Here is a 72,089-nt window from a genome sequence, read left to right as displayed (position 1 = left end):
GCAGCTGCGTGGCTACTCTCTGCACAGTCTTCTGCTTTCAAGCCTCTTGGTTCCCTTTTCTCAAGATGAAGTTCAAAAATCGCTTAGGGCTCTCCCTACAGGTTAAAGTACAGCACTGTGAAGCTGGCAGCTGCTTCAGCATGAGCACCCGAGCTGACCCACACGGCTCGACAAACTTCTCCTGACCCGCCCGCTGCTCCCCTCAGCAGTGTTCTTCATCCATCTGCCTGTTCTGCTCCCCAGTCTGTCTCTGGTGAATCCTCTCACCCACCACACCTCTGGCCTATACCCCAGCCTTCTTCAAAAAAAAATCCCTTAGCATGTGATAGAGGAGAAAGGATAGATTGAGGTTTGGGGGAGACTTTTCTAGGGAAAAACACCTAGATGTTGTGAAAACACAGAACAGTCACATTCTGAGAACTATGGCCCGTCTTTGCCCGCGGAGGTGCCCCGGGGGAGCGCTCGGTCCCCTGCAGCCTGTAATTTCTGGCCCAGGCATCTGAAGACAACACATACTTTGTCTCCTGCTTCTAGCTCTTCCCTGGTGTGCTCTCACTTCCCTCCTCCTCACATACAGATTTTCTATCCTCATACACAGTATCTTCCACTGTGTTCATCAGAGCCGTGTAGTGTCTGTTTAGATAAACAAATCTATATTGAAAATTATGTGACAGAGGACTCAGGCCTTCACGCTGGTTCATGACAAACGTGCAGCCGTTACCGAGGTGGTTCACTTAAAAAGAGCCTCGCTTGCGGCATAGAATCGGATGATTTTCTCAAACATCTGCTCTCAACTCTTTGCCCTCCCCTAACTGATCCCCCTCCCCCCCCCAGTAAGAGGAGCCCAGACTCCCCTGCTCCTTCAGATCTTTGTGGACTTGGATGAAAATGGTCTCTGCGACAGGTTCTAGGGCTCAGGAGCAGTCTAACAACCAGGTCATATCTCTGGGGACCATCCTGGGCCCCCCCAAGGGGAGGAGACTATGGTCAGGTTCACCCCTGTCATGGCCACTGCTCCTGTGTGCTCCTCTGAGAGTGGAAAGAAACCACAACTCTGCTCCAGGGATGCTTTAGAGAGAGAATCAGGGAGTCTTTGCCTGCTCACCTTTCTAGAATCTTCTTGAACAAAAAGGAAGAGCCAGTGAAACGAAGCATGTCCTTGCATTCCAAGGTGCCAAGGGTTGCGTTTCCATGTAAAATGGCGGAGTGCAACCCCTCTCCATCTTTCCTGCCCGCACTGCTCTTACCAAGTGTCTCCACCCCAGCGGGGGCTGTGGATCACCCATGCTGACCTACCTCATCACCAAAATTTATTTGCAGAACTTTTAAAAATGTCATGGGACTTTTCCATTTTACTTGCTCGGTCCCTGCTTTGCTATAACCAGTGTTTTCCCGAAGACACGTAGGATTGAGGCTCTGAGAAGCACAGGTGGTCAGGAGGCCTGGGGCCCATCCCTCCTGGATGGGCACACTGGCCAGAGGACCTTGTCCCAGTAGCCACTTGTGTCTCTGGGCTTCAGTTTACTCATCTACAAAATGGGGGGGATTTGCAAGTTCATGTCCCTGACCCAGCTCGCACACCTGGATTCTACCACCTGCCATGTAGCATCTGGTTGCATTTTATGACTTTCCTTAGAACCAACTGGTGCTTGAAGTCCGTGGGAGATAGCGCCAGTTACTTAGAATGGCAAATGGGAACATTAATATTCTCTTCCTATCTTGAAAAAGTCTCAGGATCTGGCACCCTGCATAAGTGTCTGTGGAACAGCCCCAGGTTTCACATCAGTCTTGAACACTGACCTGTTTGGGATGTAAAGTAATAAGGACACAGTCCGGGCCCTAATCCCTTTCTTCCAAAAAGTTTCCAGGAAATTACTCATGCTTCATGAGCAGCTTGCCCCAGGGAAGCAGGAGTGAGAATCAAGTATTTGTCTTTGGAGGCGTGGAGTGGAAAAAACTTGTCAAGGCCTGAGTGGGGCTTGTCCTGGAGCCAAGGGTAGGCATGAGTGGGGCTCGCACTCCTTGTCTGGACCGCTTCACTGAGCACAGGAAGGAAAGTCTCATCCTGGGGGAGTGAGATCATGGATGAGGATGTCTCGCAAATTGTTCGGCGCTATATAAGCATTAAGTGCCGATAGCAGCAGAGTGAGGTGTCTGCTCTGCTATCTTGAGAAACTATAAAATGCCTCCTCCCAGCATCTACTTAGGATCTCATTCTGTTCTGTTTGCAGTCCCAGGCAAATTAGTCTCTTCCTCGTCCAGGGAGTCAGTTTAACTGGAAGCATTAAATATAATTAAGTAGACGTGCATTAATATCGTGCTGGCAGGGAAACAAGAAAGCCGGCCACCTGGTCAGACGTGCTTCTGCACCGGGGGTGCAGAACGCTTTTACGGCCACAGTAGACCCTCGGTCGGCAGCAGCTTCGAGAGAGGGAAAAGCTCATCTGGTTCTTGAGCATCTGGTGAAAAGTGACTTCGTTGGCCTGAGGCTCTGGCCTGTCGAAGATATTTAGTTAAAATAAATGTTTCGTGTTTCTGATCAGAAGATGTGAACAAATGGGACGATTTGGCCTTCTCACTTGGCCGCCACCGGCTTCTTGTAAATGACCGTTGCCAGGTGTCGCCCTAGCAGGACTGAGTCATTAATCATGGCAAATGAAGCTGCAGGTAATTAACTACATAATTTTGAGCTGTTCGAGTGAAATTCCAGAGAAGGTACATCATGAAACTCGGGGTCATGTAGAATTACTGGCAAAAAGAGTTCCGTGTGAAGACAGCCTCTCACTGACGTTTGATCCCTCTCCAGTGCTGTACCCGCGTCGCGGACTGTGCTAAGGCGTCAGTGAGCCTGGATGCTGGTGGCCTTCACTGGCATGGTCATCTGACTGGGTGCCTGGACCGAGCCCTGTCTTTCAGTTAGAATGGGCATCTGGGCACCTCAGGAAAGGTGGGAAGTAGTCTTGGAGGAGGTGCCACAACCGAGGAAATGGACAGACATAGGACCTCTGGAAGTGCCCTTGCCCAGGGCAGAGAGACAAAGTAGGACTGGCTGTCAGAGCCTGACCCATCACTGGCAGTCTAGGCAAGGTTGGTGCAAGGGTGCCCTGTAGGGGACTGCATGTGGCATTGAGAGGCACTGACCTCCGGCCATCTTGTGCTGTCGTGGTCTGGGGCTCAGGGTCAGCGCAAGCATGAATAACAAACTCACCTGTGGGGAACCGGGCATGGGGTTAGACATGTCCCAAGGGCAGTACTCAGTGGCAAACTAGAAATGGGTCCATTGACAAGGTCAACAGAGGAAGCATTTGGATTTCTCAGCAAGGGCCAACACCGAAGCAGCAGACAGGCATTATAGAACAAGGGAGGTTAGGACACTGTTGGAGCTGCAGGGAGATCCTGATGGCCTGGAGCAGAGCTACTGTATTGAAACTTCATGAGAGTCTACAGATTTGGGTTGGAGTGGAATGAACTGGAGCCAGTAGGGACATGGGACTATTCTTCAAATAGTAGATCTAATCACACCATTTCTCTCCTTAAAATGCTCCACCAAATCAGGCTCTTACATGGTGAGTGCTTGCTGGGCCAAACCAATATGTAAATGAAGGTGATCTTGTCCGTGGAATATTACTTAGCAATGAAAAGGAACACACTTTGGAGTCACACATGAATGCAGATGAATTGTAACATGATCAGCCTGAGTGAAAGAAGCCAGCACAAGAGCCCACGTATATGATTCCATTTGAGTATATAGGAAACTCAAATGTAGCTCTAGTCATAGAAGCAGACTGGTGGTTGCCTGAAGTGGAGGGTTAAGAAAGCTAGACAATGATGGGACTGGAGGGGACCTTTAAAAATGAAATAATAAATTCTGAATCTTTGCTAGGATGAAAGGTTTAAAGCTCATGAAATTATGTCCTTTCAGTAGATATGCTTATTGTATATAAATTTTATCTATATACAGTTTTAATTTTAAAATGACCCTAAATATGCTAATTAATGCTGTTGATAGAGTTACTGCCTCATGAGTAGCCCTGAAACTATATTCAGACCAATGACATCAACTCAGTGGTAACCTCCCTGGGCAGAACCCTGGCTTTGTGCCATGCAGTGACTGGCACTGCCCCCAATTTCCTTCAGTCCATATGACATTCCTTTCAGTTGGTGTCTGAGACACTGAACTCACTCCTGCAGCCTGCGCCCACCCTCTTCTCTGGCATCCCTGTCTATAGGTTGTGCCCATTCTTGTGGCCGGAGTCCACTGGAGCAGAGCGAACCCAGACAGGAGCAGTCAGACCTTCCTTGAGAATGTGGCATGAGATGGACAGCCTGGGGCCTGCTGTTTGTACCCCAGGGCAGCCTGGACACAGCAGATCTCTGCGGGGTCAGCTGGGCCCATGGAAGCTGGAACATAGAGAAGAATCTGGGAGACATTGGGCAGGCCAGGCTGGGAGCCTGGGGGCACGGCCTCTTGCAAGCCTCTGTAAGGAGGAGCAGTGGCATCCAGAGCCTGCAGCCCCTCAGCAAGAGCGGTCTAGGAAGTAGCAAAACCTGGTAAAGCCCCGACCATGGCAGGTGTGAGTGGCCTTGAGAGTCCTGACATCATAGGATGCTTTCTGGCCTGGTTTAAAATAAATAACACATGCAAAGCAACTGGCATCCCATAGACACCCGTTAAACACTTGTGTAGAAAAAGTAAAAAACACAGATCAAGAGCCATGTAGTTGAGATTCAGATACTACACACAAGAGAATGAAAAACTATTCTCCAGGAGGTCCGAGCTACAAGAACTACTTACTAGTAAAAGTGGCTCTGTTTGTCTTAAAGTGAAAGCAGAATGGTTCTAATTGTCCAGTTAGAGGAGCGCCCCATTAGTTCAAAGAAAGAAACATTGTTCTGTTATCAGCTCTAACAGGCATGTGTTGTTCAGGCTCCTTTTAAGGGACTGATGACAAAACGGACTGTGTCTTCAAAGTGGTGTCACTGAGGATTTGGACATGGTCATATGTCCACTTCTAATAGCAAATCTTGATGAAAGGGCAAACTCCATGGGGAACGCTTCTCTCCTTAGAAGGATATACGTGTTGTTTAAGAGATGACTGTGCAGAAATATTAACTGTAGCTCATAGGCTCCCCCCCCCAATGAAGTCCCGTCCCCCCACCTTCTGAGCTATGGAACCCACTGACAGTTCCCACTGGAGCTTTTTGCTAAATCAGGTTTTTCTTAGGAGCTGGCCACTTCCTGTCCACTACTGTCTCCTGGGAGACTGACTTCCAGCAAGAGCAATTAGAACGTCTGCCACTCGTCCTTCTTTGGGAGTCTGGCTGCCCCCACTCATCCAGGGTGACTGGAGAAAGCCACTCCAAGTGGGCTGGTTAGTTCTGAGCCCAAGAGCAGCTCACAGCTATCAAGTCATGAAGACTCCTGGCACAGAGGCGCCTTCCACTCAGAGGCTTACTGAGCTGGCCCCTGGACCCTGGCTGGTCCGCTTCTCATTGCAGTGGTCAGTGAGGCTCTAATACAACTGTGGTGCTGGGCCACAGTTGGAATCCCCAGGGATTTCAATCCAGTTGACCTGAGGAGACTTGGACAGCCAGGGTTGAAAACAGTGCAAAGGATAAAAGTAGGTCTGCCCTTAATGCAATCCATTCAAGAGCAGGACAGTAGGGAAGACATTTGGTAGAGTTAGGATCAATTCTTTCTTCTCCTCCAAGAAAAGTAGGAAAAGGGAAAATGACTGTGTGGGTGGCATGAGTACAACTGTGCATTCATTCGCCCACCACCTGCCCATCCATCCAGCCTACCCATGTGCAGAGCTGTCCTAGGGATGGGGCCGTTGGCACAGACTCTAGAAGTCCTGCGTTTCTCCCAGTTCTGTACCTGGTCAGCTTGCATTAGGCAAGTCCTTTAGTAAATCTGGGCACAAGGTAGCTGACAAATGAGAGCATTGGGTTAAACATCTTAAAGTATCTATATTTTGAAAGGCTTATAGATTTATAAGTCATGGACTTATAAATCTGCATCAAAGAGTTTGCATGTGGTTGGGAATATAAGACACACAACTACATCCAAAACAGGAACTTAAGAACCGCAACTCTCGCTCTTGGGACAGACTCAAGGCACAGTCCCCATTGGTGTGATAACTACTTTCCTCTGAGTTCTGGGGGCACTTTCATACAAGGGGGTGCCTGGCCCCGCAGAACTGGCACAGCATAGGGTGTGAGTTGAGTCAGTTTTGAAGGGTGGCAATGTTTGCGCTGTTAGCAGAAAGTATCCAGCCTCTGGAAATGAGGCCAACAGGATAAAAGCTTTGATTCACAGGGTCACCAAAGGATGATCTACGTTGCTGGGAAGATGGACATTTGTCTTACTGTACTATTTATTATTTATCAATGGCTCGGAGTCTGTGAGGTTCTGGGTTACATCATAGATGATTGTGCCTAGAAATGCAAATGATTCCTGTCCAGAGCAAAGGGAATCAGACATTTATGGCACTGTAAGACATTAACCAGATTTGTCTGGTTAAAACATTAAAAGTCTGTTTTGGTGTGTCTCTCCCAATGGAGAGCATATGTTCTTTCTATTTGAGAACCATGTTTTAAGTTGCCATCAAACTTTCTCAGGGATAGCTGGTTCAGTCCTTCTGCTCCCCAACAACCCCCTTTTGGGTGAGTATGCAGTAGGTCCCAGTTGAGGGGAGGGTGTTCTTGCCTGTCTGAGCTGAGCCTGTAGCAGGCTTGGCAATCAGTGGGCTCACAGCTGAGCCAGTTCTCCCGCGAGCCCCACTCGAGAACCTGCAAGTACATTCATGTTCCTGGGTGCAAGTTGGAGGGACTCAGCTCATCTGGCCCCTCTCTGAGAAATATGGCTTAGCTCTGAGAATCCAGCAGTGATAGGGACCTGTGGGTACCCAGGCCAATCAGGCTGTTTGGAACTAGCTGAATTGTTCCCTTACTCCCCAACCCAGAAGACTCACCCTTAAGACTTTTAGGGCTTGTAACCAGGCAGCAGGAGAAGCTTCCAGCACACACACTCCTCCCCATCCCAGCTCCTGGTTGGGTGGAAGGTGCAAACCCAAAGGCACTAGAGTGGGCATTCTAAGACATTTTCAGTTCTTAATGGTGTCTCACCCAGAAAGTCCAAAGTCAATGCACCCACCAAATGACTTGCATATTGATTTTGCCACAAAGATTAAAAAGAATAGTAGTAGAGCTGGTGGAGTAAAGCTTGAGAAAGGCAATTTGGTAGCATGGGGCAAAAGGCTTTGAGGTATTCAGGTCACTTGTCTCATAATTCGATTTGCAGGAAGCGATGCCAAGGAAATGACCAGAGATGGGCAGCTCCCCTGACTGTCTGTGGCTCCACAGGTGTTTCTTTTCACAAATCTTTTCCCTTTCCAAAGCAGCCACAGCAACTCTCTGCTCACCTGTGCCTGAGCCTCTTTTTCCTTTTCTTGATAAACCTGTCCTTTTAAAAATGATAAAAAGAAAGAATTATTTCTTATTAGAAATAATAAGAGATGAAAGCAAATAGTTGTATGTAAAGGTAGCTACCGGGGTATTAGCTATGATAATAACTGGGAAAACCTAAGCAATAGGGCCATGGAGTCATAAAATGGAAAGATATGTAGTTGTGAAAACTATTGAAGGCTTATTTTTAATAATTTTAATAAAAAGAGAAATATCATTAAAAAAAACCTCTCCTAAAAATTTCTATGTACAAGATGATCTAAGTCTCCTACAAAGACCTTAACTAGGCTTTAAAAAAATGAATGGAAAGAGCGCTGAGACTGGCGAGAATGCAGGTGATCTCGGCTTTGCGGCTCCTTGTCCATTTCTCACATGAGCGCATACCCAATGTATAACAAAAACAATCACTCTAGATGAAGGGTCTTTGATATAAAGCCTTGAATATCAAAGCAGAAGTAGGTTTTGAAGTATCACCTGCAGCAGGTCCTCCCTGGTGCCCGGAAACTGTTTCATCTGACTGGCAGAAGCAAGACTGACTAGTCAGTGGGATTCTTTCAAAGTGAGCTGTGCTGGTCCAGCAACCCCAGCCTTTCCCCTCACTGGCCGCACTGACCCTTCATCCCTGTGACCCTCAGTCCCTGTTGCCACTGGCAAACAGTGGTGCCACCCGTACCCAGATGCCAGACCTGCAGGTAGGCAACGAGGCCCCACTTTAAACCCTCTTCACCCTAGTTCCTCACCGGGGTCCCCAGGCAGCGGGACTTTCCCTGAATTCCTTGGCAGTTCCCATTGCCTCTCTGCCTACCCTGGGCCCAACTGCGCTTCTAGATCTTTCCTCTAACATATGCTAGTCTGCTCTCTGCTACTCAGGCCCAAGGTAGAAATCTACAGAGAAAGAGCTCTGAGTCCTCCATGCCCAACAACTCTTGTGTTCCGCTAGCAAACTAAGCACTTCCCATGGTTTCTGAGCCTGCGGGATTTAGGTTTAGGTCAATCATTTCTGGACAACTTTCTCCAAGAATAATGGCTGGAGACTTTTCATTCAGGTCATTTTCTGAAAGAAAGGAAAGAGCCTGCATCTAAATTTCATTTAAGTGTAACAGTTCAACCAGAGTCAAAGATCATAATGATACCTACCCCTAAGAGCAGGTATATGGTATCTGTGACTATGATTTCATAAGATTATTTCACTGTGTCAAGTAAAGAAACATCATTTTCATTTTCAGATGAGTGAAGGTATAGTAATTTGTCCAAGGCTATGAGCTGTCTGTTGGCCGAGTGGACTCTTAGCCCTGGCTGTCTGCCCTTAATGCCTCCTTGTGACGTTTAACCAGGAGCCCTGGCTATGACTGAAGCGCCAAGCTGGGTATGGCCATCACAGAGAGCTTTCCATGCTTCCCTGTCCAGCTCTGTGGCTGTTTCAAGGGTCATAAGCTGTCTTATCTTTGCCACCAGGAGCCCCCAAATGTGTTGCACTCCAGAAATAGGCATGAAGCTCCACAAGAAGAGGGGTGTTTCCCTCCCCCCTCATCACTTTGTGTCTGGGAGGGCTTCTGGAACACAACTTTTGGATGCTTAGGAAATGCAACAGAAAACAGGACCCAGACATCTCCTCCCAAATACCCAGTTTAACTGCTTTTCGCCCAAAGCAGCACAGCCTGTGGGACACAGCCCTGCCCCCATCACCCTCTTCACACCTGCTTCTCCAGACCCAACTCTCAGCTTCTCAGTCTGAAACACGGGTCTTCTGGTTAATGCCACTTGCTCGTTCAGGTGTGTTTTCCAGCTGAAGACACCATCAGCCCCTAGGGAGTGCTCACTTCTGTCCCTTCCTCTCCTCTGCTCACAGCTTTGAGCCGCCTCTGCCAGCCCCATCCCATCCCATAGGTCATTTAAGCCGTGGGTGAGTCCACCTTGAGCCCCTCTATTATGGCGTCCAGCACTTTCTCTGGCTTTAGCAATGGAACATGGCTATGAGGTACCGCTTTGTCTGATTCTTCATTTGCATATTTTTGTGATTTGATCTGGGGCTTTTATTACGTGGACCCCGGTGACACTGGATACTTTGTGCTGCAGTCATTTTTGAGTACAATTCATCCTCTCCCAAGGCAGGAGGTGGGCGGTGCGAGGTGGGAGGGGAGCAGGTTGTCACCAACCCAGGAAGCTCCTGGAGATTAATGGGATGGGAGACCGAGGATTCCTCCCCTGCCTGCCCCTCAGGCGAGGGGCGTGTGGGGTGAGGCAGATGACCCTCTGCAGATAATGAGCCTGACAGTCACAGAGGCTGCCTGAGCAGGGCTGACTTGGAAGGGGTGGACGCAACTTTGCTGCGCGGACTCCAGAATAAGAAAGTGGGTCTGTCTGTCTTTGTGAATACGAAACGGTCATCGCTGACATTGATAGCTGACATCAATAGCGCACTTCATTGCGTGTGCTGGTCCTGCCTGGGGCTTTTCATGTAGTAAGTCATTTGAACCACAAAGCCCTCAGGTATGGGCTGTTATCTCCTTCAAGGTGAGAGAGTGAAACCTGGCCTGGCCAGGGGATTGGGGAACCACACACAGCTTAGGGGCCATTGAGTCAGCTTCTCCAATTCTTACTGGCCAGCTCAACCACTGTCTGGAGGAACTTTTAAGTCTTAGAACTTATATATACATATACGTTTACATATATGTATATATAAAATTTATTTATTAAAGATTTATTTATTTGTGCATACAGAACTGGGGTACAGGCCAGAGGCTCAGGGTCAGCAAGAGGCTTCACCAGAGACAGAGTGGGGAGCAGAACAAGCAGATCCACGAAGTACACTGCTGAGGGGAGCAGCGGGGTGGTCAGGAGAGGTCTGCCACACCATGTGGTCACCTCCGGGGCAGGCTGGAATCAAACTCATAGAGAAGTGGCTTTAGCTTCTCAGTGCTGTGCTCTAACCTGCTGCGCCACCAGGGAGGGCCAAGTCTTAGAACTTTTAAGTCTCGTTTCCTTCAAGTTCAAGGCAGGGATGGCCATGCTCACCCCACTTTGGTCTTGTAGCTCAGGGCTGGCGCTGCAAGCACTGTCTCCCTGCCACTCCCCTGATGGCATGGTGTCAGCCCAATGCCAGACAGAAGCAGCCATCCTGCTTCCATTGGTCCTTGCCCTGGGAAAAGGGACCGCAGGGTGTGTACTGGGAGGAGTGATTTCGGGAGGCAGCAGAAGGGCCCTCCCACATCGTGGGGCACCCGCCATCAGTCAGCCTTGGCCCAGTGCAGAGCCTTATAGATAGTTGCTGGGGTGACTTTGCAGGGAGGTTCCGCCTTAGAAAATTCTCTGCAAAGGACATTGGACCATCCAGGAAAGTTTATTTATATTCTAGGCAGGAAGAGAATTTATGTTGTCGAAAATAAAGATTTTATGTATTAGTACATATCTATCCCCGTATGTGCCTGTAAATAAAATTTATATTCACTTCCGGGTGTCCCCATCCCCCGCCCCCCAGGCTGATCTGCTTCCAGTCAGTACGGTGGTTATTAACAGTGACTGGGAACCAACCATGGGTCCCTCTGAAATATCATCCTTGTCAGTCCCAGGACTTTAGAGCCGAGTGAGATCTCTTTACGGTGGAATTATGGCATTCATATTAGCATGCCGGCGAAGAAATTCTTATGCTGGCAATGTGCACTTCCCTGAAGTGTTCCATGGAAATTAGATTTCGGGAGAACAAAATAGCAGAGGGCTCAGAGGCTGCAGGAGGCGGGGGTACCTCTTTGTTATTCATTTGCCCAGTAATTAATTTCCTCCCCAGCGCCATTTGAAGGAAAAGATTGTGTTCATTAATTTATCGTCCACCTGTTCCCAAGGATTATTTTGATGGCTTTTTAAACAGGAGATTTTGTATCCAGTAGGGATACTTAATATCATCCCAAGAGCTGGCATCTGAGTGCAACGAACCGTGGTACCCTGAGCGATTTTCACCAAACAAGGGTGTCTTTCACGCAAGGTCCTGGATGGCTCCTTGCCGACCCCGAACACATGGGCCCTGCCTCACTCACTCCCCACCCAGATCTCGGGAGATAATGGGTCTCCAGCTGACATCAGCTCTACCTTGCTTCTTCCCCCACCCCTCCGCGCCCGAGAGCCATGAGTCATAAATGTCTAGAATGATCTGTAGAAAAATCAGGTCAAATCGAAGCACACGTACAGGAAGCACACCCATCTTTTCTGTGGCAAATCTGATTATCTGTAGCAAATGTGGAGGGTTTGAAACCACCAAATGAAATCACACCATCGCTCATTTTCAACTGGTTTGTTATTTTTTTATTTGGACACAGGAATTACTGCTGGATAGTATTCAGAAAATGATATTTAACCCTGATTTAGATTCAATCTGAATCAATTGGATGATATGTGAATACATTTCTAGATTTACAGAGAGAATAAAAAGAAATAGAAATCAGAAATACAGACATAGATGCTTTTTGCTGGGCCCAGCAGAGGTGATACCAGCCACTCTGCCATGGTAGAGCTTGGGGTTCAGAAGATCGGTCCATCCTGCTAGTTACTTTTTTATTCTGCACATAGGTGGAGCCAGGCCACGTTGGTGGAGTCCAGGTCTCTGGGGAGTCCACATTGAGTTGACCCAGTGACTCTTCCCGCCACTAGGAGTCGGGAGGGAGACACTGGTGTTAATTGAGTTATCGCAACAGAAATGCCTGGGACTGGTGCGAGGGGCCTGGCCTGGGGGCAGGGAAAGCGCCTGTGGACAAGCTGTTTAGCAAAGAGCAGGAGGACCGAGAAGCCTCGGGGGTGAAGAGGGTGAACAGCCTGTGCGAAGGCCTGGCCAGCGGGGACGTGGACACGGGACCGAGTGACGAGGCTGAGTGACGGTGGATGACCAGGAGAGGTGGGGGGCCGAGGGTGACTCTGCTGTGCAGTAGTGAAGGGAATTGGCATGTCCTCTTGACCTCTCCTGGGTTCAGCGCCCTCCTCTGTAAAATGCAGGTCACAAGCTACTTCTTCAGAGGGTTGGTGTGAGCATTAACTGAGTCCACAAGATTAAAGGACTTAGAACCTGAACGCACTAATTTTATCCCTGCTTCCTTTTGTGATTATCTTTCACACGAGTGCCTCTCACCAGATAATCGCTAAGTGCTATGCAACTCTCACAGCCCAGGTTTCTAAAAATCTCTCCTGAGAATTTCACAGTAACTCACCTTCGAGAAACACAAGGAACGATGGTTTTACTTGCTGAGAACAGTGCTGTGTCCCTCTCTGGAAAGCCACGGGAGGAAGGGTGTCCCGTGAGAGGAGAGGAGGTTCAAGGCTGGACCCCAGGGAACGCCCACACCTGCCGCACAAAACGAAAGAAACGAGGGAAAGAGAGAATCGGTGAAACAATGCTTGGAAGCTCCAGCGTCCTGAGTTCGGAAAGAAGTGATGTTGAGGGCAAGGCACTGCTGACCACTCACGCAGGACGAGGAGGGAAGACGGACCCCGGACCACGGGGCTAGAGCCAGGGCCCAGGGCTGGGCAGCACCCGACCACCAGGGAGACGCCACCCTCCGGAGCCCGAGCGCCGCCTGTAGGACATCAGCCACATAGCATAATAAGTTGGCGCAAGTCCCCACCTGCCGGCTGCCCCTGCCCCTGCCCACCTGTGAGGCTACTCTGTGCCCGTGGCCTCTCAGCCCCGGCGCCCCCCTCTCCTGCACAGGGCGCACTGCCCAGTTGGGCAACCCCACATCCCAGGCTGTTCCTGAGAAACCGGGTGAGGGGACCAAGAGGTGAGTTGGGACCGAAATGTGAAGAGGTGGGTGTGGGCTGGGGGCAGAGGCTGGGGATCCCAGCACCCTTGTAGACAGAACAAGGCAAAGGAAGCAAAGGAACAGGACTAAAGAGAAGGGGTACTGGTGAAGACGGAGGGGAGGCAGCCACCTTGGCCACCCAGAGAACCTGGCGGTGGGGGGTGGGGGGTTGGGGGGAGGGGCAGGGATGGGGAGAGAGAAGATAAGATGCTCTCTCACCTTCTACGAGAGCTGCAGGGCCTGTGCTTGTTACATCTGCCTTGAAACAAAACCCCAAAGATCCGACTAAAAAATGCACAGAGGGTTGAAGTCTGCAGAGGGACTATGCTTGGAGGGTTGGAGGGGAAGCAGAGGGCGCAGTTCCTTACAAACACTGACTACTCGGATGCAGGGAATTCAGATTCCCGGCCGTGCTGGAGCTGCTGGAGCAGACACTGGCATGTCCCGTATGGTCTCTGGCTGGTTCCTAGGCGTCCTGACTTTGGGGAGCCTCTGGTCAGGTCGTGCAGATGGGGGCAGAAGGGAAAGTGTCTGTCGCAGGAAGGGAGAAAGGCCACGTGCCGTTTGCACAGCGGGACCCAGCGATGCTGTGACTTACACCCAGTGCCAAGACTGCTGGAAAGCGGGTACCCAGGGCCCCGGGGCACCAGCAGTCTGAGGAGGAGGGGCACACAGGATAGGCTTTGCCACCTGGAAGGAAATCAGGCTGCATTGGTGGGGTGAGGGTAAAGGCAGAGGTGGGAATTAGAGTGTGAGAGGTTGTGGAGCTCAGCCCGGTAGGTCAGATGGTTTGTGCAGAGAAATCAGAGAGATGCGAGCCAGTTAGAGCTTGGGAGGTCAAATGAAGGTGTGGCTCTGGGAAGCTTGCAGCCTCAAAATGGGCTGGCCTGGGCGGGGCACTAGGCGCATAAAAAATAAGACAAGACTCCTCACTGGGCTGCAGTCCAGGGTGGAGACAGATTTATACACAACCACATCAGCATCTCTCCAGCCCAGGGGCACGAGCAAAGGAAGGTGCAAGAATGGGGGGGGGGAAGAGGGAGTCATGGGCCCTCTGTGGGCTTCCCGGCCGGGAAGAATTCCTGCCCCTCCGTTTCCACTGGAAGCTCCATGCAGTTGTGACATGTAGTAGGCAGTGGGGAGAGCCCACCAGGGCCCTTGAGCAAAGCAATTAGAAAATAGTAAAGGGCCCTCCCCGGTGGCGCAACGGGTAAGCACGCAGCACAGCAAGCTGGCTGAGGCCACCTCGGTGCCAGTTCGATCCCCACCCCAGAGGTGACCCACATGGCGTGGCAGACCTCTCCTGACCCGCCCGCTGCTCCCCTCAGCAGTGTACTTCGTCGATCTGCCTGTTCTGCTCCCCGCTCTGTCTCTGGTGAATTCTCTCACCACCCCTGCACCTCTGGCCTGTACCCCAGTTCTGTATGCCTATATATTTTTAAAAAGAAAACAGTAAAAATGGATCATAAGAAATTTAAAGTGAGCGCTAATCTACTGCCCCACCACAGCTATCCCCCATTTCTGTACTGTGCAGCCATTAGGTGAGGCCTCTTCCCTTGAGAAAGGACTTGTCATAACTACACGTTATCTTTTCCTTCATCCGCTTACAACAGAAAGTTCTTGAACACGAGATGCCAGCTAGTCCAGGCTCTGCTCTTCACAAGCCGACGGGCGGGGTGTCCCTGGGCTGGGACACCAGCCATGTTCTTGGTCAGATATTCACAGTGGAACTCCCACACCCCCTTTCTGCCTGGAGCCCACAGAGCTGAGCTGACATGGGACAAAGCTGGCCTGTCACTGCATGAGCTGCTCCCCCAGGGTGGAGGCGTGGTGCTTAGAAGGTTCCAAGCTGTGGGCCTCTGCCTCATGCTATTCACCACATCCAGTTTAATTTCTCTCACAGGTACTGAGGACAACAGAAAAATGGCTTAGTGTTCACTGCTTCTAGGCTGACAAGGGCTTGTTTCAAGGAGGGAGAGAAGCACATTTGGAGGGTTTTTTATTTTTCACTGCTACAACATGACCTTCAGTATGTTCCCTAGACTCTCGGGGAATAACAACATCTGTCCTTGCTCCTGTGCACAGAGACTCAGAAGGCATCTGCACTCTCAAGCTGCTTGCTGAGGGGTGTGTCTCTATTATGCAGGTGACTCTGTGGGGCCCCAGGCTTAGAGGTCTGGGGCTAACCTCCCCAAAATATTCAGATAGGCTCTTTCCAAGGCATGTCACCTGGCTGGTGGAATGAAAGTCCATCAAGGTCCTGTGAGCCTCAGAAGCTGTTACATTAAAGAATGAAGACCCCTAGCTGCTTCAGGGTTCTCACCAGAGAAGGCTGGCTGAAGCAGGCCAAAACCTTGAGGCAAGGTTTTATTCTAGGAAATCGAACCCTCCATCCTGCAAGCCCCCTGCTTCTCCTCGGTGCCCCAGGCCCTGAGCTCAGGCCCTCCATCTGCCCCATCTACTCTGGCAGCGGCAGCCCCGTGGCGTCTCCATCCATCTGTAATTAAATTTGTTTTTCACCGGCTAATCTATCTGATGTTAATTTGTGCATTTGATCAGCCAGAAAAGCACCCACAGAGGTTCACGCTAACAAACCCAATGTGGGAACAGGAAGGGCAGGTAGGCTAAGTATCTGGGGTTTTGGGCTATTGGCTGTGTGTGTGAACTGGAAAGAAGTTTCTCAACAATTTGGCACTTGGGAAGGTGTGATCATTTTCCCCCTGAGGAGCTTCTGAGGGGGAGCACTGGCCCTCGGGGAGCATCACTGCTTGGATGCAGGCCTGCTGGTGGCTGGTGGCCCCCAGGGCATGGCTCTGGACAAGCCTGGATGACTTGCTTGGCTCCTAGGAGAATGGAGAGTCTGTTAGACACAGAATAGCAGTGTGAGTGAGTGGCGCTCCCGTGCCCCTATAGAATGCATCTCCTTGGCCCCTGTCTCCCGGGGAACCACCAGGCAGGGCTAGAGGCCGTCTCCCAGCTTCACCACTAAGCACAGGGTTTGGGGTGCACACCTGGAGATCTTGGTTCTGGTCTTGGCATTGATACTTTGTGTCTCACCTGGACCAGCTGAACTTCAGTCTCCTCCAGGAGGTTAAACTAGATGACTTCTCAGATCTCGTCTGTCCGGCTAATGTTTAACAACCTTCTGAGCCTCCTGAGCTTCTCTGTCCTCCTGTGGCCTGTGAGCTATCCATGCAGACCCATGACGTTGGATCTGCCACTTTGCAGCTCCCCAGTGGACTCCCAGGGGCTATGCTCATGTCCTTCACTTCAGCAGTCCCAGCACCACAATGGTGAGCCAGCCAGCTCTGAATCTCTCTTCTTGTTGCTGAAATAAAATATATATGTGTATCTATATCTGTTGTATCTGTATCTGTATCTACCTATAGCCTCAGTGTTTTAAAAACAGCAGTAGCTTAACAGTGGGAGGAAGCTAGGTTGTGGTAATGACAGTGAAGCAGGACTAGTAATGACCAGGCCCAGGGTGACTCCTTTGCTGTGTCAAGGAGAGGGAGGATCCCTGGGAAGACTGTCCAGCAGAGTGGTCAGTATAGCACCTTGTACCCCCAGAGGAGCGCCTCAACGTGGCCGGGGTTCGCATCCTTCCCTCTTGTTACTGCACAGGGTGGTGACTAGGGTGCCGCTGAGTTAGGGTGTCTTCCAGAGGAGCGAGGTGAGACGCTGATGGCGTCTGCGGAGGGGGCTCTCTGGGCACTCGCGGAAGGTGAGGTGCCGCTGCAGGGACTACACCCTCCCTCTGCATGTGGATGCAACGTTTGCCCTGGAGACTGCGACGGTTCCTTGCTTCCGCCGCCGCGGCCCGTGCCACTTTACAAAACTAAAGCTCTCGCTGCGCTGGAAGGGCCAGCTTCCTTTACTCCTTTCTCTCATTCTTGGGGCAAGCCGCTGAGACGCGGCACACAGGTAAGCATGCGCGGGTCATGGCCTCAGCCAGTGAGGCGAGCAGGCTGGTCAATCAGTCACAAGCCACCGGAGGGGGTGACCGCCTGGGGGTGGTGGCCTCGGATGCCAGGGGCAGCACAGGGCAGGTGGCGCCCACGACCCTGTGGGATGTGATGTTCTGGTGGCGGCAGAAATCCATGTCTCATTTGTGGAGGGCGCGGGCTGTGAGGAGCCTGCCCCAGGGAGAGCAGGGCGGGCGTGGCTGGGCAAGAACTGACCGGTGCCGCGTGATGCCAGAGCATGCCTGATGCCTTTTCGTCAGCGGCGCCTGCCTCAGGTGTCCAGGGCCTCTGTGCTGCTCTGCCTTGGCTTTCTCACGAAACGTGCTCCCCAGGGTGTGTGTGAGCACTGCCCCTTCAGTGGCCACTTCTGAGGATGTGCGCTTAGAAAGTTCCAGAGTGAGGGAGAGAGCCCAGGGTAGGCACGCTGGCTGCGCTCTGAAAGCACGAGGGTCACCGGGTAGCGCTGGCCGCGAGGTGGCTGTGGCTTGGGGCGAGGGTGACACTCTGCAGTGTGGAAGGAGGAGCCAACGGCATTCGCAGGTGACCAGAAAGGGGCAGTGACTGGACAGGCATCACGAACGAGTCTGCAGCTTTGGCCTGAGCAACTGCAAAGGTGTGACGGTGAGCAGAAGGAAAGGCTGCAGAGTGGCCAGTTGGGAAGGGAAGGTCAAGACCTCAGTTTGGGCCGTGAAGCCTGAGAGGAACAACGGCCATCCGTGGGGAGAGGAGGAGCAGGCAGGTTGATGGATGAGTCTGGAAGTCAGGGAAGAGGTCCAGGCCAGAGTTAAGCTTTTGGCAGTCAGCAGCAGGCCTCCAGGAGCTCATCTGGTGTGGGAGGCTAGACAGGAAGGAGCAGGGCCGAGCTCTGAGTCCTAGAACTTGGGGGGAGGGAAGGGAAGTGGCCAGACAGTCTGAGACAGAGCAGGCGGACGACCTGGAGGACGGCCAGGCCTGTGCGGTCGCTGAAACTGAGCAGAGGGGGCTCGTCGAGGAGTGGAAGAGCCAGCCACCCAGGGGGCTCTCGAGTGCCCACCAGGATGAGGTCCGGCAGGATGGAGAAAGGCAATGGCCACCGTGGAGTGCCGAGGACAAGCTCGGGGTGAGTTTAAGAGCGAGTGGAAGGGGAGAAGCAGGAGCTGGCGTGACCCGTCACCTCTTCCGAGTGTTTCTGCTGTAATGGGGAGGAGCAGAATGGACAGTGCTGGGAGGGGCGGGAAGGGGTGAGGAGCGTTTCCTTGGATCGGTGAGGAATAGCCATGGCTCTGCAGGAGTGCCCTGGGAGCCTAACTGGGGGCGAGGAAGGACACTGGCCGGCCATTCCAGACCAAGAGCTCAGACTGTCAAGGGACAGACCCAGCCCTGGTCTGTCCAGTTAGACATTGCTCTGTCCACTGCATGCTGCTGGATAGTGTAACAAATTTTCCTATAACCCTAGGGCCCAGAAATTCTGCTCCTACTTACATACTCAAGAGAAATGTATGCTCACACGCACCGAGAAATAGCTTGAAGAATGTTCAGTGGAGCAGTACTCTCAAAAGCACTAATCTCCCACCCAAATCTCCACCAGTAGTAGTGAAATGGATAAAGAAATTGCAATACTTTCTTATGTTGAAGATGAACTAATTATTGCTACCTGCAAATGTATTATGACCCTCGAATGACGAGGCTGAGTGAAAGAAGCCAGCTGCAAAACAGCATGCCACCTTCTATACAAGTGACACATAAACTGAAGAGTCCAAATAAACTCATGGTGACGGAGGCCAGAATAGTGGTTCCTTGAAGGCGAGGGTAGCGATGAGGAGGGAGGAAGGGGAAGGGGGGCCTTTCTTTGGAAATATTCTATTTCTTCACCCTGATAATGCTACATGGGTGATCTGCTTTATAAAAATGGATTGGTAAGTACACCAATAATTTGCATGCTTTCCATAATGTAATAATTTTTTTATTTGGAAAAAAAGACATCTTCCTATAATCTGAAGCCATAAAGCTTGACCTACCTGCGCCCCCACCCCCATCTTCTGCACAGCCCAGCCTAAAAGGGAGCATGGGGAAGGCAGACATTAAGCTCGCACCCACTTTGCTATTTTCTTCTTATACCCTGTAGATCCATCTCACCCCACTCTCCCCACCTCCCCAAAGTCATCTATTTCCTCCTACACACACACACACACACACACACACACACACACACACACACACACACACACTCCCCTTCTTCCCTATTTTTTTTTAAAGACTGATTTATTTGTGCATACAGAACTGGGGTACAGGCCAGAGGTGCAGGAGTGGTGAGAGGATTCACCAGAGACAGAGTGGGGGGCAGAACAGGCTGACTGACAAAACACACTGCTGAGGGGAACAGTGGGTGGGTGAGGAGAGGTCTGCTGCACCATGTGGGTCACCTCCGGGGCTGGGGATCGAACTCGGGCTGCAGAGCTGCAGATAGCTTCATGGTGCTGTGCTTTAACCCATCGTGCCACCAGGGAGGGCCCCCCTTTCTTCCCATTTTTAAGATGTGTCTTCTAATGTTGGGGAGCCCAATGATGTGGTGAAGTATACTGGAGGCCTCTCTGTGCCTTCCTCTTCTCCTGAGGAAGAACCCCTGTGCCCAGCAGTTTGAGGCCCTGCAGGGTTGCTTCTCCAGCTCAGTCCTGCCAGGCCCTGCAGGGCCACTAGGAAGGATGGGGCTACAGGTCTCACTGGCTGCAGAGGACTCGAGGCTGAGAGGCACCATGGCCCTGTGGGCAGACATCTAAAACACCCGCATTCTCAGGGCTGGAAGGAAGGGAGCCACGGCAGGTGCAGGAAGACTAGGCTAGAATAAGAAGCTGCAAATGAGCAGTAAAGAGCGGGCCTGAAACAGGGACGTTTGCGCCAAATCAGAAGTCAGTTCTCAGAACCGCACCTTGCAAGAGAAGAGGCCTTGAGGCACAGAGAGGAAGACTGGACCTTCGACCGCGCTCTGCAGCACTGGGTTGCTGCACTGCTCTACCCTCGCTTCACCCCTGCACCACTAAGGCAGGAGCTGCTGAGGAAGCCCTTTGTAGCACATGCTTTGCGTTCTTTCTAGTTCAAGATCAAATGAGCTATTGATCTAGCCTTTTGCTTCTCTTTGGTTATTTTTCTTCTTTAAGTAATAAATGATGAGTTGTTTGCCCTGAAAGCAATTTCTCATGTTTTTATTTGTCAAAAGTGTTCCAAGGTTAAGACAACATAAATCATAAACTCCAGCCAGCAAAGGGTATATTCCTGCGTCACAGATGGTCATCTGAGGCCCGTGAGAGGTACCCTGCAGATTGGTGATGCCAGACAATGAGGCAGAGTGGGGGTGAGGGGCTGACACAGGAGACCTGCAGGCTTCTGCTGGGTCCATTCTTAAACTCTTTTTTTTTTTTTTAAGATTTATTTATTTACGCATACAAAACTGGGGTACAGGCCAGAGGTGCAGCAGCAGTGAGAGGATTCACCAGAGACAGAGCGGGGAGCAGAACAGGCCGAATGACAAGGTACATAGCTGAGGGGAGCAGCGGGCGGGTCAGGAGAGGTCTGCGGTGCCATGCGGGTCACCTCCAGGGTAGGGATCGAACTCACACTGAAGCGGCTGTGGCTCGCTTGCAGTGCTGCACTGTAACCTGCTGTGCCATCAGGGAGGGCCCCAAAACTTCTAAGGGAGCCTTCCTGATGGCCCAGGGGTTAAGTCTCAGCGCTATCACTGTCATGGCCTGAATTCCATCTCCAGCCAGGGAGCTGACCCATGTGGCGCGGGAGACCTCTCCTGTCTCACCTGCTGCCCCCCTCAGCAGTGTACTTCGTCAGTTGACCTGTTCTGTTTCCCGCTCTGCCTCTGGTGAGTATTCTGTCTCCCCCACACACCTCTGGTCTGCACCTTAATTCTTCTACACAAACCAACAAGCCAAAAATCTTCTAAGGGAGAAAGGAGACATCTGAGAGATCAAATCCTGCTCCCTGCCTCCTTGCCCCTGTCGCTCTTTCTCCCTGGGACTTCTGTTTTCCTCTTGTAATTCTTCCTGAGCACCTGTGATTAACTTTCTACCCAATTTACTGTTTCATCTGGAATTATCAGGCATGCAGTTTGGTTCCAATTTTAAAAGGCTACACGTAGACTTGCTTCTCTCTAGAAGGTACTTGTAATGTGAAATTAAGGACAAGACTCCAGCTTTCAGGCAACTGTTAAAGGAATAACTAATGGAAAGCTGCCTTTCACATCTCACTCATTTTAGACACATTCTAATTAACTCTGCCAGAAAAAATAATTGGTTTAGATTGGGTCAATCTGATTGAGGATCTAAATAACCTTGCTTGAGTGGTATTTATATTTCAGTTTCTGGTCTTGGAAAGTTAATATGTGGTTTGAATGTTAATTGGACACTATGTGGGGACAAAAATTACACTAAGGTCCATTCAACGATATCTCCTTATTCCTGATCTCCTTGCAAATAGGCATATAGAGAGTGTTTCAACAGTTCTTTAGCACGAATGTTTTTCGAAAGTTCATTTTCAGTCGGTTATTTGGAACTTGCATTATTTCCCTAAAGAAATATCACTGGCCACAGTAATATCAAAAGTCCTCTAAATTCTTACGTAGTTAAAGGCAACATTCATAGAGCCACCCAGAGCCTTTGGCCTGATAGTAGATGTCGTGTAGTTTAGGGGAAACACAAGAAGTGATGTCCTCCCACCCGGTGCCTATGGCAGGGACCATCCTGTCTGTGTCCAGAGTGAGGGCAGTGTCTGAGGAGAGGCAGGACAGATGCAGGTCTGGGTGGGCTGGTGAGGGGCAGAAGCAGCTGTCAGCAGGGAGAGGATGACCCAGCTCAGCTGACCCCTGTGGTTCAGAAAGGAGGAGAGTAAACAAAACGACCAAATTCAGGCATGAAGACTGTAGTTGAGTGAGTATCTGAGAGATGACAGGGGTCCAGGGCGAATTCTGAAGCTGACTCTGGAGAGGAAAAGCTTCATGGGTGAGCAGACTCATGGGAAGGGGTTTCAAACTGAGGGTCAGACAGGCATGCTTTGGGGGGAGGACGCAGGCCAGGGAAGCAGAGGCAAGCAGCAAGAAGGTTTTGTTAATCTCCTCTCCCATGTGAGTGAGGTCTTTTCCTTCTTTTTTTTTTTTTTAAAAAAAAGATTTTATTTATTTATGCATCCAAAAATGGGGTACAGGCCAAAGGTACAGGAGCAGTGAGAGGCTTCACCAGAGACAGAGTGGGGAGCAGAACAGGCCGACTGATGAAGTACACTGCTGAGGGGAGCAGCGGGCGGGTCAGGAGAGGTCTGTCGCGCCATGTGAGCAGGGAGGGCCCAGAGGTCTTTCCCTTTCTTGTTCTCTAGGGGAACGATGCTTTAAGCAGCATTTACAAGTGAGAAGCTTGCCTTTGGCCTTCTGTGCCTCTTGTTTTTTGGCACTCCTGTCCTGCCTCCCCATAGCCTTCTCCACACACTCAGGATGTAACCCCTGTGTCTGCCCCTCTGAAACCTCTTACCATGTCTTACTCTGCCCACTCTCCTGTTTAAGCTCACCCCCTCCCCTCGCCCTTTCCTAGAGTCAACCCCAGGCTCTCAATGCAAAGCCCCTAGTGTGCTTGAGCAGGGAAGGTCATGCACTGTGAAAGAAATGCCAGGTCACTCCTGGTAACCCCTGAGGTTTGGCATTCTGGGAGAGTGACCGGTAGCTGAGAGAGCCTATGACTGGTGGAATTCAGGCCACCAGAAGTACAGGCAGTGAAGTAGAAAGGGAGGTGTGGAGACGCGGGGGCAAGTTTCTGGTAGGGAGGTGAGCCTTAGGCAGACAGACCCTCCCCAAGGGTCTCCCTTTAGCTGCACCCCTCTGAGTGGGTGCACTTATCTCAGACCCCCTTCCTCCAATTCTGAGTTCTACTTTTCCTAAAGGTTCTGGATTTTGTTTCTTTCTTTTTTTTAAATTAATTTATTTGTGCATACAGAACTGGGGTACAGGCCAGAGGTGCAGGGGTGGTGAGACGATTCACCAGAGACAGAGTGGGGAGCAGAACAGGCTGACTGATGAAGTACACTGCTGCGGGGAGCAGCGGGCGGGTCAGGAGAGGTCTGCCATGCCATGTGGTCACCTCCGGGGCAGGCGAGAGTCGAACTCATGCAGAAGTGGCTTTAGCTTCTTAGTGTTGTGCTTTAACCTGCTGCGCCACCAGGGAGGGCAGGGTCTGAATTTTCAACTGCATTTCCCATTTAGAATAGGGATGAGGTTATACATGGGGGAGGGGGAGCAGGGAATATGATGATATCCACCCAATATCTACTGAGTACTTCTAGGGACTCCTAGGTACTGGCAGTTGCCCCAAGTATCTCCGTGCATGACATCTGGTAAGCCTCAGTGACCCTAGGAAGAAGCCCTGCTGTCTCTCCTCAGATTCCAGTGAGGAAACTGAGCTTTGCCCAGAGAGATTAGGGAACTTGGACAGGACCACAATGCTGAAACTTAGCAGCCCCAAGATGTGAGCCCAGGCAAGCAGAGCCAGAGCCCAAGCCTCGGACTGGGGCCGGCTGTGCCTGGGCCGCTCGAGCCACAGCGCTATGCGACAGGCGTCTTTCTGAGCAAGTCGTGTCTGCATTTTCCAGCTGTATGACCTAGAGGTTGAGCTGAGGCAAAAGGATGAGGCAGAAGCATGAGGAGAAAGGTAGGGTGGGAGGCAGCCAGCAGAAGGCCGTGAGCGCAGACGTTAAGGAAATGAAGTTAGAGGCTGAGGTAGGCAGGTGGGCAGGGAGGGTGGGTCGGGGAGTGACTGAGCGGCCATTTCTTTTTTCTTTTTTTTTTTAAGGGTAAAAAGGGTTTTATTTTACATTTTTTTTGAATAATATATTAGTTTATTTTTACACCATTTTGTGCATTTTCCCCTCTCAGTCGTAATCCCCATAGGCTTCCCATCACCAAATCACCCCTGTGCCATCACCATAGTCCAGTGCATTTCCCTCTCTCCACTGTTTTTGATCCCATCCCCACTCTGCCCCCCTAAATGTCTCTGGTATATAGCTGTTCATCATCATTATTATTTTTTCACCTGGTCTGATATATTCCTGCTATGAGTTGAGCAGCCATTTCATGGAAGAAAGTCCGAGGATTCTACTGTCTTGAGCTGGGAAGAAGGTTAGATGGAGAGAGGGTTGATGCATGAGGAGGGGGATGAAGGCTATACTTTGTCTAAGAGCAAGAATGAGGGGACAGGTGAGGCATGAGGACTTGAGGAGGGAGGAGGGTGGAGAGGAGGCTTGCTTGGACTGCCCGCCACATGCCTCTCTGGAAAGGTGTTTTGGAAAGAGAAGAGTCAGCTGTTCAGAGAACCTAAGCAAAAAGCCTGGGTGGCTGCTGTGTTCAGATCAGTGATTACAACGTAACAGGCTGTGCACCAGGCCCGTGCTGGCTCTGTGTTCAGTGTCTTACATTATTTGAATTCCTCAAACCATTCAAGATAGATGCTGAGACTTTTTTGTACCCACAGAGGGAATGAAGACCCGGAACGCTGATGTGCCCTGCCCAGGGACATGGCGGTGAGTCAATTACAGAGTGGAAATTTGAAATCAGCAGCACTGGCTTGCGCCATTAGTTCGGGTGCAGGGTAAATGCCTGCAATCAGCCCTAGAACGGTGCATTAAATAAGATGGAGCTTCATTTCTGTCTCACGGAGCAGAGTGGAGGTCAGTGGCTGGGGAAAGGTGCAGCTCTGCTTTACAATGTCATTTGTGAGACATTTGTGGATTCCTCCGTCACGCAGCTCTGTGAGGCCTTAGGGGCTGATGGCCCTGACTGCTTGGGCCAAGCTGGCTCCTGACAAGGTCTGCGTCCTTGCGGGGGAGAACCCTCCTGGGGCTGTCATGAGTCTCTAGTAAGATCACAGTCGAACATTCAGATTTGGTCGTAATTTCACATCAGCCTGATTGGCAAGTTGGAGGAGAAGCTAGCCAGGTGGTCATGTGCCCTGATAAAACCGAGCTCTAGATTTAAAGGAAAAAGACTTGGAAGCATTTGAAATGTTGGTGCCATGATATAGCTTCTTGTTTTACAGATGAGAAGGCTGAGACTGGAGAGAGACGGTGACAGACAGACAACATTGAGTTGGTGCTTGTGATTATTCCAGGGTCCTGAGAAATGGGGCTGTGGTTTGGTTTGGGTCAAAGGACCATGAAGCTTCTATTCTTTCTGGAAGATGTTTTGTAGAAATATCTCAAAAATAGAAAATAAAGAGATATTTTACATCTCTTTAGATGGAACCTAACATGCCAGGGCTGGGAGAGGAGACGATGGAAGTTTGCCTGGTTCACTCCAGTTCCCCATCTAGGGGGCTGGAAGATAACTGGGAGGCTCCCCAAGACTATGCTTTCCCCACCTCAACCCATTCTTCTCAGGAGTAAGAGTAAGAAGCCCCACATCTTTTGAGTTGAAGACAGCCTCTTCTGTGTAAGACCAACTCTGGTCTCTCTCATCACCCAGACAACCAAGAGGGGCAAACAGAGGGACCTGGTGCTTCAGTCCAGACTGCAGTGGATCCTGTCTTCATTCTCGAGGGGTCAGGTGTCCCACTTCTTCCTTTCTAATGCTATGGAACACCCCACAGTAACATGGGATCATCTGTCTTAAAATTTTCTAGACAATGGATGAGGTTCCTTTTTTTTTAAAGTTACTTATTTGTGCATACAGAACTGGGGTACAGGCTAGAGGAGCAGGGGCAGTGAGAGGATTCACCAGAGACAGAGTGGGGAGCAGAATAGGCAGAATGACGAGGTACATTGCTGAGGGGAGCAGTGAGCGGGTCAGGAGACATCTGCTGCACCATGTGGGTCACCTCCGGGACTGGGGATCGAACTCGTGCTGAAGCAGCTGCGGCCAGCTTGCAGTGCTGTGCTCCAACCCACTGCACTACCAGGGAGGGCCCCTGATCAGGTTCCTTTTCAGGAGAAAATCAGGTCACCCCAGATGTGAAATGGTCTTGGCCCTGGTGCCAGAGACCAGCTCCAACAATTGGGGTGACAGAGGTTCCTATAGGAAATGATGGTCGGTGAAGGTGAATGAGGGACACAAACACTCGTGCAGATGCAAGTGTCATCTGTCCTGGCCTCAGCAGGTCTTTTTTATTTTATGTTTGCAAGCAGTGGGGTTACATCAGCATATGCATTGAGAAAAAAAATAACAGCTATCACATATTCCTAAGAACTGTTTGAAGTCTTTTGATCTTTAGCCAAGTCTATAACACTTACCATTTTTTAAGGAAAACACTGCTAACAAGCAAAATGTATTATTTTTGCAGCTGGGCAAACAATTTACTAATGATAAAGCAGGCAGATGAATTCATATAGTTATAACTAACATTTCTATTTATATTATAATAAAAGGTTTGCAAAACAAAAGAGAAACTTTTTTATCGCTAATTACTAAGGATCCTCATTTTTATTAAAGCATCCTAAAAAAAGTTTAAAACAAGGCCAGGGTAAGGAATGAAAGAGTTTACTGTACTCAGTTCTAACATTAAGAGAGATAGTAGAGTTGAAGGCAGAACAACAAAGGCTTAATTAAGCTTTTTGGTTCCCAAAGTTTTTTCCTCTGGAGCTTAAATTAGTGTGCACATATGGAAGATAGTGGAATGCAGGAGTTTGAGTTATTGGTTTGGACAGGAACATGTTATCACAATATGTTTTTAGCACTGTCTAATTTTGCTGTATTAACTTTACAGTAATAGCCAATTGCTTTTATTAGAACAACCAAATATAAAGTCAATTTTTACTTCATCAAATGCATCCAAATGCAAAAATGGTTGCAAATACAGAAGTGGCCAAAACAAAGCGATCCAGTAGGAGCCATCTTCGGGGTCCCTGACTTTTCAGGGGCACCCCCTCAGACCCGGACTTTGTCGGACGGTATGAGATGTTTGGCCGGCGCCACCCTGGGTGACTGGCAACAGAGCAGTGGGGTGTGTCTGTCCTCACACTCCGGGCCATTGCTTAGTTCACGAAGCTTGGGGTAAAAAACCTCACCCCTTTTTCTCTTGGCAGGGAACAGAGCGTTTCCCAATTTCAGCCTCAGTGGTGCAATCCAGCGTCTCCACAGTCTTTGTGTGCCTTCCCTGTGATCTTCCAGCCTCTCAGAGAAGGCCGGGTGAGCTGGCGAGGCAGGACCCATGTCTGCTCAGCAGCGGGCACCATGCCAGCACTTGGATGGTCCAGCAATTGTCCTCTGTGCTTCCTGTGGCCAGAATGCTCGCCACTTCCTGTGAGTTAGTAATAGCATAATACTTACAGTGTGGTGCCTATAATGCTATTTCTATAGTGTTACCTATCTCCTACCTACCTATCTCTCTACTCTGAGAGACAGAGCTCTTAACGTTGCCACTCTTCATAACAAACTATGACCCATCTTACAGATGAAACACTGAGTCACAGGCCAGAGAGCCTGCTCCTCTAGGTTCCAAGTTCTCCATGCCGGGATCCAGGTCCATATGGTTTTGGTTGAGTTTAGCCAATGAGGAGCCTCATCAAGAGAATGGAGGAGTGGAGAGGGGGAGCTTGTGCCTGTGCCTGACCTCCTCCCTGGGAGCGGGCCTGGCTGTCTGTGTCCCCGGCCTGAGGATGCGGCTTCTAGGGCCTCTCTCCACCTGGGCTCCAGTAACCTCTCTCTGCTCCTCTTTCTCTCTGCTGCCAGCTCCGCTCCCTCCAGCCCTGGTGGCTACAGTAGTCCCCGACCCGGCCCCGGGCCCCACCCACATAAATGAGCCCCTTTGTATTGGTCCCCTCCAATTACCCTAATTGGGCGTGCCATCTGTCTCCTACTGGAACCCTGACTCGTACAGGCCCCTGGAGATTTAACTAATTTTCTCAAGATGACGTAGAAAGGGGTAGAGCTTGGGCTTGGATCGGGCCAGTCCGTCTCTAGCATCCAGTTTCAGCCACCACACTGAGACCTCTCATGGAGAAAGCACTGGTCAGGAGCTCAGGTGCAGGCTTGTGCTCTTCTGCACCAACGCTGCAGCTTGGAGCCAATACTGTGTCTTTTGTCCTCTTTCTCAGGCATAAAATGAGGTGGTTTCAGTCCTTGTAGTGCTAACGCTAGACTTTCCCAAATTCCTACCGAATGGCAGACTTTCTCAGGCCGGTGTGTCTAAGGTCTTTCTTGGCTTCGAGCTGTCCCTGCGAGGCCTTTGCCTCTACTGCCCATAAACAACCGGGAACACAATTTGCAGGGGCAGTGTTGCACTAAATGAAGTTGTGCTCCACTGGAAAGATCGGAAAGGTGGTGCCGCCCCAGGAAATCCCTCCCTTCTCGTCCAGTCCACATGCAGCTCCTAACCGGCTTGCCCTGCTTATGTGGCCTTTACAGAACCCCACTTATTAAATAACAAACTCCCCAAAAAGAAGAGTTTCAGTCATTACAAGTCAGGGCAGTCTTCATTCAGGAAAATGCTGAGACTCCAAATGAAGCAAAGTTCTTGTTTTTGCAGCTCAGTCCAGCTGGTTTCCTTTCTCATGAGCGCCAAGCCCTGGAGCACCGACCCAGAAATCAAGGATTTGGGTTTGCTTGGGAAAATGGTCAATGACCTGGACCAAATGCAAGTTTTACTCTACACTGGAATTTGGTGACTGAAGACCACTATTCAAGGCAAGCTCAGCACTCATCTGGGGGCTGGGGGTGGGGAAGGCCGTTTGAGGAGGGGGGGCATAGGGAGGGGGGTGAGGTGAGGGCACATGCAAGGGTGATTGGGAAGGAAGTTTGGGGAGTCTTTTTTTTTTGAGAATTGTTTATTTATGTATACGATGACTGAGGTGTAGGCCAAAGGTGTGGGGGTAGGGGGACGGGTGGGTGGTCAAGAGGATTCGCCAGAGTAGAACGGGTAGAGCTATTGAGATGCACACCTGGGGGGAGCAGCGAGACAAGAGAGGTCTGCTGTGTAGGTGGGTCACTCCCTGGTTGGGGATCGAACTCATGCTGCAGTGGCTGGCGATAGTTTGAGAGTGTTGTGTCTTTAACCCCTGTGCCACCAGGGAGGCCCCACTTTGGGGAGAGCTTGTAGAGAAAACCTTCATAAGGCAGACTTAGAATAGAATAGCAACCTAGTCCCTAACTCCCACTCAACACTAAATCAAGGGAAGGGAAGGGATTTTAGATTTGATTACAGTCATTTAATGTGAAAAATATCAGCAGGTCTTAGCCACACTTTCATAGAGTTGGTGATTCTTTAAGACAAAGTCTAGGGTGAGAAAATATAAATGCTATACCCAGAGTGATATAAGTTGTGCAAGGTCAGAACGCAAACTATGTATTTCTCACCGTAAAACCCAGGCTACTTTATTTACAGTCTAGATTCCCAAACCGCAATATATACATTCTCAGGGCCCATGTCTGACTTCCTAAATCAGAAAATTCAGGGGGAGTAACTTAGGAATTAATACTTTTAGAAAAGCATCAAATTACATGATGTTGTGGGGACAAGGTCATGTTAGTTGTAGTCAGAGCTGAGAGTTGGCTCATGGGAGTTAACGTCACTGTTATCTCTGCTCCTGTCTCCCCAAAGTGGGGCCTCCCTACTAACAGAGGGGTTAAAGACACAACACTCTCAAACTATCACCAGCACTGCAGCATGAGTTCAATCTCCAGCCACGGAGGTGGCCCACATGGCGCGGCAGACCTCTCCTGACCCGCCCACTACTCCCCTCAGCAGTGTACTTTGTCAATCTGCCTGTTCTGCTCCCCACTCTGTCTCTGGTGAATCCTCTTACTGCCCCTGCACCTCTGGTATGTACCCCAGTTCCATATGCATAAATAAACAAATCTTTAAAAAATATATAAAGTATTGTCTGCTCTCTAAACAATTAGGAGAGCCACCCAGCAAACATCCTAGACTATTGGGATTTTACCAGATTTGAACCCCCCCTTGCCTACTGACAACATTGTCATAAACCACCCAGAATAAGAAGGTAACCTGTTGGGGGCAGGATTTGCTCTTTTCCTGGGCTTTCCAAATAACAGAGAAGGGAAAAGTCCCAAAACACTGGTAAATGGGGTGTTTTCTCCTGGCATCATCTACCCAAGTGAAGGGAATCAATGCTCAGGCATTTCTGGACACAAATCAGCCTGGGTTGGCAATAGCTCATGCGTTTCTGCCTGGCACACCTGGCACAGGGGAAGCAGAGAGGGCCATATGCTGGCCAGGCCATGTCCTGCCCAGTGCAGTGGGCAGCAGTGGCAGAGACCTTAAACATGCCTAGGACCTTGTCTGCTTGGGTCACTGCTGAGGGCGACTTGTCAAGGCTCTGAGAGACTTCGCTGTCTTATCTGGGGAGTGAGAATGGCTGTGAGGTGAATGACCTCTGCTGAGGCTCAATAGGGGTGGCCTGGGTGCAGCATTAGCAGGATGCCGAGGCCTGAAAGCACGAAAATTAGATCTCAGGGAGCCTGATGGTCCCTTCTTCCTGCCTTCCTGCTGCAGAAATTGGGGGTGTTCTTCCTGCAGCCCCAGGTTTCCCCATCAAGGTGCTGACTTCCAGCTGCCAACGTCTGTCTACATTTGCCTTTTTCTATAGTGACAGAAGGTCACCTTGTTCTCAGATAAGGTGAGCCAGGAGCAGTCTTCAAACCCTGCACAACACAGCTGCGGGACTTCTGGGAGGGCGGTTAGAGTCCGCCTTTTCTCTGCATGGGCCAAACTCCTGCCACCCTTTGCCCCATGCCCAGGCATTCTCACCTAAGGTAGGTGCCTTGAAGGATAATAGTTGACCTCAAGATTTTCTGTACCAGTGATCACAGCTTTGAGGCTACAGGTTGGGAGACGTTTTCTATAAAAGGATACGAAGTACCCATTTAGGTTTTGCTGTTATAACTACTCAACTCAACTGTGTGTGGCTGTCTTCAACCAAACTTCATTTACAAGTCAGATTGGATTTGATCCATGGGTCATTGTGTACCAATCCTGGGGCAGGTCAGAAACTAGACTTTGCCCATCGCACATGGCAGGGGAAGGAAGTGCTCTCTGCTTCAGGAAGGGCCTGGGGACCGAGCTGGCATGAACTCTTTGATCTGGGAGATCACATGAGAGAGAGCTGGCCTGGGAACAAAATGGAAGGCCAGATAAGAGAACTGATTGGTACTCAGGCACTCTCCCATGACTCAGGATTTAGCATCTTGGCAAAGACACCGAGAGCCAGTCCTTAATCTGTTGCTGAAATAGTGCCCTGCAGCTTGGAAATAATGATGGCCTCGAGTAAATGAGATATTAATGACAGAACTCCCTTGGCAGCAAAGAGGTAGACTGTTCAGCAAGGTAGGCATACAAAAATAGATTTATTATGTTAGACCAGAGAGTCTACCAATTAACCAGTCTCTGGGAGAGTCCAGAGGGTATAACTTTCACTGGAAAAATAAGGACTCACTCAGCAAGGGACCACCAGTGTTGCTGAGACGCTCTAGGTTGGGTGTCCTTCTGGACCTCTGTGCTCTGTGGGCCTGGGTTCCCTAGTGTCCCTAGTGGGAGAGCACATCAAGTTGGTGACACTTAACCACAAAAGACAAGGTGGACAAATGACCGTAGCAGCAAAAACAGTTGTAATGGCAACCTTCAGAAGTCAAGTAAGAATGACAGATAGACTCTGGCGTCCTTGCAGTAAGACTGGAGTGTGCTGCTTGATCTATATATGGAACCAGAGCAGGTGAATCAAAGTCTGATGTCAGCGGCTGCAGTGGAAAAATCATGATCCTGTGCTCAGTTTTCAGACCTGAGCCAGTTGTCAGACCCAGGGCAGAAGAGGAACCTGAGAGCCCGGGAGGAGACCCTGCATGTCATGGAGAGCACACACTGCAGTGGTCACTCCCATCACTAATCATCAACAGGACTGATGCCATTTCTCCCGAGGACAGGGAATGGCTCACATCTCTGAAGAACTGTGGGTCTGAGCTGAAACTAATACCAGGGGACCCAAAATATCAACAGAACTCTCCTGTTGATGTGGGATGTTCTGGCTTCAAATACATCTCAGTGGATGCAACAGATTCTCATTCCAACTGGCGTTCATTTCCCTGGTCCTTGAGTTTATAACCGGAGTGGACAGAGCAGCTGGAACATTCCTATGGAATAAGAACCTTGATGATGAGAAAGTCAAATGGAAACTCTTGAACTTCTTCCTCCTAGTTATGATAGAAAAATCAGAAATGATGTCTCCTTCAGGGTCGAATGCAACCTCAAAGAGGTAAGGCTACTTTTTTGTCCTGTGATATTAGGTTTCTGGCAAGTTCAAGAAAAGCTATGTTGTATTTTATTTGGCATATTGTTAGGGAAGGAGCGAAACTTCTGTTTTCTGTATCTAAAGTGGAAATCCACTTTGTTCTAAAATGGATAGGCCAATTAGTCTAAAATGTTAGACCAATTTTTCAGAAAAATTCAAGGCATCTTAAAGTTTGGTTCCAATTACAAAATCAGTTTCTGAGTTATTGAGCCCCTTCAAATATCTAAAAATGGATTTATAAATGTAATGCATTTTACTTCCTTTTAAAAGTGACCTGTTGGATGGATAAATGAAATATTTTGGGGTTCTTAAGTAATTTTCATAACTCTAATTAATGAAATTAATTGCAGCTATAAACAAGATGGATCTAGGTACTTTTTTTTTTAAAGATTTATTTATTTATTCATACAGAACTGGGGTACAGGCCAGAGATGCGGAGGGTGAGAGGATTCACCAGAGACAGAGCGGGGTACAGAACAGGCAGATCGACAAAGTACACTGCTGAGGGGAGCAGCGGGCGGGTCAGGAGACGTCTGCCACGCCATGTGGATCTCCTCCAGGGCAAGCGGGGATCGAACTCATGCAGAAGTGGCTTAAGCTTCTTTGTGCTGTGCTTTAACCCACTGCGCCACCAGGGAGGTCCCGGATCTAGGTACTTTTAATGCTCCTGTAGCTGATTATAAAACAATGCAAATTAAAAATCAAATTAATCAAATTAAAAAGTACAGGTTTAAATCATTTCATTTTATAAGGAATCACAAAATAGGTCTATTACTAGGATATGCCAAGATGTCTAAAGTACAACAAGAACTTAAATATTAAAATACTAAAATCTATAAAATACTTAAGAATTGTGGAAAGTTGGAGATTTTTAGGCTAGATTTTCAAACTAACAGATTTGTTGAATGCTGGCAATGTCCAGAGACTCCTGGGTCAGAGACAAAGGACTTCGTTCTAGTAGTAGGGAGAGCGTCAGCTTTATACCAGTTCCTCCAGCCCCTATCCCAGTCCCCACAAGGTGGTGTGAGGAGGGCTGGGGAGAGCTGCATATGCAGTGGGTTGTAGAAGAGAAGCCCTGAGGGCCTCCATGGTAGCCTCGGGGGTAAATGTCAGCAGTGTCACCACTGTGGACTGAGTTTGGTCAGCCAGAGAGCTGACCCACATGGCTGGCAGACCTCTCCTGCCTCGCCCACTGCTCCCTTCAGCAGTGTGTTTCAGTAGATCCTCCTGTTCTGCTCCCCACTCTGTCTCTGGTGACTTCTCTTACCGCCTACATTCCAGTTCTTCTATGCAACAAAACAAAATTGAGGGAGCCCAGACCTTTTCTAACAGGCACAAGTCTGCCTGACTTTCACTGTGGAGAAGACATTCCCTTTACTGAACTGAATAGTGAACAATTTTCCCCTTTGTTCTGGAAGGAGACCTGTTTTTCCCAAAGCTATTCCCCAACCATCTTTGAGAACACAAACAGTCTTGTGTCTGCCCACAAAACATGCAGACCTCTGAGAAACCCATGGAAAATTGTGTCTCAACACTTGAACCACAAAATAGCCTATCGACTAATGTTCTCAAGCATTTCTAAATTTAAATTAATGTCATGAAAAAATGTTTCCTTATGAAGGAATCGATTCTAGGCAATGTTTAGGCTATCTTCTCATACAATTTCTCTGTGACTGACAAGTCTTTAACAATGAACTCTCGCCTGGGATATGGCTCAGGTTCCTGTTGGTGACCCTGACTAGCAGGCTGGTCCCAGTGACTGGTGGCTCCACCAGTGTCCCCCGACATTGCTGCCTGCCTCGCCCACACACCATTATACACAGACACTACATTATATGCCGACCCTCTTTTGTAGGTGGCCTCATTCTCTGGCCCAGCACGAATGGCCAGGTCTCCGGTAGTGGCCACGCTCTTTGACACATCTATTTATATCTCTGTTCTTTTCACACCATCACTCTTTGAGACCACAAACCCCAGAGCCGTATCTGACTACATAGTCTCAATGGGGAAGATATTTCATTTGTCTGAGTGAGCTACAAAAGGGGATCTTCTCACTCGATCTTCTTTTTCTGTGTCTAGAAAGAACCAAGCCTGCAGCATGGGCTGAGGGAAAGAGGAAGTCCTGCCTGTGGAGGGCTCTCCCAAACGTCATGGCTACGCAGTGGCCATGCAGTGGCAGTGCCTGGGGGATGGGTCACTCTAGCCTCCCTCAGAGGAAACCTGGTCTCTGGCAGGGGCTTCACCCAGCTACTCTGCACAGCAGCAGACACCACCCCCGGCCAGGAGGCCCTCCCTGCAGGGAGTCCAGGTCCACCAAGGCAAGGGGCCTGCCCAGCCCTGTGTGTTAGTTTCCAGGGAGAGGAGAAGCATGGCCACACCCCCAGGCACCCCACAGAGTTCCCCTTCCTGCCCTTGAAGGGTCAATGGAACATAAGTGCTTGCTTGTCACTCTAATAATGGGAAATAGGTCAGCGAGAAAGGCCTCCGTGAGGGCGTGGAGCTGACTTTCTCCAGATATGTGGTTTTGATGGGCATGGAAGAAGGAATCATTGCCTTAAGGCAGCCTCTGGTTAAACCAGTTTGAAGCAACCAAGGTTTCCTCTCTTTAAAATTCTAAATTAATTATAGCCTAAGTGTTGTAGCTCAGCCTTCATCGTCCATTCAGTTTGAGGGCCGCCAGCCAGCACGGAGCTTCCAGCCCCCACTGCCGTCGGCAGCCTGTGCTCTCATGCCAAGTCAAACTTGGCTTGCTGTCTTATTTCCCCCCATTCGTAGAAAAGTAGGGAGCAGTCTCGAGGGAAGGGGGTCCTGCCGGTGGCAGGTCGTCTTCTGGAATAGAGACAGATCACCTGGGCCTGACCGGGGTTGCAGTCCTCAGGGAGCTGGGGAGGAAGGGGGTTCAGTCTGGACACGGAGCTGTAGGAGACCCCACTGGTCCTGGAAATCTGCTTGGTTTCACAGTAACTGCTTTGCTGGGCTGCTTGGCAAAGCCAGTGTTCTTACTTCCGCTCTGTGCTCGGCCTTGTTATGACCAGGACCCCACGATTCTCAGACTGGGTGGCAGGGATTGTTGACCAGAAGCCAGGTTGAGTTCTAGCCCCGTCCCCACCTCTCACTGCCCTTGGGTGACCATCACTGAACAAGTCCCCCAATCTAGTTTCTCATATACATAAAATTGGAGTGTCACTGCACCTGCCAGGCCTACATCTTATTGTTCAAATCCAATGAAATGATGGAGTAGGAGGTGTGAATATACTCTGTGAAGTATTATCTTTCTTGTTCTACCTGAGCATCCACAGGGCCCAGGTCTGTTCCCCTCACAGGACACCATTGTCCCCTGCAGCAGTGGCAGCAAAGGCAATAGCAGCGGCTTCCCCCGGGGCTCCGGCCGCAGCATGGCCCTCAGCCATCAGTGGGTACCCCGCCACCGGAGCCCCGTTAGCTTTTATATCATTATAGATATAAAAGCCGGCACAGGGTCACGTGTAGGCTTAGTTTACAGATGTATGTTTTCACACATGCAAACTTGACAGACAGGTTCCGTATTTCCAACTGCTTTCAGCACTGTGGACCACACCTCAAGGCTACGTTATGGGTTACCTGTGTGGAAGGGTCGGGGTGAAACACACCTGAGAAATTCTGCGGAAACTCTTTTCACTCACCCTACAGAGAGGTGTTTTCATATAAATGCAGGGAGAGACAAAGTGGAAGGCGTTGCCCTGGAAGCCATAAGTGGTGCCAGCTGGGTCAGGGAGGGAGGCCAGCCAACATTTCTATTCTTGATTCACCTGGTGGCAGAGCAGAGCCTGCTGAGCCCAGCAGGAAGCCGGAAGGCAGAGCACCTGGAGTCACATCAGTCGTGGCTGGACCTGGCCTCCCAGCTGAGTCCACCCTTCCACTGGCCCCGCAGGCTGAGAGTGTGCTGGGCCCCCCGGTGTGAGGCAGGTAAGCGACTGAGCCTGGTGGACGTCAGTGTTCACCAGGAGAGAGGGGATTTGCACAGGACAGAGATAGGGGCGCCTCTTCGTGGCAGGGACCCTGCTGTTTGTCCACATCTGTTTTGATTTGGTTTTTAGGCTGAGGATTCATCTCACAGATGAGGCCATTCAGTGGGTTCAGCTTTTTATTCCGCCATCAGGCACAATTAAGAGAGGCTTGGCTGATTCTCCATGCTCATTTGGCTTTGAGGAATAGAAAATGTGGTTCTTTTTACCACCCTTCCCTTCAGCAGGTGGTTTGGGGTTGGGGGAAGGATGGCTACAGCTTCCTGAATAGCAGTGGTCTTTTCCCATCTTTGTTCCTCTTTCTCATTACTCCACTGACAGCCACAGTCCCTGGGGAGGGGTGAGAATGTTAGAACAATTGAGTTTCCCTGCTTCAGGCCCATCAGTGTCCAATAAGCTGACGACTCTGTCTGGCTGTACTTCAGCCACTGTAGGATGAGCTGCTGGCGACAGGGACTGCCGGGGCAGGGTATTCAAGTGAAAGATGTAAATCAGCTGGCAGATAGTTCTTTTTCTTTTCAGCAAGCAAATCCTGTGTGTGTGCCCAAGTACATGCTTGAAATGTTAAGTACTCCTTCAAATTTGCCTTCTGGTCTTCCTATTTTAAATAAGGAAGTTCGGGAATTTTCTTGTAGCTGACATTAGTACATTAATAAATAATCACAGGAATCTTACCTAGATCTCTATTGTGTTCTACAGTTTTGAAAGTGCTTCCACAGTTATGACTTTCAAAGGCCCCCAAGAAGCAGCAGACCCATGTTCTAAGAGCAGATGAGCAAAGAGAAACACCAGCACGTGACTTGTCATTACCCCACTACTAATTAGCCACATAGACAATGCTAGGATTATTCTTTAGTGCTCTAAGTCACATGTTTTAAGGGAAGAGTTTGCCCTTCTTTCTTCCTCTGTGGTTTGGATACTTAATCTTCAAAATCAGAAAGTCTCTTGCTCCACAAAAGGTCATTGATTTTCATCTGGTCTGGAAATAAAAGAAGTTGAAGTCCTATTTTAAGCCTTATTCCCAGGTTAATTAAGTAAAGAACATTTCTAATGAATTCCCCAGCTGTTACTATATGTGAGACACTAATCTGAAATCATTATATTAATTGACATACTTACTTAATTCTGCTACTAATATTATTTTACAAATGATTAAAATAAGGCAGAAAGGAATTAAGTAACTTACCCAAGGACACATACTAATTGGTGTCTAGCCTGGACCCTAGCAGTTTGAGTACAGAGACCAAGAGGGTTCAATAGTTGTATCCATCAGACAGGCTGATAGTGCAAGAGATTGGGACTAAGAATAATTTATTTTACTCAGACCCTGGAGACTGCGTGAATGGCCAGTCTCTTTCTTTGAGAATAGGGGTTGGCAATTACTTACAGTGGTGACAGAGGGAGATTTGGAGAAACATTTCTACTGAGAACAACTATAAAAGCTGGGAAAATATGTAGACATAATTTGAAGGCATTGGAGAGCTACCAGAACAGTGAAAATTTCTTGGCTAACATTTAGAAGAAGAGAACCAGAAAAATGAACAGCACGTAAGGACCACTTTTGCTCAGTTTCAGACAAGGCTGAGAAATTCATTGACCAGGGTATAGAAGGGCAAATTAAAGCTTCAGCTCACCAAGAGAATGACCATAGCAAATCCCACGGTGGGTTCTCATGGGTTCTGAGGCCCAATGTTTAAATAATCTCAATCTGTGTTTGAATTCCATTTCTCCAGCCTTGATAGTGTCCCTACCTCCCTGCCAGGATCTAAGATGGACCCCACTTAGAAGTAGATAACCTTATTCAGAGCCCCAAGTTTTCTGTAGCATTTTCTACCTCATGTCAGGCATGTAAGTTTAAAAATACATGAATTCAAAGGGAGAGGCCAACATGACTTTTAACGAGTCAGTAGAAACCACAGTGCGCAGCAGCAGTTCCACAGGTGAGCCAGATAATGAAGTTGTCTAACATTCGCTTTAAAGTAATGATCACGACAAGAAAGAGGAGGCTGGAAATTCTGGCAGAAAGTTGGAAGTTATAAAGGAAAAAAAAAAAAAAAGTAAATGGCTACACCGAAATTTCTGGAATTGAAAAACATGATAACAAATTAAGTTCTCAAAGGACAGGTTTAGAAACAGCTTATGAGAAGGTTAGTTTACTTAAAGGTCGATTGGAAGAAAATGTTCAGAATATTTTCCTGGAGAAACAGAAGAATGAACCACTCAGAAAAAGCGTAAGAAACAAAGTGAAATGACTCCCACCTGTGTGCCTAGCAGAAAGGAGACTGAGGCAGAAGCAGCAGTGAACGAGCAGATGAATTGCTCGTCAGAAGTGCGGCGTCTTCACGGTGCTCAGAGAAAAATGATGTTCTGGCTACAATGCCAGAGCTGGTGTCACAGCTGTGCAGACAGGGAAACGTGCTGAACAGCTCACTTTAAAAATGCATTTTTGTAAATTTTATCTCTTTCTTTTCAGACTTTAAAAATAGCCTTTCCACAGAGAAAATATAGTCCTGGTGGCTTCAATGTTAAATTCTTCCAAATACTTAATATTTACCTATAGAGAATCAAAATGCTTGAAAAAAAATAGAAAAAGGAAACATCTCTTGTTTTTCAAGTCTGTATAACCTTGATTCCAAAGCCCATGAAAGTAGCATTGAAAAAGGAAAGCTACAGTTCATGTCACTGTGAATTGTGCAGCAAGCTTAAATGAAATATTAACAAACAAAATCCAGCAATATCTAACAAAAAGAAGATAGATCATTACCAAATTGGGTTTATTCCAGGAATGCAAAATGAGCTTTACATTTGAAAATCAATGTAATTCACGTAGAATGAAGAAGAAAAATCATACAATTATCTCACTGTATGCAGAAAAAGCACTTGATAATGTTCAATAATCATTTATAATTTTAAAACTCAGCAAAATAAACAAAAGATGGCAATTTTATAATTGGATAAATTATTTTTTAAAAAACCTATAATCTATTAAAACATTAAAGTTAACAGTAAAATATTAAACGGTTTCTTCTGAGGTCAGGATAAAGATGCTTATTACCACCACCACTACTCAACGTTTTATTGGTGTTCAAACCTATGTAATAATGAAAATAAATAAAACGTATAGGGAATGGAAAACAATAATTATGCTTATATATTTTTCAAGTAATATAACTGTGCACACAGAAAATAATTCCAATTTATGGATTTTTGTTGTAAATTACCAAAAACAGGTCAATATTAAAAAATGCAAAAATAATGGTATTCCTATGTAGCGGCTACAAACAAACTTTGAAATTCATCCTGCCTACAACGGCATGTTAAATCACATAAAAAGGGCTCAGTTGCATGAGGATGAAAGTAGGCTTTTGATAGGGATCATAGTATAATATTTAAATAGATGTTGATTTATAACGGTGTACACCTGAAAACCTATGTAACGTATAGTTACAAATTAAAGTTGGTTATGAATGAGTATAACATCAATAAAAACATTTAAAATAAAACAGAACCAAATCTAATGAAAGATATTTGAGACAGTGAAATAATTGAGAAACACTAAAGAAGCTACAAATAAAAGGAGAAATGCAGTGCTTATGGGTTGAAATATAGAAAGATATAGAAAGAGATAAAGGAATGGAGAAAACACCAAGATGTATCCTCAAATCGACAGATTCATAAAATCCCCGTGGATTTGTATGGGTGGGGATTTGTGTGGACCACTTGACTCTGAAATTCACAGGGAAATGCAATTCTAAAACAATGTGCAAGACTTACTCTATAAGGTATCAAGATTTATTGAAAAGCTAGGATGAGTGCTATTAATGCAACAGTAGACAAATATATCAATGGGACAGAATAAAATCCAGAAGCAGACCCAGGAATATATGCATTTAGAGAAGAAGAATTGCAGAACAAGGAAATAAAGAGTTGAAGTAAGTGGTCCTGCCTCCATTAGATATTCAGATGGGGGAAAATGCAATTTGACCTTCCCTACTCACACCTCACATCTTATACAAAATTAACTCCAAATGGATTATGAATTTAGTTGTGAAAGCTAAAACAATAAATCTCCATGAACATTCCCGGAGAATTTCTTTGTGATCCTGAACTAGGTAAGAATGTTTTTAAACAAGACACACAAACTACTGAATCCTAAGGAAAGGATTGATAGATGATACCACATTAAAATTTGACTGGGTCTGGTCACCTACTTGAGTGTGGGTAGAGAGAAATTACTGTATATGAGTAATAAAACTTGTGCCGTTCTTAATAAGGATGCAAAGATGACAAGTATTGCTCCCTCTTTTTTGGTGGTGTATGTGATTCAGAGCCCATAAGGAAGCTTGGAGTTAAGAAAGGGAAGGTTCCAGATTTTCAGGACATAGGAAGGAATAACAGGAGACCAGGATTTGAAGACTTTCATGTCATCCTCCAGGTCCAAATGGAGCCAAGAGCACTTCCACAGACCTCTCCTCATCAAACTTGCTCAAGTCCTCTGCCCCCGGCAGTGGGCCACGGCCTCCCAGGACAGCAAACATTTAATCCAGCAGCCTGGAAAGAGCTTGTGATGCAGAGGGGGAGCATCGTCAGCATGACTGAAGGACCAGGGTGAGTGCTCCGTGTCACACTGTGCTAACACTCCCCCAGCTCAAGTGCCAAGTCATTGAAGGTGTGGATGCAAATAGCATGTTGAATTGAGCCAGGATTTAGCTCAATGAAGTCATTATCTAAGCAACATTTTGAACGTAAGAGATGATGTATAGATTTCAGCAGTGAAGTCATGGGATTTTCTCTAAAAGCTGATTTCAAAGAAAGTAACTGGGATGCTGATGTTACCTTGACCAAATTTCAGGTAGTTTCATGACCCCACACCTCCCTTTTATATTTTCTTCTCCTTTCTCCTATCTTTCTCTCGTCATACCTAATTGTTTTTATCTTTCTCGCGCTCTCATTGCGCTTTCTCTGCAGTAATCATTTTCTATCTCTTCATCTTTCTCTCTCACTTTGTCTAGGTAGCTTTCTTCCCTGGTCTTTCATTCATTTCCTCTCTCTCACCAGCACTTTTTTGTGTATGGCTCTCTGATATTATCTCCCTCACCCTCATCCCCTACTTCCTAGCTTATTAGATCTGGGGTAATGAGGAAGAGTACCTCAGAGTTGCCCCCCCCACCTCTGCAGACACAGGAGCCTACAAAATCTCCCACAATTCCCTCTGGATCTTTTCTGAAAGACACGGGTGGGGGTGGGGCCTGGATGGGTGGGTGACATTTTGTCAATAGCCAGGAAAACTGGCCTCAACTGGCAAGGCGAGACTTTATTGTGAGACTGAGGACCACCCCCTGGTATTTGTGGCTGGTCGATTTTGTAGGTAAAAGTGATGAGCTCATATGACTTCACTGACATCTGAATCACTGCATACCTATGACACGTGCTTTAAGCAGAATGCACGAGATAAAGCAAGAAGAAAAATAGGAAAGGGGAGAAATCCAGTTTTTGATGTAGCTTTAAAACCCTGAGTCAGGGCAGGCTGGCTGCTGTATGGATCTGTTTTCCATCTCACAAGTTTCAGATCATTCCCTGCATTGCTTTACTTTATTTTTTTTTCTACATATTCATGTATCTTCCTCTTGTTGATAGAAAAAACAAACAAATAGAACAGAATCCAATTGTAGTACTGTTCATTAGAACAATTTTAAAAATCACTTAAGCAATTAGCTAACAAGAGATCTTTTGATTTAATGGCATACCTGAACGATTTATGAGTTGGCAAAGTCTGATTAAATTAATTAATCAGGATTTAACTGCTTTAGCTGCCAGCCCCAGCTTAGGTGCTAGCTGCTGTCATATGAAGTCACTAATGACTTGCTCAGGCTCAGATATGAAGTAGCACCTTGGCCAGAGCCCCACCCTGCTGAGTAGAATGAGGCGCTTGTGGAAAGGGGCACAGATCCATCTGTGTGGAAGCAGAGCGAGCCGTGAGGACCACAAGGCTTCACCAGGGTATGAGAGGGCTAAGGGGATGCGAGCAGAGCCCACAGCCAAGAAATGGCAGGGTTGAGCAAAGGCAGCATTAGGAAGGAAGAAGGAAAGACGAACGATACAGATGGCTGCCTGGAGGAGAAGAACTTTCTCAGCAATAGGGAGCATATAGACCTCATGATAGGTGCTTCTCTGTCTCACCCCTTGAATCAGCACAACCTCCCTTGAAACGTTTTACGAATGAGAAAATAGAGGAATTTGGGGCTTTTTAAGTTTTCCTGGTTAAGATGTGCTTTGTGGTGGCACCTGGAAGACCACAACTGCACCCCCTTTCCCCAGCCCCCCCTTATACCCTTGGTGATGCAGGTAAGAGTGGAGGGAGACCCCAACTACTTCCTAGTTTATCAGCACCAGTCCTGGTTTATATTCATAAAGTTGTTGTTCAAACCAAGGCTTCTGACATTGGTTTTACACAGGTTTAGCTGTGGCGAGGAATTTTGATGCTGATAAAGCTAAGCTGAAATTCTGTTTGGAGAATTTTCAGTCTCTCTGGCTTTGGATAAATCACTTACATTCTCTGAGCTTTTGTTCTCAAGTGGAGAGCTTGAAAACTGTGGTGAGAGTCACGGGGAAGGAGGGTGAAGAGGTGGGCAAGGAGGAAATAGGCGTTCAGCAGGTATGTGCACTGCAAGGTCACAGCCAAACAAAGCCAGAATCTCCTGAAGGAAAAATAGATGGGCGTGGTGCATGCCGGGAGCAGTGGCGAGGCAGTTAGGAAAAGCTTTATGTGCACTGTGTTAACAGTGATCAGTGGGCAGTGCAGACCCAGGAGAGGCAGAGGGGCTGCTGTGCAGAGTCCCAACAGTTGCTGACTCAGGGACACACACCAGCCTCTCAGGAACTAGCACCGCAGTGGGTAGTGGATGCGTGGATTGGTGCCCAGAGCAGCTGGCGAACTCCAGGAGCAGGGGTGCTGCGTGTTTTCCTGGCCTGCTCCAGAGGAACTCAGTGAGCAACAGCCAGTCTATGCCTAGGGAGGAGACACAGGTTGGATCTCTCAGGTCTCCTCCTAGAAGAGCCAGCTACTGAAAGCCAAGACTGGGATATTCCAGTGCCTGCCTTCCGCCCCCTCAGGGCTAAAACCCAGATAACAAAGCAGTGCTTAAGCACCTATTAATAACAGGAGCAGGCTCCCAAGATAAGGCTCTGTGCTGAAAAGGAAAGAACAGTTCCCAGCCAGTGACCAGCTTTCAAGCACCTCTCTCTCCCAGCACTGCCTCTAGTGCTCAAAAATGGCCTAGACATGAGACTGTCCACACACGTGGAGAGGGCTGGCCTAGAGGAGGGAATCGCCGTGGGTCCACGGACTCTGGAGCCCCAGAGCACGGCAAGCGTGCATCTCTGCTGCCCAGTGGAGGTGCATGCCTGCTGCCTCCACACCCCTTATACCTGCTGCCCCTTGCCAGTGCCAATCTGCAATACCTTCAACAAGTCAGAGATGGCAGTCTGAAAGTCCATCCCTCTTAGAACCCATAAAAACTAAAAATGAGGGCTCTCCCTGGTGGTGCAACAGGTTAAAGCACTGTATTACGAAGCTCTCTGAAGCCACTGCAGCAAGAGTTCGATCCCCCGCCAGGGAGCTGACCCACATGGCACGGCAGACCTCTCCTGACCCGCCTGCTGCTCCCTACTTCAGTACATCTGCCTGTTCTGCTCCCCACTCTGTCTCTGGGGGATCTTCTCACCCACCACACCTCTGGCCTGTACCCTGGTTCTGTAAACATACATAAATCTTAAAAAAAAAAAAAAACTAACTGAAAAAGAGAAGACAGAAGAACACAGCACCAATGCTGCAGTAAAAAACAAACACAACAATTGGGAAAGGACTCTCAGCCCAGCAGAACCACAGAACACAACTGCAAAGGAGTTCAAGGTAACAGTGACGACAACATAAAGAATTCAGGAATACGGTGGAGGGTGTCACAGAGCAACAGAATAAAGACAGAAAATACGAAGCAGTTATGTTTAGAAAAAACAAGCTAAGAAAAGCTAAATGAAACCGAGCGGAAACATAAAAGGGAGAGCCTCGAGCAGATGGTGCCAGCATAGGGAAGAGTTAGTGGGTTTGAAAGCACAATGTCCACAAATGCACAAATAGGACAACAGGGAAATAGATTTAAAAAATGAAAATGATGTAAGAACCTTTTGGAATAACCTATAGAAAAGTAACATGTGTCATGGGAGGAGAATAGAAAGAGAAAAGCACAAAAAAGAATTTAAAAAATAATTGCTGAAAACATCTTAGATATCATGACCCAAGAGGCCCAAAAATTTCCAAAAAAAAAAAAAAAACAAACCAATACACACACACAGAGACCAAGACACATTCTAGTGAGTCTAGTAAAAGCTAACAACAGAGATGAGAGTAGCAGAAACACCAGGAGAAAAGCTAGTCTATAAGGGGCGATTGGGGGACAGTTGAATAAGATAAAAACTAAGCCCTCACTCCTGACCCAGCATGCAGGTGTGAGGGCTGGAGCAGGTAAAGGGCCGGCTGAGATTGCCTTGCAGGTCAGGCTGTAAAACTGACCGCCACGATCAGGAGAAGCAGCCCAGCCCCAGGAATGCAGAAGCGGAGGATGGAGCGTGTTTCTGTCTCACAGGCCAGTAACAGAGAGTGGACATCCCAGCAAGTAACTGGTGCCAGCTGGCACCCGAGTCAGAAAGCCCACAAAAATAGAGTATAAAAGACACCCTCAAATCCTCCTTCACACAGACCTCTCCTGTCTCCCCCACTGCTTCCCTCAGCAGTATTTTTCAGTAAATCCACCTGTTCTGTTCTCCACTCTGTCCCTGGTGAATCTTTTCACTGCCCGCGTCTCTGGCCTCATCCTGACCTTCTCCCTGCAACAGAAACCCCATCAGACTGTCAGTAGACTTTCCTGTGGAAGCACTGAAGACATGAAGTGGTTGGCAGGACATATTTAAGGATGTAAAGAAAAAGATTTCCACCCTGCAAAATTAACAGTCAAAGCAGAAGGAAGATTAAGGAACGTCACTGAAAAGCAAAAACTAAAAGAATTCATTTACATGAAGCCACACATGATACAAGTGCTAGAGAGATTATTGTAAGGCAGCAAAACAGTGAAAATAGAAGAGACACGCATGCCATATAGGATGGAGGAAGAGGAGGAGAGTAACATATGCCCCACAGAGCTAGTCAGAGATCAGACCATGAGCCCCATAAGTAGCCCATCAGGTACTAACCTGAGCAGGACCTTCAAACAAAGTCAATAGAAGTAACACATAAGACAATGGAAATAAAATGAAAAACAATAGCAACAACATAAAGACTGATACCCATAAGGAATGATTCCCATGCAATCCTATTTTTTTTTTTTGAGGATTTATTTGTATTTACCCTGAACTAGGGTACAGGGCAGAAGTGCAGGGGTGGTGAGAGGCTTCACCAGAGACAGAGTGGGGAGCAGAACAGGCAGACTGACGAAGTACACTGCTGAGGGGAGCAGCGGGTGGGTCAGGAGAGGTCTGCCACGCCATGTGGGTCAGCTCTGTGGCCGGGGAGTTGAACTCGGTGCTCAGGTGGCTGTGACTCACTTCGTAGTGCTGCGCTTTAATCCGTTGTGCCACCAGGGAGAGCCCAGGACACAAGCTTAAAAAAAAAAAACATTTTTAGGGTACATAAGCAGTGGCCAAGTGGCAAATGCCTGCCCAACTCAAATCTAGGATGATATATACATCTTCCGAGCTCCTAGGGGGTCTCTGGTTCAGAATTACTGGTAGTCACTAGAATACGTGATAGCTGGAGAAAAAGTAAACAAGATAAGCGCTCATTTGGCTCTCTTCTCTTAGGGTTGGCACTGATATTTCAAATCCAGTTGTAGTCTGCCTGTGCTGGGGTCATTGCACGCCTGTTGTCTTCTCCCTAGGCTCTGAGGCTCTTAAAGGAAGGGATCATGCTTATTTACCTTCCTATACTCACTATCGACCTCAGAGCTCAGTACACTCGAGGGTATTATACATTGATCGCTGAATTGAAATACAGGAAATGTGGAAACTGCCACATAGAAGTTTTCTGGCACCCCCTAAAGGTAAGGGAGGAAAGGGTGACATAAAAGCAAAATGTTGGAAAAGAAACAAAAAGGAGACCCACCAGATTCCAGTCCCTGATAAATATTCGAACTGGTTCACTTGATACAATATGAGGTTTCTAGGGCTAGTTTATCTTCTACTATATTTTGCCTTACTGGAATTTCTTAGCGCACATGCCAAGTGTGTGTATGAGAGGATTCACACTGTCATACTTCATTTCCTGCACGCTCTGGCTCTGATAAAAAGAAAAACAGAGAGAAAAGTAACAGAACAACTTGATCAGTCACAGTGATAAATGGCTATTTTATTTCTAGGGTTATGCCTCCCCCCCCCCACACCTATGGCTGTTGTACAGGAATACATGCTCGGAATACCAAACTAGCAGTTTAACAAGGCCACCCTAATAGAGCCGCAATCACAGAGGGAACGTTGCAGGAACGGACAGGGCGCCCTTACAAATATGGGAGAACGTGGTGGTATGTAGATTGTCCGTGTCTGTGTGAGTGCATGCTTGTGTCGTATTTAATGTATGTGTCCATGACTGAACAGGCATAAATGCAGACATGTCACAGCAGGGGAACCGGGGAAGGAAGGTCTTGTGAATGCTCAGATAGTTGGGTCTTTCCAATATGAGACTGGGCTGTGGAAGAAAATGCCATAGAGCCACAGAGAAGATACCAGGCCCAGAACAGCTGCCTGCTCGTGGTGCAGGAGACAGTAACCTACACAGACTTTCACTTTCCTTTCCTGACCAGAGTCATTTCTGATCTCACTCGGATGTCTACATGGCAGCGTTTAGAAATGGTCATGGGTGTCCATGGGATGAATTGTCATTGCAACTTTTCAGAAAAGCCATGTGAGGATGTTTATCAAGAGGCTTAAAATTACTTCTACTGTTATTCTAGTCATGTCACTCTCAGGTCATCTGACCTAGGAAAACAATTCAAAATATAAACACTATTTCTGTTCAAGAGCTTTACCAAAAGTCATTTATTATGGTGCACAATTGTGAGCAAGCTAAATGTCCAATAAGGGAATAATAATTATTCTCTAATTGTTAGTATTTTGTTGTGAGTGTTTGCCCCTGTGTTCTTCAGGGATGGCATGTATCTTGTGTTCTTCTCACTGTTCGTATTGGTATAGAGGGTCAGGGAGTGTCCTCTCTCCAATTTTTTGGAATAATCAGAGAAAGATTGGCAGTGATTCTTCTTAAATGATATGATATTTAAGTGAAATCATTTGATCCTAAGCTTTACTTTATTGGAAGGCTTTTGATTATTGGTTCAATATTCTCCTTTCTTGATATGAATATGGTCATATTCTCTATTTCTTCAAGGATGTGTGTTACTAGGATGTATCCATTTCTAAGTTATCCATTTTGTTGCCATAGTATTTTTCTTCTTATATGATCTTGGTTTTATTGATCGCTTCTAATTTTCTGGTTTTTATTACATTGATTGCCATTATAACTAGACTATTTCCTTGTTCTTGTTAACTTTGTTTTTCTAGTTTCTTGAAGGTAGTTTGCTTGTTTATTTAAAACTATTTTTTAATGTAGTCATTTGTTGCAATAACTTCCCTGTTGGAACTATCCTGTTAAAGCCCATATGCTGTATTTGTGCTTTTGTTTCAAGAATTTTTTTTAAAACTTCCCTTTTGATTTCTCCTTTAACCTGTTGGTTGTTCAGCAGTGTGTTGTCTAGTTTCCACATATTAGTGAATTTCTCAGTTTCTCTTACTATTTATTTCTAGTTTCATACCCTTGCGGTTGGAAAAGACAGGTGGTATATCAATCTTACATTAATTCAGGCTTGTTTTGTGACTTACATATGATCCATCCTGGAGAATGTTTTATAGAAGAATAATGTAGAAGAATGTGTATTCTGGTGCCCATGAGGTTTTCTATGTCTGTCTGTGTCATTTGATCTAAAGTGTAATCAAGGCCAACGTTTCTTATTACTTTTTTTGGTCTGGATGATGTATCCATTCTTGAAAGTGAAGTACTTATGTCCTTTACTATTATTGTATTGCTCTCTATTTCTCCCTTCAGACTTGTTACTGTGTGTGTGATATATTTAAGTGCTCCAATGTTGAATGCACATGGATTTTCATTGTTCTATCCTCTTGGATTGGCCACTTTCTCACTCTGTAGTGACATCTCTGCCTCATCATGGGTAGTTTTTTCTTAATTTTGTCAGATGTGAGTATTGTTATCTCTTCCAACATATGTTAAAAATGATATTCTTAGAAATTATCTTCTTACTAATTAATAAACTCATAGAAGCCACACTTGACAGTAGTTTTAGTTTAAACATTATTTTTATAATTATATGCACAAAAGTTGTGTTATAAGTGATGGTTATACAAACATTAAGTAATCTTATGGAGAATGCTAACTGAACTATATAATATAACTGCACAAAGCTGATCTAGAAAAAAATACTCTATTTCAATAGCAAGGAAATCTAAGCATTCATACTAGTTATTACTAATGGGATATTTAAAATATTTGAACCTTGAAAAATTAATTTGTAAATTAATCTAATAGTTCAGCAATGATCCTGAACTTCTCTAAGGTCTTCAACTTTGGGTTGCAAATTATTTTCAGAGTCTCTAGGAAATTTTTACTTGCAGAATCAATGCATAGAGCTCCAAAAACTTCTTTTTAGAACCTTATTCTTTCATAGAATTGTATTTATTCAAAACAAGACTGGTAAATAGGAAGACAATAGGCTTTTCTCTCCAGTAGCAAAGGAGAAATTAAATAAATTAAAAGATGAGAGCTCAAATGATGTACAAGATTTAATTTTGAAATAGCTTATTTGAACTTGGGAATATTTGAAATCATTGCTAGAACTCTGATTTTTAAGTGTATCAATTTTATTTTACTGCAATGTAGTGAAGCTGAGAAAGCTTATGATTTTTGTAGCATTTAAATTTGGCAAAACAAAAGAATCATAACAAAGGCAACTTGACAAATTTTGTCTTATAAAACTGTTGCCAGAAGAAGTCACGCTGCTTAGAAGCAGAAAGAATAACTGTGAATATTTGATGCATTAACATATTCATTGCAAAAGTAGTTGGAATTGAGAATATCTTTCATTTAGCAGAATGTGATCTGAATTTACCTTGCACCTGAAGTAAGAATATTTTCTTAATTAAAACATATATAGTTGACATACAAGTGTCAATTAAAGATGTCAAAAATTTCAAGTTAATTGATCTTCAAGTGCAGATTTACAGATTGTAGACTAATATGTGAAAAACGATTGAAGTAATAAGATCTCACTGAAAAGAAATAAAAGCGCTCTTTAGCAAAGTAAGAGTGACTTGATATTAGAACTGGGTATGGTCAAGAAACTGACTAAAGTATGTGACTATACCAAAAGTAATTATTTTGCTTATATCATTTTGAATATTATGTTTAATATTCAAATCAATATAAAACAAGTTCCTTTTAATATTTTGTTTCAAGGTACATATATATATATATGTGGTTTTAATTTGGGGGTGAGAATTTTCCTGTTAAAAGAGTTGAAAAAATAAAAGCTGCTATAATTATATCTGTATTGTCCATCAATGTAGAAATTTTTCAATCTATAATTTTTTTAAAGATTTACTTATGTATACAGGACTGGGGTGCAGGCCAGAGGTGCAGGGGCGGTGAGAGGCTTCACCAGATACAGAGTGGGGAGCAGAACAGGCAGATTGTCGAAGTACACTGCTGAGGGGAGCAGCGGGCGGGTCAGGAGAGGTCTGCTACACCATATGGGTCACCTCCAGGGCAGGGATCGAACTTGCACTGAAGCAGCCGGCTCGCTTGCAGTGCTGCATTTTAACCTACTATACCACAAGGAAGGGCCCTTCAATCTATAATTTAAATTATTTTAATTTACTCTCAAAATTGTATTGAGTTCATCAATAAGTTGTATAGTTTCATCTCTGCCTCTCACACTCTCCTCAGGCTCAGGCATTCTGCCACGCTCTTCCTCCTCTTACCTTCCTTTAATATTAACAACTTGCTTGCAGAATGCTTCATGAAGAAGCTCATTTACACACATACTTGTACCATAGAAAATACAGCTTTATTCCATTTTTTTAAAATCATGAGGTGCAGGAATTCAACAGACTCATCACGGTGTCTTGTTTGCACTCCTTTCTTGTCATCTGTGCATATTTTCTGACTTCTATACGGTGGTCACATCTCCCCTGACAAGGTTCAAAGTTATTTTTGAAAGCAAACTTCCCTTTGCTTTTATTCATCATATACTTCAATATTACTAACTATATTCCTGGCTCTTTATTCCAAGCTTATTTCACATCCAGTCACAACAGCATTCTTCAGAAGCTGCCGCTGTTACTCAGATTTTACAGAAAATGAGTCCCAGAGACATTGAGTCATTTGCTCCAGGTCACACAGCTAGTAAGTGGTGGAGTCAGAACAGGTGTAAGTAGTCTGGCTCCAGAGTCTTTGCTTCTGAACCCCAAGTCATACTGCCTTATATGTGGAAGGACTTATACCACTAGGTGAAAGGTAAATGGGACACAAAAATTTTCTTCAAGAGGCTATAATGAGCAGGCTAACAGAGCTGCCACACAAACAGCCCGCGGGGCATTTCCTGCAGCGGACGCTGGAGAGAGAATTGTGGGACCACGGGTCATCGTCCTCTACCCGCCACGGTCAAGAAAAGATGCGGTGGCCCACAGGATTCTGGGTACCAGTTAGAAAACTGTTGGGACAGTTTTCAAGAAGAAATCATGGCAGAGGTGCGGAATGGGAACTCGCACTGTGGGTGTTTTCAGAGCTGGTGACGCTGACTATATGTGGTGGAATAAATGATGGAAAAGAAAAGAGAGAAAGTAATGATTTGATTTTTGTGTTTAGGAGAAATAGACATACTGTGTCTAAAAATAGTGCCTTTGTCTGGGAGTCAGTCGCATCCAACTTCCAAGTACCTTTATGATTAGACTGAAGAATTACTGAATTCACAGCTGCAGTGTCCCTCTGGCTACCTGGAAAGTTCTGTCTCTGCCACTCCTCTGCATAAAAGTGATGAAGCAAGAGGCCCCGTCCCTCCTTAACTGTCCCCAGAGAGCACTTTATCCTAGGGCCTCTAAGTCACCTCTTGGGTCCGACGTGAAGATGAATCAGGGCATGGGGGAACATTCACAAAAACACCTTTCTTTCGTCTTTGCCTCCACGGAGCATCTTCCTCCCCAGACTTGAGTCAACAGCACATGAATCATCAATTCTTTTCTAGTGGAAATTAAAGCAAAAACTGTTTCTTCATTTTTACTCACCAAAGGAAGAGCTGTGGTAAGGGTGTTGAATGCTTGGAGAGCCTTCTCTAAGACTTGCTTTTTGGTTGTTAGCGGGTCAGCAGTTTTTCCTGGGTTTTCCTTCATTTGACCCGTCCATTGGCATTTATCCCTTTCTTTTCTTTGTCATATTATAGCTGAGTTTGGGGACTTAGTTTATTCATAGGTATTTTAAAATCAATATGTGGTTTTCTGTTCTAAACAATATCAAAGAATAGATTTTTCTTTTGGCAAGAGAGAAAAAAGTGATTTATTACTGCAGCTTGATCAGCTACACATATTCATCCATAAAGGATAGCACCATGGTGTTCTTGACTAATAATGTGTCTCAAGTGGAATTCGTGGCTTTTGATAAACTAATGATCTTGTTTGACAGATTAAGTTGCCATCCTCAACTCAAGAAAAACAGGTTTATCCAAATGCCTCCAGCATCCTTTATAATTTGAAGAAACTTTTCTCTTCTTCTGGAAAGAGAGGAAAATTCTTGGAGCAGGCAATAGAGAGCCCTGACCTTCTACACCCTAAGAGCCCTGAGTTCACTTTGGCGATGGACACAAGGCGGGGTCTGCTGGTCAGCATCTCGGGTGGGTGGGAAAGTGTCTGGTAGCAGACTGTAAGTATCTGGTAGGTCAGGAGGTTGCTGTTGTTCATGTGCCAAGTCCCCAGAAGAGGCAAAATAGAAGGGAAGAGGGAAATAAGACAGTCATGGTCTTCGTCAAGCATGCTCTGTGACCGTCGGGGCTAGTCAGCTTGGAAAGGTAGCAATGGGAGGGGCACCTAATACCTTTGTTCTGCTGGAAAGCAGGAAGGCAAACACAGAGAAGCAGGCAGTGCACAGATGTCATCGGGTATCTTCATTGTCCCAGGACTCCTGTGATTTCCACCACCCTCTCCAAACATCTCACTGTCAAATAGCCCACAGCTTGGAAATCCACAAAATAAAGAACCCCTGAAAAGAGAGCCACACACTTCTCTGGAGACATGCTTAACTTATCAGGAGGGGTGATGCGTGAGTAGTTAAGAAAGCCAGGTGGTTAGATTTCATTAAGGCTTCCATTTATTTCAATAAGAAAATATTTGCCTACCATATGCCTAGCACTATTGAGGTTGGGAACTGGAAGAACAACAAAAGTGTCTGCCCGCTAGAAGTCCATGGTTACAAGGGTTCTATTTATCTGCCCTTCCGTCCCCCACCACAGGGATGCTGAGGGATCCAGGCAAAGTGAATCAGAGATGCTTGAGATTTCAGAGGAGCAAGTTCTACTCCCTTCTGATTTATATAATGGAAAAAGAATGAGCTGGAACTGGCAATGGGCAGCTTTCCCGCCATATGGAGAGAGCTCACCTGTCATGTAAACACCACTATCATTTCTCTTCCCCCAGAGCTCCTTGCCATGAACACGGATGCACCCAACTGCCTTCTGTGTGTGTGTGTGTGTGTGTGTGTCTATGTGTGGGTGTGAGAGAGAGAGAAGAGGAGAGGAGGGTAGCAGAGGAGGGAGGGGAGGGGGAAGGAGGGGAAGGGAGGGACAAGAGGAGGGGAGGTGGGGGAGGGAGAGGAGAGACAGTCTGTCTTGGTCTCTGGATCAGAGCTTTCCAAGAAAGAGGCTCCATCTGGATTTGCCAGTTACTTGAACTAATTTGAGTGGAGTTTCTAAATGTGTCATCAGCTGCATCCTGTAGTGACTGAGGTTTGAGAGACAGAGAACACTGTGTACTCCGTAAAGTTGCAGGTGATGGAGCTCTTGAAATACCCTGGGACTTTCCAGGAAAGGAAGAGGGCAGCATGAGGATCTCATTTGTAGGAAAAAGCAAAGGCAAAGGGAAACTGAAGAAGAGTAAGCTGGGAAAAGAAAAACCAGAATCAAGAACAAAGGCTGACTTTGATGTCCCTTCCCAAAGCCCCCAGTCCCACCCTGAGAGGTCAGAGTGCTCCACTATCCCCCACAGGGAGCATTTCTAACCTCTGCTTTTATCACAGGGCACTTCTGACTTTACATAAATACAAATGAAAACTCTGGCTCTTATTCCAGAATTCTGGTGACTGTACTGAAGCCCAAGTAGAACTATACATAGGACTATCAGTTCAGTCAGAAAACACACTGGAGATTTAATTGAATTGACCTTTTGGTTAGATGGCAAAGTTAATTATTGTTACAGACCATGCGATTATGCACATCCACACAGCCTATAATGAACTCTTGTCTGTGCAGGTGGGGTTTCAAGTTACCTAACAGCTCTACTTTTCCCCTTGATCTGAAGGAGCAAATGAAAACTATCTGGTAGAATTAGAAAAGTGTACAGACCTGCCCCTTGTATCATTTTGCATAATAGAAAAAAATGGTAATAACCCAAATATAACCAAAAGAATTAAAGTATATAACATAAATAGATACAGTCTGTTTTAGCATAGAACACCCTCCATGATATATGTGTGAAGTGGGAATTAAAACTAGGTTACAAGACAACATGTACCCCACAACGACATTTTTGATGCATAGTTCTACATATACATGTACAAATGCATAGACATACCCATGCAACTGTTTTGGCTGGTACAGTACAGGGAAGAAGTGGGAAGAGATTAATTGCAGAAGGATCTTTACTGTATATTTACATGTTTCTCTAGTGCTTTATTTTACAACATGTACTATTTTTCATCATTTAAAAAGCCCAATAAATATGTTTAAATGAGAAATAACTTCCTCATTTTTTGTGTGTAAAGGTAAAATATACAAAGCCCTTATTACAGGCCTGGACCATAGAATGTGATTCATTATGGTACCTATAATTGTTTCTACTATAAAATAGCAGATACCTCCTCACTACATGTTTCACCCTCTGAATTCTTCATGTCTTCATGTACTTATTACCTTCCTAGTGAAGTTAATGAATTCCCCATGTGAATTGCCACTGTCTTCTGCTGTACACACAAATGCATGGACATCTCTTCCTGTCTGACTTGGTTCTTAGAACATTATTGTCTCACATGCTACTTTATTTACTTTTTTTTTTTCAACATATGAGCTGTCTCTTTCCTCCTGCCAGAATATTAGCAATAAGAGGGCAAGGAACAGGAGTCAACTCTGCTTCCCCTCCACCCCTGGTGCCTAGAATGGGCCTGGCAGATAGAAGATCCTTCACAAATATGTTAAATGAACAAATGAATAGCAATGCCTGCCCTAGAGTGTTCTTGAAAATAGGGATAAGATCATCCACATAGAATATGTGGGCCACGTAAATATTCAAAAACAGGCATACCTGGTTTGATTGCACTTCACAGCAATACTGTACTGCATTTTTGTTTTGTTTTGTTACAAATTCAAGGTCTGTGGCAACCCCGCAATCAAAAAAGCATATCAACACTTTGATATGCTTGATAATCCTTGCAATTTTCAAACTCTCTCATTTTCATGATTATATCTGTCATGGTGATCTGTCATGTTACTATTTTAAGTGGTGTTTTTTGGGAGGGGGTCATAACACTTGGTCATATATGATGGCAAACGTAACTGAGAAAGGTTGTATGTTCTGACTGCTCTGCTTACCAACTTTCCCCCCTCCTGTCTGTCTCTCTCCAGGCCTTCCATTTCCTTAAACACAGTGATACTGAAATTAGGCCAATTAACAACCCTATAAGGATCTCTTAGTGCACATTTCACACTTTAAATCAAAAGCTAAAAGTGACCAAGCTTATTGAGGGAGACATATCAAAAACTGAGAGGTGCTGAACAGTGAATGCAAAGGAAGTGTTCTCAAAGGAAACTAAAAGTCCTACTCTACTGAACACACAAATGATAAGAAAGCAAACTGACCTCATTGCTGCTGTGGAAAAGTGGCCTGGACAGAAGATCAAACTAGCTTCTCGCTGTATATTAGCTAGAACCTAACTCTCTTCAGTCCTATAAAGGTCAAGAGAGGTAAAGCAGCTGCAGAAGAAAGCTTCAGGCAAACAGAAGTTGGTTATTGAGGGTTAAGGAAAGAAGCCACCTTCACAACAGTACAAGGTAAGCATCAAGTGCCAGTGTAGAAATGGCACCAACTTACCTAGAAAATCTAGTTAAGATCATTAATGAAGGTTCTGACACTGACAAAGAATTTCAGTGTAGAACAGCCTTGTAGAGATGCCATCTTGGGCTTTCATAGCTAGAGACAAGAAGTCAGTGCCTGACTTCACAAGTTCCAAGAAAAGACTGACCCCTTGTTTAAAGCAGCTGGCAACTGAGTTAAAGGCATTGTTCATTTACCATCTCAAAAATCTGAAGACCCTTGAGACTGATGCTAAGTCTACCTTGCCTAGGTTCTATAAATGGAACTATAAAGGCTAGACAACAGTACATACATTTACAACATGGTTTGCTAGATATTTTCATTTCAAAGTAGAGCATTAGTACTCAGAGAAAAAGTTATCTTTTAAAATATCACTGCTTGCTAACCAGGCACCTGGTCACCCCAGAGTATTGGTGGAGATACATAAGGAGACGAATGTTGTTTTCATGCCCGCTAAGACCACATCCATTCTGCAGTCTGTGAATCAGGAGTGATTTTGACTTTCAGTCTTATTATTTGAGAACTTCATCTGTTAAGACTCATTGCTGCCATGGACAGTGATTCCTCTGATGGATATGGACAAGGTTAATGGAAAACCTGGAAAGGATTCACCATCCTAGATGCCATTAAGAACTGTGTTTCACGGGAGGAGCTTAAAATATCAACTTTGACTAAAGTTTGGAATAAGTGCATTTCAACCCTTATGGGTGACTTTGATGAGCTCAAAACTTCCATGAAGGAAGTCACTGCAGATGTAGTAGAAATAGCAAGAGAAACAGAATTGGCAGTGGTGCCTGAGGATGTGGCTGATTTGCTGCAGGTTCTGAGGAAACTGTAATGGCTACTTACGGATGAGCAAAGAAAGCGGTTTCTTGAAGTGGAATCTACTCTTAGTGAAGATGCTGTGAACATTAGTAAAATGACAAAAAGGATTGAGAGTATTACATGAAATTAGCTGATAAAACACCAGCAGCAGGATTTAAAAGGGGTGACTCCAATTTTGAAAGCCATAGTACTGTGGGCAGAATGGTATCAAGCAGCATTACATGCTCTAGAGAAATTTTTGGTGAAAGGAAGAGGTAACTGACAAGAAACTTTATTGTTGTCTTATTTTAAGAAAATGCCACAGCCACCCTGATCAATTAGCAACCATCAACTTCAAGACCAGCAAAGAGATCACAACTTACTGAAGCTCAGGTGGTGGTTAGGATTTTTAACTAATAAAGTACTTTTAAATTAAGGTATTTTTTTTTTTAGATATAATGCTTTTGCACACTCAATAGACTGTTTGTGGTGTAGACATAACTTTCATATGCACTGGGAAACCCAAAAGTTCATGTGCCTTATTCTTCATTCTTTTGCATTAGTCTGGAACTGAACTCACAATGTCTCCATGGGGTGTCTGCATTCAGAAATGACACATTTCTAAAAACCCCAGATGTCACAGGATAAATCCTAAGGGAAATTAGAAAGTATTTTGAACTGGGTAAAAATGAAAACATCAAAATGAGTGGGAAGCCGCTAAATAGTACTTAGAAGGAATTTTATTGCATTAACCTAAAAGTTAGGTCTCCAATAATGACCTCCAACTTTACATTAAGAAACTAGGAAGGGCCCTCCCAGGTGGCACAGCGGGTTAAAGCACAGCACTAAGAAGCTAAAGCCACTTCCACATGAGTTCGATTCCCGCCTGCCCTGGAGGAGATCCACATGGCGAGGCAGACCTCTCCTGACCCGCCTGCTGCTCCCCTCAGCAGAGTACTTCGTCAATCTGCCTGTTCTGCTCCCCACTCTGTCCGTGGTGAATCCTCTCACCCTCCGCATCTCTGGCCTGTACCCCAGTTTTGTATGAATAAATAAATCTTTAATAAAAAAACAAGAAACTAGGAAAAAAGAGTAACACACAGTAGTAGAAGAAAGACACATTTCTCTGTACATTGGCATAGAAATCAATGAAATAGAAAACAGAAAAGCAATTGAGAAAAGTCAGTGAAATCCAAAGCTGGTTTTATGAGATGGTCAATAAAATTGATAAGTCCTAGAGCAGACTTATCAAAAAGATAAAGTGAGACATAAATTACCAAGGTCGAAATTGAGACAGGTGGCACCCAGTAGACCTTTACGGATGTTAAGTGGATAGTCAGGCGACATTATGATATTCATGACTTCGGTGCCATAACAAAATACTACAAACTGAAAGGCTAAAAACAATAGAAGTATATTCTCTCATACTCTGACGACTCACAAAATCAAGGTGTGAGCAGGGACATTTCCTCTCTAGACTGGACAAGTCACTTTGCCTTTTTCTTGCGCCTAGTGATAAGCAACAGTCCTTGGTGTTCTGTGTCTTGTGGTTTTACTGCTTCAGTTGCTGCCTCTGTTATCCCATGGCATTTCCCCTGTAGAGCTGTGTCCCAATGTGCCTTCTTCTGGGACATCAGTCATATTAGATTTAGACTCACCTTAATCCAGGGTGGCCTCATTTTAATTAATTATATATGTAAAGATCCCCATTTTCAAAGGTCATCTTCTGAGGTCTCACTGGACATGGATTTGGGGAGAATACTCATTCAATTCAGTGCAGTTATGAACAAACGTATGTCAACACACTGATTGACTTAGATGAGATAATGAAATTCCTCCAAAAAAACCCAACTACCATTCTTTACTAAATAAAAAAGAGAATTAGAGTAACCCTATATATAGTATATTCCCATTGCCACCAGAAAAGCAAACTTCCTCAGGACCAGATGACTTCACTGGTGAATTCTGTCAAGCATTGAAAGAAGATACAATTCCAATTCTAAAAATCCTTCCAGATGGTAAATGGTGTAGATTGAAAAGGAGAGAATTTTTCCTCCATTCATTTGATCAAGTCACTCATAAAGCAGGCCTTAATATCAAAACCAGTCCAGGAAAAGAAAACTACAAATAAACTTCTCTCATGAATGTATATACATATTTCTCAAGAAAATCTTTGTTCAAAACATGTGGACCAGATAATCCATCATGACCAAGTGGAGCTATCCCAAGGCTGTTAATCTGGTCTAACATTTGAAAACTGATTCTGTAATTCACCATACTAACAAACTAAAAAAGAAGAAAAATATGATTGCTTAGTAGACCTATAAAAAGCATTTTGTGACATCCTACATTTATTCCCAATAAAATTCTCAGAAAACTTAAAATAGAAGGTATTTTCTCAACCTGGTAAAGATCATCCATGAGAATCTCTACAGTTAACCTCACTTAGTGGTGAGGTTACAGAGGAAAGATGAAATGCTTCCCCAGTAAGACAGGGAAGATCATGTTCCCTGTGATCTGTTCTCATCACTGCCATTGAACATGGTGTTGGAGGTTCTACCCAGTGCAATCAATGTAAAAACCAAGTGTCCTAATTGGAAAGGGAGAAGTAAAATTGTTTTTATTCACACATGACATTATCTATGTAGATCTGATGCAATCTACCCAGGGCAAAAAAATGACTAGAACGAATAAGTGAGTTTAGTAAGGGCATGAGACACAAAACTGACTTACAAAAATCAATTGCATTTTTTAATGCTAGCAACAATCAGAAAGAGACATTTTAAATAAAATGTGTAACAATGTAAGAATATGAAATACTTAGGGCAACTGACTAAAGAAATGCAAAATGCATACTTTGAAAACTGTACAAAGTTGCTGAGAGAAATTAAAGGGAAATGAGAGGCTATAACACTGTCCATAGGTTGAAATAATATTAGAATGCCAGTTTTCCCCAGATAGTTATATAGATTTAAAACAATTTCTATAAAAATCCCAACTGAATTATTATTTTTTTTTTTTAGAAATTGACAAGCTAGTTCTAAAATTCATGCAGAAATGCCAAGGATCTGAAATAGCCAAGACAATGTTGACAGAGAAAAACAATCTGGCTTTGTGTAAAGACTGACAGGTAGATCAATGGAATTGAACAGAGTTCAGAAACAGAGCTACACATAAACTGATTTTTCATCAAAATATAGGAGCAATTCAGCAAGGTATTGCTTTTTTCAACAGTAATCTATGCCCTTCCTGAATAATGGATATCCATACATCAAAAAAATGAACCTCAATTCATATTTCATACTATATAAAAATTAATCCAAGATATTTCATAAACCTAAAATCTATAAAATCTATGGCTATAAAATTCTGGAAAACAATAGAGGAGAAATCTTTGATAAGCTGGGCTAAACAAAAATGTTTTAGAGGTGATACCAAGAATATAATACATAAAAGAACAAATGGATAAACAGAATTTTGTCACAATTTAAAGCTTCTGTTCTTCAAAAGACTGTGTAACAGAATGAGAAGACTAGTCACAGACTAGAAAAAATATTTGCAAACCATTTATGAATATATTAAGAATTCTACCAAAAAATTCACCTCAATGATCAGAAAACAACTGAAGTCTTAAAAATGAACAAAGGATCCTGATGGATACATCACCAAGAAGATATCCATGTGATGAAGTGAAAACATGCCCAACATCCTTAGTCATTAGGGAAATGAAAATTAGAGTTGCCATGAACCATCACTGGAATGGTCAGAGCCCAACAACCCTCGAGGGGTCAGGTGTGGGCACAGTACCTGCCACAGGAAATGTAAAACAGTGCACTGAATTTGGAAAATAATTTTGCAGTATCTTATCAGGCTTAACATGCATCAGTCACATGATCGAGCTTTTCTCCTTCTATGTATTAACTTTAAAAAAAAGCCAGTGTCCATACAGAAATGCACAAAAATATGCTTATCTCCTTTACTCCCAATTGGAAAGAACCCAAATGTACAATGACAGATGAATGGACAAATGATGGTACACCCGTATCATTGACTAGACCTGCCGTGAGCGAACTGAGTACAGCCCTAGAATGCACCGGGATGAGGTAAGATTGCAATGATGTAGAATTTTAGAAAACGTGAACGAGTGTACAGTGACAGAAAGCAGACCAGTGGTTGCCAGAGGAGGGGAGGGAGAGCTGAGGGGGCAGAGAGGGGCGGGAGGGGAGGTGGGTGGCAAAGGGGCACGAGGAACTTACCAGGGTGTTGAATGTGTTCACTATCTGGATTCTCTTGATTGCTTTTAGTTGGTTATCCAGATCAAAACTTTTAATATTGTATTAGTTAAGAATATGCCATTTATTTTTGCCAACTAATTAAGCTATTTTAAAATGCCCCAGAACTTTAACCATAGGAACATTAAATGCATATAAGTTATATTTATACATATAAAATTCCTAAAACACAAGTTCTATTAGGTGCTTCATATGTTACTAGACAGGAAATGGCTTTTCCTCCCATTCTTCTATTTACTTATGTATTTTTGGAGGGAAAGTAACTGACAGTAAATTGCATAGGTATTCAGTGGCTAGCTTGACTCAGTCTTACATGTTTGCTGAACCCCAAGAAGTTTCTTCATATTTCCTCCCAGTTCACATCCCCCCACCCCAGAGTGATGACGGTGCCTACCCCCCCCCCCCCCCCCCCCCCAGTACCGTCGTCACTCTGCTATTGGTCTCCACCGATTAGTTTTACCTGTTTCGGATTTTCAAGTGAGTGAAGTCACCATACCAAGATTTGCTCAGGGTTTTACTGTGTGATTTCCACAAGCAAGCGTGTGCAGTCGTCGCTGTGTCCTAGTCCACGCATGCGCGACCCCGGCTCCTGGTCTATGCTGCAGCTGGACTTTCAGGCCATTTCCCGTTTGTGGTTATCTTGACGCTATGGAAATTTTATACGCGTCTTTTGGTGGACAAAAGAAGCACATCTGATTGACAAGACGGGCCCTGGCTCCCCACTTTCAGTTTCTTTAGGGGGAAGATGGACTCTGCTTCCCCTCAAGATTCATTCAATGGGGACCCCCCAAATGCAGGCCAATGGCTCCATAACCAGCCATCAAGAACAGCTTGCATTCTGTGGAGGCCAGTGACCGCAGAGTTACAACAAGCAGCTGTAAGGCCCCACACCTTCCTAACAATCTGCCTGCTCCCCCTCACTTCCACCCCCCCCCCTTCAAGTCAGCAAAATCAAATTCCCAACTCTCACTTTCGCCTGCTGCAGCCTGAGCTTGCCTTCTATGGAAGCTTGTCTCAACCACTGCCCTTTAGAAAATAGAGTCCCAAGATCCAAAAATTTGGCCTCCGTGCGTCTCACCTGCTTCCTGTGCCTGCACTGGCGCGTTGGGGGGTTCAGACAAGTCCTGCTGTCGGGAACATCTTTATGCCATTATTTCCGCAGCGCATTTTCAGCTAAGCCAGAGTTTTCCATGGAGCTGGTGTTTCTGGGAGTGTGCCTTAGGAAACTTCTCCTGTGATGCTGGAAACCTTCCCCACGCTCTTCCTCAGATTTTCCTCCTTAACATGCAGTAGTGGGGTCCCCTCACCCACAGGCAGTGCCAACAGCAGTCCGTGTACCGGATGTGAGGATTTGCGCTAGACGTTTACCCCAGATACTTGTTCAGTGGCATCTAGAAACCTACCTTCAAGGACTGGTCTGCTTTAAAATGCACAACTTTTACTCCGGGGTCTTTAAAAAAAAAAAAAAAAAGGTAGGCATTGTTTGATTGCGTACTAAATGAAATCTCAGCCCCTCAGGTTTGACACGCCCGCCAGCAGTCAGATGTGGAGAAAGAGCCGAGGGAAGGAAGCTTGAGACCCCCACCCAAAACAGGGAGTGGGGACACTCCGGCAAACCTCCAGCCCAGGTGCACACACTGGCTGAGACAAGGGGAAGCAAACCCATGAATGAATCCTGGGTCAGGAGGTTCCTCATGGTGTATTAAGACCTGAGCTCACCCAAGGCAAAGGGATGAGAAAATCACAGCCAAACTGGAACTTGCTTGTGCAAAGGCTGAAGATGAATTCTGGCCTGAGGTGCGTTTCCTGTCCACTAGAGCTTCACAGCGCCTGCTCCCCCACCTCTTTCCAAGCTCGACTTAATTCTATCACCTTTCGGTATGCATATTTGCTCTTATGGACCCCAGTATTCATTCATGGGTTTGCTCCCCATTGTCTCAGCCAGTGTGTGCACCTGGGCTGGAGGTTTGCGGGAGTGCCCCCACTCCCTGTTCTGGGTGGACCATATATGCTCTTATGCACCCTTCAATTTAGGATCCACCCTTATCTGGGGTATTTGTACTAAAGACATTGTTGCCTTGCAGTGTTGTAGGATACACGTTGGTGTGCAAACACGTGCGCACATTTGTCAGGTATATTTGTGAGTGTGTGAATACCAAGAATCAAGAGGACCTGTGCTTTCACCCAATCGCACACATTTTCAGGACTTCACACCATTGTACTGAACACATTTTCTTCCAACTCAAGAAAGTCCAGCCTTATGGCACACAGCTCTCAGCCCATTCCCCCAGAACAGTCCAAACTTATTTCAGTCATGCTGAAAATGGCTGTAGCCATAATTAAGGCACTTTTCTCCCAGCTCCTTGAACATTTCTCTCTCCAGATGATGCCTTGGAAGTGGCCGGGAGCCAGTGTAGTCAGATAGGGAGCAGGCCCTTACTGGTCACCTCCCACAGATGCCTGCGTGGGTGGAGCGCCTCAGGGCGGACTCAGAAAGCTTGGCTTCTGCTGCCCTCCCTGCCACAGGTCTTTCTCCCCAGGGGGCCTCCAATCCCACAGGGTCCCTAAACTCACTCCAGCAATGGGGTGCCCTCTCCCCAGGCCAGCACAGTCCTGTCAGCACAGTCATGGGGGACCGGGTCAGGGGACACGTTCTAAATAACTTTTCCTCTCACAGCAGAAGTCATCTGGCATTCCTGAAATGGGCTTCATCCCAGGGTATCTTTTAGCAAAGTGAAGTGTGTTCTGAGAGCTGATTAAGTGTGTCTCAAAATGGTAAATTAAAGTGTATTTCTGTTTGAAGGCCCCTCTCCAGCCCATTTTTGCTGGGTTAATGGAAGCACTCAGCCTGTAAATCCAGGATTAACTTTGTGCTTGCTTCACAGCTCACCTTTACAAAGTCTTTGCCTACTCTGCCGGGCCAGGGACTGATAAGAGAAAACAGCATGATGACGTGTTTAGTTTCTGACTTGGAGGGACTGGAAAATATGACAGATGTGAAAGGTAAGCGTGTCCAAAAATATGTCTGCTTCCTAGAATATATTTATGGAGAAGGGCAGAGAGGGCAGGCTGGGCCCTGGCCTGGCAGGCTTGAGAGCCAGGCACCAGGCAGGCACACAGAGAGGGCAGATCCGAGGAGAGCGTCTCCTCATTTACGCCTTTTCTCTTACTACCATCCAGAGAGATTTGAAATGGCTCCCAGTAAAATGTGGCAATCTAAGGGAGTAAAAATGTAACTTGTATAATGAAGTAGGGCTAGAGGCAGGCAGGGTGGGGTGGGAGAGATAATTATATCCAAAAATCTACAATAGGGAAAGCTACCAAAACTAAAAAAAAAACAAGATAAACTTCAGCTCTGTGCTTCCAGATTCTAGGAGAAAAGGAAGCATCATGTATGATATCATTTTCCTTGTTTAGTGGGACAAGAAGCTTACCTGAAACCCTAGCAGCTAACATAGTGCCCAGCACATAGTAAGCTCCTGGTTAATGTCTGTTGATTGAATAAATTGGCCAGGAAGCCTGTAAGTTTTGCCTGTGGGAGTGTGCCAAATTTGTCATTTATGGCTGGTGAACAAAGCAGTATCTGGAACCTTCCCTTCAGAGGATGAATTGCAGATTTTTAACTTCTTTGATTTTTTTAATGTTAAAAAAGATCATAAAATAGGATATTAAAAAAGAAAGTGCACAGAAAATGTGGACAATTATATTAATAAAAACAAACACTCATAACTATCAGGCAGGTAAAGAAATTGAAAAATGATAATAATGATCATAAAATTTTATTATCACTACTACAGATAGCCATTCAATCTTCATGAATTATTGATACTTTTCTTGTGATTTATACTAGAGAATTCCCATGAACCTTGAAAAGGATGTGTATTCAGCTTTTGGGGGGGGTTCAGTGCCCTATAAATGTCCGTTAAGTCCATGTGGTTTAATTCTTTGTTTAAGGCTATTGTTTCCTTGTTTATTTCCTGTCTCGTTGAACTGTCCACTGGTGAAAGTGGGGTATTGAAGTCCCCAGCCACTATTGTGTTGCTACCAGTGTGTTTTCAGAGTTGATGAGAATTATCTTACATAATTTGATGTGCCTTCATGTGGTTAGTGTATATGTCGGAGTCTTAGTTTTCCTGATTTACTGTTCCCTTAATCTTTACATAGTGTCCATCCCTGCCTATTGTTACCTTTTGAGCTGGAAATCTATTTTATCTAATATAACATATAGCAGTCCCTACTCATTTGGGGGTCTCCTTAGTTTATAGGATTGGCTACCAAACAGTTAATCTAAACCTACATTTACCTTTGGAGCGCAATCACCCATATATTTAAAATCTAAAAACAAACAACAGCAACAAAAATGTTCTGTTTTGCTTGTTTTTGAATGAATGGAATTACATTGATGTATTCTTTTGTGTCCTTAGTCTTCTGTTCAGTGTAATGTTTGGGACAATCTGCCATGTTTTTACAGCTGTAGTTTAATCATTTTTGTTGTATGCAACACATTTTATCCACATATCCTCTGTCAGTGGACATTTGGATATTGTTCCAGTCTTTGGCACCCTGCCTGGGTTTTCAAGTCAAATCTCAGCTCTCGCTTCTGCTTAACATGAGCTCAAGCTTCCTGGCCACCAGGTCATAGCTACTCCATGGAGACCCCCCCTCTGATCCACACAATCCAGTCTTGCCCTGTGGCTTCATACCTACATTTGTCATGATTGATGGCTTACACACCTCATTAGTTTTGGTTCAGGTTTATTCTATTTTCTTGCTTCTAGATTTCATCTCTGCTCTGTTTTCTAGCTCATGGCTAATGTTAGCCAGTTTGTGGCCAGACCTACATCCCACCACTTAGACAGGAAATGTAAATCCTTTTTTCCCAGACCACCTTTCTCTTCCTGGGTTCCTTAAATTAGAGCAAACAGTCATATTGGCTTTCAGGTCATGAACTATGTCTTTATAGCCAGCTGAAAAATGATCAGTGGGCCAGCCTCAATAGCTGCCAAAGTATGGAGGTACAATTTTACAACTTCCTCACTATTTCATGCAAACCATCTCTTAATTATTTCATTAAACAAGTTACGACTCTGTTTATTTACAACCAAAATTGAATAACAGAGAAACTTAGGTTCGTCAATTCAATTAACTGACATCGTTGGGCACTTGATGTGTTCTGAACACCCTTGTTAGGTGCTTTGAATTCATAATAAGATGAAGAAACAACAAAAGATGGGAAAGTGTAATTTTTGTAAGCAGCATGTGTGTTCATATCTGGAACATCCATTAATGGGACTCCTTGCTTCTGCCAAAGTTCAGTGGGGTGGGGGGAGGGGTGGGGAGGAGAGAGGAACAGAAGTGCTCTGCACATTTTGCCAAGAGGCGATCATCCCCTGGGAGGGGGCATGGCAATGGGAAGAGCTTAGTGTCTCCAACATCAGGGGAAGGATGGCTGAAAGGAAAGACTCTTGTTTAGGCTGGAGCAGATCCCAGGAAGCATGGCTGCCAGCCAGAAGCAAGAAGATTGATGGCCAGAGAAGATTCGCTGAGAAAAAGCAAGGTGGTAAGACCTCAGGGGCATCAATATTTGATCTTGAGAGGTTTGTTTTCTGTAGCTTTCTGCTCCTAGGTTACTGTTAACCCAGTGTTCTCCTCAACCATTTGTAAGGTTGTGTTAGTGCTGTAGGTTATTGCTAGCTGGGCAGCATAAAATCTAAAGTGGGAGATGGGGATGTGAGCAGGGCAGCAGTTTCACTGGCACAAGCATGCCCAGAACAGCTGCAGAGCAAGCAAAGAGGGGACTTGTGGAAGACACAAGACAGGGTATTTGGGGGGCCTGCCTTCCTCAGTGGAGATTTGGATCATGGATGTGACCTAGATGTTGGAGCACTTAGGTCTTTTGGATTAAGTAAAAATGAATAAGGTAGCATCTCTTTGCTTTAACATCCAGGTAGAGAAAATGGTGGACAGACAGACAGACAACAAGAATAGTGTGCTGGGTGGAGCAAGGAGGATGGTATCAGAGGAAGGCTCCCTGGAGGAGACAAGCAAGTGGCTATACAGTGTATTGGGGCATGAGGTGTGTGTGAGTGGTGGGGGGTGGAGAGCAGAAACAATCACAGAAGGAGGTCAGCATTTATTTGCCCAGTTACCAGTTCTTTTATTTCCCAGGTTCTGTGCTCAACCTTCTCTTTCTGCTGCCCCAAGGGCTCTCAAAGGTGAGTCTCCAGAGGATGGCACTGGAAACAAAACTTGAATCCTGAATCCCTCAGGTCAAGGCCAAATGCACAGGTCTAGCAAGAAGCTAAATCATGCAAGAGGCCACCCTCTTGGTCCAAGAGACATTTCTAGACCAGTGGTAGGTTCAGCTGTTCATTCGACACTGGGCCAAGGACTGTGGGATGCTTCGTAGAACCAGGGGCCTGGTCACATGCTGCATGGTGCTGACCCTTTCCTGCTGCAATGCACTAGTTCTTCCCCTCCCCTCCTCGTGCCTTGCAGAGGCTTCCCAGAGGACATCCCTGCAGGGACCTAACTCTAAGCCTTTTTGCCCTGGCTCTCCCCAGTCACCAAACAAGGCTCAAAATTCCTCACTAGGCAAGTTACTTTTATTTAGGGGCTCTGTGGCCACAACTCCTTTTTGAAGCTGCTTCTCCTCAGATGGTTAAAAATTTCCAGATGTCACAGTAACTCAGGTTTTTACTGCTATCCTGAAAGACTGAGTCTCCCCATTCTCATGAACAAGGCTATGCCAAAGGGGAGGCACCTTTGCAAGGAGAGGACAGTGCAATGCATCTTTAGTATTGTCATCCTGTGAATGAAAACACAGGGCGCGGCAGACCTCTCCTGTCTCGCTGCTGCTCCCCTCAGCAGTGTACTTCATCAGTCGGCCTGTTCCCCTCAGCAGTGTATTCCAGTTAATCTGCCTGTTCTGCTCCCCACTCTGTTCCTGGTGAATCCTCTCACCCTCCACATCTCTGGCCTGTACTCTAGTTCTGTATAAATAAATAAATCTTCGAAAAAAAAAAAAGTCTAAAACTTAAAAAAAAACAAATGTCAAGGCTCAGAACTGTCCAATCTTATCTTTCCTTAGCTGCCAATATCAACTCTTGAACAGCAAATATTCGCCTGAGGCTTGCAAGTTCTTGAAGACCCCAGGTCCCTTTCCTCAGTCAGCGGGAGCTTCCCTCTTCCAGAATTCACTGGGTGTCTGTTGCCTCTGCACGTGTGACCTCTTATTTTCTTGGGGTCAGGACCTCTGTTGGCATCCCAGATACCTAGCATAGGGGCACTACCATGAATGTCACAAACTGCAGAAAAGGTGCAAGAAGTGGGCCTCTGGAAGCACTTGCAATGCAAGTCTAAGACACTATTTCAGAAGAGCTCTGACCTTCTAGCCGTGTGTTGTATACACCGACAGCGCACTCACAGCTGCTCAGAGTCTGGACACACCATAGTGTCACCCCGTGGCACCGAGCCCGGGGAGATCCTGTGTCCGGGTGAGCGCCTAGCATGTAGGGATAGGTACTTGGGGTAAATTCCTGTCTGTGGCAGGAGCCCACCAGCCCGATTTCCACTCCTTCCTTCGTTGTTCATTTCATAGAATAACAGGCTGGAGAGCGTATCCTAGTGGGACCCTCTGCTGTGCCCAGGTACCAGGAAGCTCCTTGAATTAGAAGCTAGATCATTTTTTAATAATAGTTTATTTTGACATAATTTTGTGCCTGTTTCCATCTCAGTTGCAATCCCCGCGCACGGACTTCCCATCCCTGGTTCCCGGTGTGCCATCACCACAGTCCCGTGCACTCCCCCCACCGCCGTGTTCAGTCCCATTCTCTACTCCGCCCTGTAAAATGTCACTGGTAGATAGAAACTAGATCATTTTAATCAGCGTCCTGCCTTAGGACATCATCGCCACCATTGTTATCATCATTTTGACATCACCACTGTCTTTATGAAAGTCATGAATACAAACTTTCACAATATACAATAAAACTAAGTTCTCTACAACCTTTTCTCCTTAAAATGTGTCATCCAAGCCACACACATGCATGCTTAGGACTTGCAGAAAGTAGAAGGATCTTAGTACCAGATAACATGTATACATGTAGTTGAGAAGACAACTATAAAGACAAAGTGTGTAGCTGACCAACAGGCATTTATTGAGGGTGGACAGGCAAATTCAGGATCATATTGGAGCTTACCAAGAAAAATCAGATGACAATAAAGAAATGTCACTGGTCTTTTAAAAATATTATCAAGATGTATCATCCAATTGACTATTCCCTCTTCAGTCACCTTCGAGTGGAGTCTAATATTACTGATATTGTTTGAAATGCCTGCAGATTGCTCTTCCTTACACTGTCTTTCAGGCCAATTTTTATCATCTAAAACCTTCCATTGTTTAGTTTGATCACTTATATAAGCATCACAGCTGTATAAATAGCTCAGCAGTTTTCAAAAATCCAAGTCGTTCTTGTGGAAAGATTGTCACTGTATTATTTTAGAATACTTTTTGGAGCCAGGTGACAGAAAAACATCCCTTCCAGTGGTACAAGTAAATCAGGTTTGCTTTTCTAAAAAATGAGGCTGGAGGCAAATAGCCGCTGCTTTGGCCTAGGACTGCACCCAAGCACGTTGGCCCGTGCGAGGCGGTCAGGCAAGGCCTGAGCCCACGGGCAGTGCTAGAGACAGATGCAGAGGGGAGAGCAACAGTGTCATCTTCCGGTCCCCTTAATCTGTGTTCTTGTTGTTCTTTTGATTTACGCTACAAAAATATTAAGGACACATTTGTGATCTGTGTACCCAATAGCCTATGGTGGAAGTAGTGGTCTGTCACCTCTGATACTGGGTTATTGAACTCCCAGGCTTCCACTTTGGCCCCTAAACCCCTTTCCCGCTCTCATGTTTCTCTTGGGGGAAGCAAGCTGCTTGCTGGAACTGCCCAGCGCAGAGGCCACGGTGAAGGCCCGAGCAGACTCTGCAGTCCAAATAAGTCTTGAGTGATTGCAGCCAGGTCAAAAGCTCAAGTTCATGCTCATGAGGAAGCTTGGGCCAAAACTACCCAGCTAAGCCACACTCAGATTCCCAACCTCAGAAACAATGCGAGTTAATGTTTTTTGGTTTACGGTGGTAGGATTTAGGATCATTTGTTACGCAGTAGTAGCTATTATACAACTATAAAAGAGAAAAATCATGTAATTAGTTTTCTAGAGGCAGAAAAAGCATGTGATGATATTTAGTGCATACTTGTAATTTCCTTTAAAAAACCTTTCAGTCAACAAGAAAGAAAGGCAATGTCCTTACCTATGAAAGGCAACATATCATAAAAAACAAAGAAGTTATACTTAATGGTAAAGTGTTAAAAGCCTTTCCTCTGAAGTTAAAAATGAGACAAAAATGCTTGCTACTACCATTTTAATTGAATGTTTTACCAGAAGTCCTAGTTGGTGAAGTAAGGAAACAAAAAGAAATAAAAGGACTAAGAAGGATGGAAAGAAATTAAACTGTCATTATTTCCAATGATGTGATTGTGTCCATAAACATTTCAAAAGAATCCACAAATCAACTATTACAATTAATAAGTGCATTTAGCAAATGCACTCTGGAGAAGCTGTTAATTAAAAAATCAATTGGATTTCTCTCTGCCTGTAACAACAAATAGGAAAAGAAAATTAAAGGTAATATCATTTGCAAGAGCATTTAAAAATCACCAGATTAAATCTAAAAAAAAAAAAATGCAACATTTATCCACATTGTAAAATATAAAACATGATAGTAAGAGTTACAAGAAGATAAACATACATATCTAAACTGCATCAGAAATTGGGTGTCAATTCCCCACAAATACATATATTTGACACTTCAATTAAAATTCTAGCAAGCAGACCCATGTATGTATTGATGTTTGATTTATAAAAAAGGTCATACTATGGAACACTGTTTTCCATAAATGGACCATATCAACTGGTACCCATGTGGGAATAAAAATTGCTATTTACCTCAAATAACACAAAAAAACTCCAGGTAGGTTTTAGATGTTAATATGATATATACACGAAAGATCAATTCTCTAGGACAATTTTGTCCAATAGAAATATAATACAAGCCACCAATTCAAGCCCCACATGTAAGCTTAAATATTTTAGTTGCCACATTTTTTAAAAACAATAATAGATTGTTTTAGTTATCTCATTGTAGCTAAAATATGATTTCTAAATATAGCCAATATAAAAAAGAAAGGTTTTGCGTTATTCTACTCATCCTGTCTTTGAAATCTACTGTCTGTTTTATACTGAACCCATTTCAATTTGTATTAGTCATATTTCAAATGCTCAATAGCCATATGTGACTAGCAATTATTGCCTTGGGCTTTTTAGGAAAATATTTGCATGATATTTCAGTCAGCAGAGATTTCTTAAACAAGACAAACACAAAGAATTTAAACATAAATGTGACTAGGTTAAAATTAAAAGGGACATTGGTTCATCAACTTGTGTTTTGAGTGTGGTGTTAGGGACCCTTCATCATCAGCTGGGGTTGCTCACACAACACATGTTATTTCTCACAGTTTTGGAGGTGAGAGTGTCCAAAAGTGTCTGGTAAAGACTCTCTTCCTAGTGTGGGGATGACCCCTTTTTCGGTGTCTGCTCAGGTTTGGTGTATATCAAGGGCACTATCCCAGCCTGGGAACCCTATCTTCATGATCCCATCTGAACCTAACCACCTCCGAAATGCCTCACCTTTGAATACCATTACTCAGAGGTCAGGTGGGGATGGATAAAGATACATTCAGTCCATAACAAAGCCTGTGGAGTTGAAAGTATGAGTGAGGGCCCTCCCTCCTGGTATACTGGGTCAAAGCACAACACTATGAAGCAAGCCTCAGCTGCTTCAGCATGAGTTTGGTCCCAACTGGGAGGTGACCCACATGGTGCAGTAGATCTCTCTTCTCTCTCACCTGCTGCTCCCCTCAGCAGTGTACTTCATCAGTCGGCCTGTTCTGCCCCCCACTCTGTCTCTGGTGAATCCTCACACTGCCCCTGCACCTCTGGCCTGTAC

The sequence above is a fragment of the Condylura cristata genome, unplaced genomic scaffold, assembly GCF_000260355.1.
Source record: "Condylura cristata isolate star-nosed mole 26May11 unplaced genomic scaffold, ConCri1.0 scaffold00035, whole genome shotgun sequence".
Lineage (NCBI taxonomy): Eukaryota > Metazoa > Chordata > Mammalia > Eulipotyphla > Talpidae > Condylura > Condylura cristata.
The sequence above is the reverse complement of the archived record's forward strand: the minus strand, read 5'-3'. Positions refer to the sequence as shown.